At 38.8% G+C, this 67,875-nt stretch overlaps 4 protein-coding genes across 4 annotated transcripts; 1 reads left to right on the top strand and 3 right to left on the bottom strand.

Moving 5' to 3' along the window:
- The first annotated feature begins 11,518 nt into the window (after window positions 1-11,518).
- On the top strand, window positions 11,519-13,458 carry tcf21 (transcription factor 21). Its single transcript, XM_044330027.1, has 2 exons — window positions 11,519-12,069; window positions 12,980-13,458. The coding sequence occupies exons 1-2, from the start codon at window positions 11,635-11,637 to the stop codon at window positions 13,067-13,069; spliced, it is 525 nt and encodes a 174-aa protein (XP_044185962.1). The 5' UTR covers window positions 11,519-11,634; the 3' UTR covers window positions 13,070-13,458.
- A 20,471-nt stretch (window positions 13,459-33,929) lies between these two features.
- Window positions 33,930-36,705, bottom strand: LOC122999676 (zinc-binding protein A33-like). Its single transcript, XM_044376800.1, has 6 exons — window positions 36,104-36,705; window positions 35,905-36,000; window positions 35,591-35,821; window positions 35,447-35,469; window positions 34,748-34,866; window positions 33,930-34,600 (listed from the first exon to the last, which is right to left on the bottom strand). Exons 1-6 carry the CDS (start codon window positions 36,506-36,508, stop codon window positions 34,092-34,094), a joined length of 1,383 nt encoding a protein of 460 aa, XP_044232735.1. The 5' UTR covers window positions 36,509-36,705; the 3' UTR covers window positions 33,930-34,091.
- A 4,453-nt stretch (window positions 36,706-41,158) lies between these two features.
- On the bottom strand, window positions 41,159-44,590 carry LOC122999677 (E3 ubiquitin-protein ligase TRIM35-like). Its single transcript, XM_044376801.1, has 6 exons — window positions 43,781-44,590; window positions 43,582-43,677; window positions 43,268-43,498; window positions 43,139-43,161; window positions 42,461-42,579; window positions 41,159-42,307 (listed from the first exon to the last, which is right to left on the bottom strand). The coding sequence occupies exons 1-6, from the start codon at window positions 44,183-44,185 to the stop codon at window positions 41,799-41,801; spliced, it is 1,383 nt and encodes a 460-aa protein (XP_044232736.1). The 5' UTR covers window positions 44,186-44,590; the 3' UTR covers window positions 41,159-41,798.
- Window positions 44,591-45,539: 949 nt separating this feature from the next.
- LOC122999674 (eukaryotic translation initiation factor 4 gamma 3-like) lies at window positions 45,540-67,467 on the bottom strand. Its single transcript, XM_044376798.1, has 21 exons — window positions 66,786-67,467; window positions 66,587-66,682; window positions 66,273-66,503; window positions 66,145-66,167; window positions 65,449-65,567; window positions 65,327-65,337; window positions 63,725-63,805; window positions 63,177-63,374; window positions 62,275-62,403; window positions 61,868-62,104; window positions 56,878-56,982; window positions 55,040-55,196; window positions 54,595-54,707; window positions 53,824-53,996; window positions 51,578-51,703; window positions 50,348-50,429; window positions 49,664-49,765; window positions 49,321-49,467; window positions 47,938-48,019; window positions 47,657-47,803; window positions 45,540-47,166 (listed from the first exon to the last, which is right to left on the bottom strand). The coding sequence occupies exons 1-21, from the start codon at window positions 67,188-67,190 to the stop codon at window positions 46,985-46,987; spliced, it is 2,946 nt and encodes a 981-aa protein (XP_044232733.1). The 5' UTR covers window positions 67,191-67,467; the 3' UTR covers window positions 45,540-46,984.
- Window positions 67,468-67,875: the final 408 nt, after the last annotated feature.

Here is a 67,875-nt window from a genome sequence, read left to right as displayed (position 1 = left end):
CTGTATGTGTGAGTCTGAGAGAAAGTGAGAGGATGAGCAAGAAAAAGAGAGATTCACATACACATGCACGTGTATATTGCACATGTGCGATGAGGAGGATGCGGATTTTAAACGGCTCTTGAATTAAACTGAAGTTTGATACAAGGCTGTGTGTGATCATCAAGGCTACAAAAGCTCCAACAATTACTTTTAGAGTAGCTGATATCTTAGCTTCTATGACATTTCATTAAACTCATGACCAACCTTCTCAGAGAAACATGATGAAGAGCAACAGGAGAGAAAGAAAGATACACACACACACACACATGCACACTGCACACAATGAATACAGGCATGTGAAAAAGGGGAAAGGTTTGGCAAAAACCATGAATTCTGCTATTTGATGTCTTGATCAACATCTTGTAAACATTTTAGTGACCTGCACAGAAGTGACAATGTGCTGATGTCAAGTTCAATATTACAGTAACATTGAATGAGTCAAATATTATAAGACGTAAATGTTTTCAGATGAATGATATGTCCTCATATGTGTGTCTTCTAAAGAGGGTCAATTATTTTTTATTTAAATCTTCATTTCTGAAGGGAAACTCTGGTTTTTAAAGATGCCTCACATAGTATTTTCATGATAATACTTATAATAATGTCGCTATTAAATAAACTGTGGTGCAGTTTAAATACAAACAGCCAGCGAGAGTGATCAATTCATTTTGTCCAAAGTGGAAGCTCTCAATCAATAAATGCAAGAAGACATTCAAGGCAGACAGCATTCATCAAAAGTGACACAGAAGAAAAAGAATGATTTTTGAATGAAGTCTTCATTTAAATACTGTTAACGTATGTATCATAAATGTCTATCAGTCCTATTCAGGTGTCATTTTCTGATTTAGGTCCGCAATTTATTTGCATTTTCATCTACTTCTACTTCAATTAGTGATTTCCCAGAATTCTTATCACTAATCACCAATGTATAATTGTTTGTTTGATTCTGGATATTCTGTGAATGACTTGAAAATTACAACAAATGCCTACAAATCTTACTTTTCCAGTAATCACCATTACATTCAGGAATGTGGTTTTATTTTACTTGACTTGTTAATATCTATACCCAACTTAACAGTCATCATTTCAGCTGAGAAAAACTAAAAACACACCATTTCTTTACATGTATTTATGGAAAATGCAACATGTCTGCAACATGGCTTCGTTGCATTCTGCTGATAGTCTTTAGGCTACTGTTGGTAAAGTATCTCTGCCTTGTTGATGAGCTCTCTTTGTATGACTGTGTTGAACGCTGTTGTGCAATGGAAACTCATGATGAACGTCTTTGCACTTTGAGTGACATGGAATGAAACCAAATGGTTATTTTCCGATCAATTAATTTTCTCCTATGCAAGTTCCACTGCTAACAAAGGAAATATGATGTCATCTAAGTTTAGCCACATCCACAAAAATATTACCAAAAATAGGAGTAAAACAAGGAATTATGACATTCCTTTTTGCACATAATTTTTTCTGAATGGGTTTAAAATATTTTGAAAGAAACTAGCAAATTCTAATGGGAGTTTAAAAATGTCAATTTGTTTGACAACTATATTGCTCAGATATTTTTGTGCTGAGTTTTCTCATAACTGCCTGCGATGGTGTCATCAGAGAAATATGCAAAAACATGCACAGTATTTAGCACGATAATCCAATAATAAAAATGCTACAGCTAGAATGTAGCCAAGAGGTCAGCAGACATCTGTTTGTGATTACACCATAAAGGTGAGGTGCTGTTGTGTCTGTCCTCTGCTACTAAGTGGACCTGTCTGTTAGCTGCACCAGAGCTTGGGTCACACACACACACACACACACATACACACACACACACACACGCACACAAACACATGCACACACTAATGAGCTAATATACACACAGATACTTGTCTGCTTCCTGCCTTGGGGTTTAGAGGATCTTAGGGGTCTCTTGAGATTTGTGGTTAGGTGTGTGTGTGTGTGTGTGCGTGTGTGTATGTGTGTGTAAGGGGCACTTTTATCACAAGTCACATCTCACCCCTTAGTCATCTCCTGTTAGCCTCCGGTAGCATTATGTTTGTGTCTCATGGGAGAACTAAGACACATTCTCGTGCAAACACAGATTAGGCTGAAATGAGATGTGAGAAGGTGCCGCTAAGGTCAACTACCTTAACCTTCCACACGCACATACACACATGGATAATTAATGTATTATTATATATATTATATATGTATATTATATTAGTTAAATAGTATACCAAAAGTCTTCAACAGCTAAGCAACTGTGGCTTTATGTCCCCATCTTTTCATAATTTCACATTCCTTTCTTTGTCTGTCTTTCAATTTTCCTTCTCCCCAATCCCACTTTTCTGTCATAAATACAACCAAGGACAAGGATGTGTTTATATTATATGAGTGTAGGAGATTTGTTGTTGTATACTCTATGCTTGCATTTTTGCGGGTGTACATTATGTTAGTGTGTGAGGATATGTGTAAAAGATTGCACACATAAGTCAAAATGTGCAATGTTTGTACAAGTTTCCTCCCTGTGCATCAGCCTCACTCCTAGAGGGAGGGGGGTAGGGGAGGTATCAGCAGAGTAGCCCAGGAGGAGCCTCGATCCTGGGCTTGGTGGAGGCGAGGGTTCCCTGTGGGACCTGGAGGGAGATTGTAGTCTGGAGGGAAGCAGCCAGGGAGGGAGGATATGCGTAATGTCTTCACCCAGGAAGGCAGAGGCTTTCCTGCATTCGGGGCAGTCAACACGTCCCTGGCTATCAGCAGTTCTGGACGGTTTATCCAGAGATATCGTCAGGTTGTGTGGGTGTATCTTTCTCAAGCCTGGAGTTTGTTCAGGCGGACAAGAGCAGGGTAACACCCCCCCCCCCCCCTCCACAGAGACACATACAAAGAAATGCATAAATACTAAAACACACACATACACACACCTCATAGTGGAGTTCGGGAGTGTTTTGTTCAGTCTGATTGTGGGTAGCCTGGTGCCTTTAGGGACTGCTCCTATCTCTCTTCCTGGGTTCTGATAATACTCTGTCTGTCTCCTTCTGCACCATAAGCTACAGTAATTACCAGTGAATAGATAATCAATGTGTGTGTGTGTGTGTGTGTGTGTGTGTGTGTGTGTGTGTGTATCAGTAGTCTGTTTGTGAGTGTGTACTATGAGCTAACCGGACAGAGGCAGTGGAGATATGATGTGGTGAGATCATTTCATCTGCAAGAAGAAAAAAAAAGTGAAGTTGAGTTAATTTTTAAAAAATAAAATAAAGGTGCAGCCCTTCAAGGATTTGAACATTTTATTATAAACATGATACGGAATACCTGATTTTTTTTTCATGCTAACTACACAGGCATTTCTATACCTTACTTTATAAAAATGTCCTCACACATACACAAACTCACACACACCTGTCACCCCCACCCCTGAGTGATGAGGAGGAAGAAGATCAAAGCACAGAACCTGATCCAGCCAATAAGAGCGCAGGACTGTTCATCATCCCTCTCCATCGTCACCCTCCATGTTAACAACAGCCTGACTAATCAGGTGTGAATTATATCTGCGACGGTCCAGCGTTACACCGCTAATTAGGTGTGTGTAATGATGATCCTGACGTTATATCTGCCTTCATTTACAGAGATCAGTGAGATCACACTGCTGCAGCGATAAAAATGATTTTGTCTCAGATGTACTGTACTTTGGATACACTTTATTCAAACACTTGAACCTCAGCGAGCTCAACATTCCTCCTTTCAGTCTTAGATCATAAATGTCATATCTAAACTTAGTGTTGAATCTCTGCAAGGTGCGTTCAGAAACTTTAAACCTACATTTCGTAACATTGCAAACGTTACACCACAAACTTATGAGACAGCTATTACAGACATTAAGATCTTAGTTTTAAACTTTCAGATGAAATTTTTCACTTTTGAAACCTCAGTTAAAACATTTAAACATAAATTTCAACCTTTCAAATCTTAGTTTTAATCCTGAAATGTGAGTAGTATTTCACCTCAGATAAAGCTAGGATAATTGTCTCTAAGTAACTGCCAAAACCCTCATTTTAAATGAGTCAATGTCAAAGGCAGAACCTTGTATTTTCACAGAGATGAAACAGCTGCAAATGCCTTTTTAAATGTCTGTTTTCATTTCTCTTTTTTTTAATTGTCTGCCTTTATTGCTCTGTGTACACATGGTGCCTATAAAACAATTATGGTTTGCATCAACAACTGCCATTGGTTCTTTAATTTAGCATTATTAATTGGAGGTTTTTTACCAATGTTTGTGTCACACTTAAAACCGAACTATATACGCTCCAGTTTAAAGGATAGATTCACAATTTTTTCAAGCCCGTCCTAAAACAACAGTCAGGTGCCAAAATGAACACTGACACAGTTTTTTCTTGCTTTAATCATTCCTCCTGTTCATACTTGCTATTAAGAGATCCCTTCATAATGCACTTACGGTGTAAGTGATGGGGAACAAAATCCACAGCTGTCCCTCTGTGCAACAGTGTCCAAATTAGTCAAATAAAGTCAATATCTTTCGACATTACAGTCTTTTGAGTGCCAAATTCCCTCTTTTTACTGCTATCCTTCGACTGCAGCTGAACAGGAAAACACTGTCGAGACACAAAGATGGATTTTTTTTTGTAGCTATGGAAGATATCTTTTTTTTTTACTTTTACTTTTCTTTTTACTACTTTAGACGACTTCAGTCTCATATTATCTTAACTTTCTCATTCAAATGAATGGGAAGGGTGTGTCCAAACTTGTGACTTGTACTGTGCATTTTTGCTCAAAACGAGGACTGTGGATTTTGTCCACCATCACTTACATTGTAAGTACATTTGGAGGACAGCTTTTAATGGTCTATATGAACAGGAAGAATGATTACAGCAAGGAAAACCTGTTTCAATGTTCATATGGGTACCTGGCTGTTGTGATCCTATCCTTTAACCTGGGTCATAAACATCCAGTGCTTTAAAATACAGGTATTAGAGGGTTTTGTGTGTGTCTGAATCTTAGTTGAAAAGCTTGTTTATGCTCAACTGTTTTGACTCTATTTGTTGTGGCTAGACGTTACTGAACTGACCAGACATCCAGCAACAGAGACAGTGGTGGGGACGTAGGAGGGGAGCAAAACAAAGGGGGGAGAGACCAAACGACTGCTGTGAAGGATTTAGTAGGGTGCTGGGAGCTCTGGCCTGTTGTAAAGTCAAACCACATACACAAACACACAAATGGTACTACGTGAGATAGAAAACTAAACCTTTTCTGTTTATAAACTGTAGCTTCAACCACGATGACGGAGACCAGACCTCTGACTCTGAAACCCAGCGCTGTCCTACACTGCCCTACTGCCCAGAGCTGCACACACACACACACACACACACACACACTGCTTTTATCTGTGCATCCGATCACCAGGCCACAAGTTAGACCAGCAGTTGCAGCTGAGGTTAAAACAGCACCATATTCCGTTGAAGACATGCATGCTCAAACACATACACACAAACACACTCAAACTGCAGCTGCATCACATCTCATTTACTTCCGACAGGCCACTTTGGGCACTCAGCCAGCTCAACCCCAAGCCAACACAACTTCAGTAACGGTGTGTGTATGTGTATCCTGGGCAGAGAAGTACAGCAATGACATTTCAGTGACAAACTCAGTCCAAAAGGCTGTGAATCTCTCTTTGTAATGTTCCTGTTTTCTCTGTAGTCTGGACCTCGTTGCTTGTGTCTGTTTCTCGCTCTTCTCCCTCCCCAAGGTTGATTTGTCATTGACCTCCTTCTGTCTGTCTCTGATATGACTTTTTTAAAAATGTTTTCTCTGTAACAACAGGCTGTAAAGTAACTGTCCTTTAAGAAGAGGAACAGCACAATATGTTCACACTTAGCTGGCTGAATATGAAAATGTTTTTTTCTTTGTTTTGGCCCTCCGTCCACACATGTTTTTCTTTTCACAAAACTGAGCTTTTTAAAAACTGGTGAAAATGGACCTTTTGGAATGATATGTATAAACATATAAAAATTTTTGACATAAAGTCATTCACTGGTTTTATAACTCATATAACTCGTGATGTTACTAATGTTTTGGGTCAATATTATTCCAGAGGGGTCTAACTCCTTGTTAGAACTCTTTTCAACAAACAGATCATAAATCACAGACAGCATTTGAAAATCTAGTCTATTTTATGTTATTTTCTGTAGTGGACTTCTGAAACATGTCATCAGTCCAAATTATGTTTATAAGTAGTTCTCCTAAAAGTAGGGAAAGTATCAATATGATAAAAACAAAGTTAAATAAGTGTTTTTGAGCTGTTAAAGAGGGGCCTATATCCTCTAAGACCCCAAACCGAACAATGACAACAGATGTTGTCATTAATATGTATTTGAGATGTCTGAAAAAGCAGTCTCACTACGAGGTACAATTTAGAAGCTGTTCTGGAGCTTTCGATCATATCACATGATCAGCAGCAGCAGATTTAATATTTTCTCTGAGCATTTAAAGGACTTATCCATGCTGTGGTAAAAGCTGATGTATTAGAGGAAAAAGATGGAATGTAATTTTTCCATAAAAAAACTGGGCCAACTGATGAAGATCATGTGATGTGATCAAAAGCTCTAGAAAATCAGCTCAACTGCTGTTTCCAAAGTCAAGGAGGAACTTTGACTTCTATATTTATTTTGTCAGACAACTCTATGCAATCACTCATAATCACTAATTAAATCAGCATTGCAGCATTGTGGTAGTGTTGCAGTACTGTTACCAGCAGTGACGTATGATTTTTTTTTTATTGTTTTGCTGACTGACAGCAGAACAAGAACGATTTAGCTGTTTTCCTATTAGTTAGGCAGTTTAGTGTGCACGGAGGCCTTTATGAGTAAAAGAAAGAACACTTGTGCGTATGCATGTTGTGCACATAATCAGCATTTTCCTATATGTAGCTAGTTTAGAGTGGACAGAGCTTAAGTGTGTGTACAGTTATAAGTGTGAAAATGCCATCAAAAAAACTATTCAGAGCAACTTCAAGCACAATGACAGCATCATTAGTCAAATCTGCTGGGGCATTTCTTAATTTTTTTTTTTTTACAGATTCCAACGTTCTGCAGATATCGCAATTTCTTTACACACGTTCTACAACATCCATATCTGTCAGTCATATACATTGTGAAATCCACTACATTTAACACAGATGCACACACTTATACAGATAAGTGTGCATGTATGCGCACATTCCAGAAAAATACACTCCAACTCCCTCAAACTGTGAGGACAAGACTTCCAGGTCGTTAACCTACAATGTGACAGAATATCAGTCTTATTCTGGAGAATGACTGTTTGCCTCCCCCCGGATGTTCCTGTCACTGAATATCAAAGGATTGTAGTCTTTTTGAAATATAATATGATATTTCCACTCCCATAAAGTTGTTCATAACTCTCTCTTATTGCGTAGTTTGTCTGTCACATCCTTTTGCCCTGGCTTTCTCCACTCCCTGCTGTATCTTTGCACTTTCTGCAACCTCTCTTTTAGTTATTTTACTTGGATTTTTCTTCTTTTTAGAGGTACTTGAACTGAAGCGAAAAGCAATTTGTGCAAACGTGTGTGTGTGTGTGTGTTGGGGGAGTATGGCTGTGATAAGGGACAGGGAACTAGAGTGCTTAGACATAGATGGATGATGTTTTTCTCACCCTAAGCTTCACTTCAAGATTACAGTTTCTCATTCTGTTTTTTTTTTAGTTTTTTTACAGCCGCTGAGCAACTAGTTTTTTTTTCTTTTTCCATTTCTAATTCTTTGTGTCACAAATAACATATGGAATGTTTTGCCAGTAAATAAAACAATATTTTGTTTCATATTAGGCTCATCTTCTCTCACATTAATCAGTTGTTCCACACTGTAATGTGCTGTATTTTCCCTTCGTTTCTTTGCCCTTTTCAGATTCACACAGTTTAAAACATTAGGTGAAGAAAGATGAAAATGTAGTCTGACTGTGAGCATAGAGAGCATATGTACTCAGTTCACTTAAAAAAAATTAAATTAGACAGAGGTCAAAGTAAATTTTAATCTCTACAACCAAGTTAAATATTTAGATACAGTAGCATTTATGACAGCTATTCTTTGTTTTCAATTTTCATATTGTGCACCATGTTAAATCAAATGAATTAACATGGTAAATTCTCCTCTCTTTTTGTGTAAGGAAATATAAATTATATTGATACTGCATCTATTGTGCATATGTTTCCATTTTTAAAACATTTTTGGACATATTTTTGGAAACAGCATGCAAGTTTCAAGCCTCTGGGCATCAGTTTCCCATCAGGCAGCGGTTGACTGACAACCTTAGAGCCAGTATTGGAGATGCGCTGTCATCTTCCAACTGATTAGAGCATGTCACAGCCCTTTATACCTTTCATACAAGACATTTTATCTCATCTTTTTCATCAAGCACACATAGCATTATGTACCATATGCCGTCTGTCCCTTTAGCATTTAACATTTGGAAGGAGCCTCTGTGTTAAGTTTGTATTCTATTAGCCTCTCTTGCCAGTGGAAGCTAGCAAGCTAACAGTTAGCAAGGCTAACTATGTCCAAAATCACTCCTCATTCACTACCCACAGTATGATAGACACTAAGTAGTTTTAATCAGTGGTAAGCAGCAAATTGAGGTTTTGTACATTAGCTTATCCTCATCATTTTGTGTCATCAGTGTCAGGTTTTGAAATTTTGAGGTAAACATACAATGAATAAATTTGGACACTAAAACAAAATGGCAGTGGGTATAAATATAGTGGACTATATTGTAAATAGAGAGTGATTTCGGACACAGCCATACACTTATTAACCTAAATGGCTGACATTTTAACTGATTCCCACCAAACATTACTTTTCGAGTTTAATGGTGTGTTTAAACTACTTTTCGGAGCACATAGACCAAAACCATTTACTAATGTCTTAGCCATTAATGATAGAGTATTGTTTTGTTTTTTTTCCTATTCCCACTTTCAAATGTCAGATCCACTGTTTGCAGTTTCTCAACAAATGCAGTTGCTTTAAACATTCAACAAATGTGTTTGTGTGCATGTGTGTGAGAGAGAGAGAAATGATAATGACCCGAGGCATCAGGTGTCCCCCTCGGTGGCCCTGCGAGCAACATCTGGAACCCGTCCCTTCATGGTGACATCACACAACCAGCCTAACCTTTGACCCCGAACTGGCTAATTAGTATGTCCCTCCATAACTGCTGGAGTCCTCTCTTTTTTTTTCTTTCTCCATCTTTTTCACCAACCCCCCGCCCTCTCCACCTGTTGCCTCATGTCACTGTGTGTGTGACCGAGGCTCTGAGACGGAAAAATGGTCACTGAAAAATTTTCCTGAACACTCACAGTAGTTTTATCATTTTACGAAAATGTCTGATGACTCAACAGGCTTTATGTGGCTAGGAACATTAAAAGATGCTATTTTGTTTAATGACATACCGTATATTAGCTTTCTCTGGTACAGACCACCAGCCTTTGCAATGACAAATGATAGTTATAAACATATTACAGCAGGATCTGTGTTTTATCGACACACAGGGGAGACAAAAGGAACTGTGCGAGTCTTTTTCATGAGCTATTTTAGTTCATCCGCCTCTCCCTCACTCTCTCCGGTGGATCTATGTATCTCAGAGGTGACAAACTTTTCCACTAAGTGCTTTGATTTCCAGCCCACCCAGAAGAATAAGCCCCTTCCTCTCCCTCTGTCCCTTCACCTATCTTTTGCTTTCCTTCTTACTGCCTGCTCTGTGCAGTGCTGTCTTTCTCTTTTGCTTGCAGTATCAATCCTGTGAACTTAATATAAATAAACGTCTCTTCTTTCGGATTTGTATTATCCATTTTGTGCAAGATATTGCTTCTCTCCGATTGGATCTACAAACGCAGCTTCCCATTAAGTATGTTTCTGTATTGTGTCAATTCTGGTGGATACAATTTAGTGATGGTGTCTGTTTAGATGCACTGTGACACCGGAAGCAGAGAGGTTAAAGGTCAGTTCTCAAGAGACACACCTCTCATCCTTGCACATGGTTCAGCTGTGCAGGCGCTCACACACACACACACACACACACACACACACACACTTGCACCCCAGCAAGCAAGTGTGCTGCCTTAAACACACATGCACAAAACATTTCACTCATTCAAACACATGGCACATATTTCAGTCTCACTCACATTGTACAATTTATACAAATAGGAAGTCAGCAAGATGCACACGACTATCAACAGTGTTCTCCTGTTGCATCCCAAACTGCTCCACTTAATGCTGCTCCAGAGAGCTTGTTGTTTGGACTTGGCCCTGAGTGGACCAATGCATGGAGCATCGGTGTGGAATGATGTGGAAGGCCAAACAGGGGATTGTGGGTGCCCGGTATCCATTACATCAGAGGGGACCAAGGCGCCAGTTTGCCATTTGAGACGTGACACCCCCCTGTCCTTGCACTTTATCCTGTTAACTGGCATGATGTGCTGAAAGTTACATGGGACCTGTGAGTGGAGCAGGCTAAATACTGAGTACTCTTATATTTTGATAAGGTAGGCTATGATATAAAAACCAAATAATTTATTCATTGATGATTTATCTAATAACAACAATTTCTACAATATTTTTGATGATTTTACAACTCTGATAAACAAGAAGCAACACAACCTCTTAAAAATAACATGTTATATTGGAATTATGCAAATCTTTGACCTAATTTCTGGGTTATTTGAATAAACTATGCCAATTACACCTAAAAAAAAAAAAAAAAAGTACATTGATTTTTATTTTGAACTCTATTGTGATTTTGTTGACTTTACTGTTTCAAAAAATGTTCAGCTTGATCTCTTTTTTCATGTGTGTGTGCTCCAGTTTACATGTAATTTGCCTTTATTCATTAAAGGCACAATCTATTAACCAAATGTAAACAAAAGTGAGGCTTTTGACTAGTTCAAAACACAGCATTGGAACTCATTATCACTCCCAAAAGTACTGATTTTTTCATATCAGAAATATTTGTAGCCAAATGAGTTTTTCATCATGATAAAGAAATCAAGGATGACCAGATTTTCATCCAGAAGTTAGACTCTTGAAATATACTGTAGGCTATATATTACAGATTGAGACTTTGTCTGTTTCTGATAGTCAGAGTAAAGGTCGGGGCCCCTTGAAATTCTTGAAAAAGGTTCAGGGGGTCCTTATGTAAAGAAATTTCAGAAGTCAACTCATGTTATCTCCTCAGAGTTATTGTGTCTCCATAAGTAACCAATATTGGTGGCTTAAATTGTGAGAGTTAAGCCATATATTTAACATTTTGCTGGGGACCCATCTAAGGTCCCTTGCGGTCCTAGAACTCTTTGAGAACCAGCAAGTTAGATCAGCGGTGTCTCCTCCCAGCATGTGGTAACGCCCTCTCTGGTCATGGAGATAAAAAGTCTGTTCCTCTCCGCTCTGTCCACGCACCGTTAGCAGCCCATGAACACATCACCGAGGCGTGTGTTTGCCCACCCTATCCATTCCTGTCCAGCCTGAGCTCCCTGCTCCCATGTTTTGAACCCGCTCCGGGCGGAGACAGTTCACCATGTCCACCGGGTCTCTCAGCGATGTCGACGACGAGCTCCTGGACGGCATCCTTAAGTTTGGCTCTTCCGGTAAGGACTCCAACGAGAGCACGGAGGAGAGCTCCAACTGCGAGGGCACTTGCGCAAACGACGACCGGAGAGGCGCGCCGGGCAAGAAGAGGAAGACAGCGTCTAGGAAAACGGGACCCAAAGGTGTGGCACAGCAGGAGGGCAAGCAGGTGCAGAGGAACGCTGCCAACGCCCGGGAGAGAGCCAGGATGCGGGTCCTGTCCAAAGCCTTCTCCCGGCTGAAGACCTCTTTGCCCTGGGTACCCCCGGACACCAAGCTCTCCAAACTGGACACACTGCGCCTGGCGTCCAGCTACATTGCGCACCTCCGGCAGATACTGTCCAACGACAAATATGAAAACGGATATATTCACCCCGTTAACCTGGTGAGATACAGTGGAGGAGAAACCCAGCAGAAAGTTTATGTATGTTACAGATTTAAAACGTGAGCAGAATGAGTGGAAGTCACAATCTGTAAGTGTAGTTTAAAATGCACAGGCCTGGATTTAGTAAATATGACTTAATTTTTTCTTAAAACCATAACGCCTTTTTGCATTATAACATAAACTCAGTTTAATTGTAATTTAACTCCCAGGAACTTTAGATGTAGACTAGGATTTTATCCTGGGATGCAGACTCCTGCTAGGCCTCACATGCATGGTAAGAGCACCGAAGTGACAAATGAGGGTGAGAGTCTTGTGAGGCAGGTGCATGAAGGGGGGGAAAGCAAAAAAAAAAAAAAAAAATCCTGTTCATACAGACAGTTTTAGGCAACTGACACAGACCCACATAGACGCATGTCACAAACCAGAAATGATGTAGGCCTATCATTCTAATTTCCAAATAATACAGCTAATACATTAGACAACATGCTAAAAGAAATAACTTCGAAATTAAATTAGAAATAACTGAAGTAATTCTGCAATGCATTAAATAGCCTATCATAGAAGAATGTCAATATATTGTATTTTCGAGTATTTTATTTATCCAAATAGGAGACACTAAAAAAGGAAGACTAATAACTCACTGTTAAGCAAATCAGACACATTTTGTATTGAAGATTATATGAATATTAAAGGTCAGAATATTGAAGCTGCATAGACAAAACTGTTTTAAATACACCACTTTCAATAAAAAAAGGCTGTAAATAATTCATTTGGTTGACTTGAACTATGCTGGTAGTTTAGTGACAGAGTTTGTTTGACTTTTTTTTTTGTTTCACTTCTATTTGCTCTTAGTTGTATGTATGTTGTAGCATCTTCCTCTTGTCCTAACTGGCTCTATTTCCCTCCTCAGACGTGGCCTTTCATGGTTGCAGGTAAGCCGGAGAACGAATTGAAGGAAATGCTGAGCACAACAAGGTTATGTGGAACAACGGCGTCTTGATGCAAAACCAATCGGACACCTCTACACCTCTTTTTAAAGGAGCTATGATTTTTTTTCCGCCAAGAAGAAAAACAAAAAGATTGTGACAGAAATTGACGTGTCATCTCTGCAGACTTTGAGTGGGAATAACGGAGGGAGGGTTGTCTTCTCTTCTTCGTTCCCGTAAAAACAATTTTTATTTAAATGCATTCTGTCACTTATTTGTCTTTGCTGGTTCAAAGATAAACTGCGTGCTTTTAAATAGCTTTTTTTTTTAAATACTCTGCAGATGCATTTTTTTACTTACTGCAGGCCTGTTTTGGCTGCTGCTTTGTGATGGATGGATGTGTCCACTGTCTCAAATGGTTGTACAGATTACATGTTATAAATATATATTTGTATCACTTTTACACCTTGTGTGCTGAATGTATTTTTTTTCTCTCTTTTCCTTATCATTTTTTATTCTCTCGTGTGAGCCAATACTTTGACCTATATAACCTCTCTTATCACTCCACTCCTTCAGAAAAGCAGAACCTGAGCACCAACAAAGCGTCAGAGCAGATAAGTCTCTCTGTTGTTTCTAAAAGATAACACTGGACGTGGTTGTCATTACATAAACAAACTCTACCTCCAAAGATGATTTGAAACTCTAAAAAGCAGCTAATGCGCTTGTGGCTTAAACCAAACAAATGAAGTTTATCTCCTTGACAATTTCATTGATTAACGGAATTGCGCAACAGGCCTTTAGATTTATATTATAAATGTACTTTTAACAGCTAATTGTTTGTCCATATATTCTGTAAATTTTAGACTTTATTACCCTGCCGTTTCAATAACATTACGTCATATATCAATAACTAGAGGTAAGTGTCAGTTTTGTTTTTTTGTTTTTTTTTTCTTTTTTGATAGCACATTTAATGTAATCACGCTCTCACAGGCGTTTACTGATTGGTTAGGCTATTTAAGATTCAGCCAATCAAAAGGAAAAAGGGACAGAACGAGGTCAGATGACATTGTAGAGTTTTTCAAAGTTATTTAAAAAAAAAAAAAAAAAAAAAAAAAGCTCTAATCCCGCCCAGGCCAGTTGTTTTAAGTCGCTCGGGTTGTGACCGCTATGTTTACATCATGCCGACAGTTATTTATGCAGTCTGACACACGGTCTCTCTCTCTCTCTCTCTCTCTCTCTCTCTCTCTCTCTCTCTCTCTCTCTCTCTCTCTCTCATCTCTCATTGTGGTTTATTGGGATGAAAGTAAAGAAGGATTCTGCTAAAGTGTAGATACATGGTGGAATCCCTCTTCTTTCCCCTCCACCCCCCCTTTTTTGTATACAAGGAAAGCTTGACCTGCCTAAACTCCACAGACATTTACAAGCCTTGATCTAATAAAACACACATCAGCACTTGGAAAAAATACATATGAATGCATTTGTTTGCATATTTGTACTGTAGGATGTGTGTAATTCACTAACAGCAACAAAGGCTGAAAAAACGACCAACTTACTCAAGACATACTTGTACAATTTTTAGGTGCTTGTATTGTATTTGATAGTTTCAGTTTGTGCTACTTCTGCTCCATGTCAGAAGCAAATAAGCATCCTTATCTGAGAGCTACATGCACTTACTGGTTACATCGCAGGTACAGCTTGCCTACTTCTTACATTTTACACACAAAACCTTTGATGAGGGAGACATTTTTGTAGATAAAAGAGGAAATTCACCTCAGTGTGACCAGCTACAATCGTATTTAATAACTATCACATGATTTGATTTCTAGTTTGATAAACAAAAAAGAAATGCTTCACAGAGTCTGATCAAATGTATGAAATGCCCTTTACTATACCAATTCATGCATAAAGTAGCTGTGAATTAATATTCCTTAACCAGCTATCTATTAAGTGTAAAGTAATCACATAAAGTCATAGTGACATGATCATTTGTTAATGTTAAGCAACAGGAATTCATAAATCCTGCATTAGTTCATGCATAAATCATCATGACTCATGGATTAGTCAAGCATTACTAAAACCCTGATTATAAAGTGTTACCAAAATGTTCAAAATTCTCAGGTACTGCAGTAAAATCCTCAAATTCCCTGAAAAAATAAATAAAAATACAGATGACGTGACCTGAATCTCCTCAATGGTAGCTACATGCAGCCCTGGTGACAGGATTGCAAACAACAACATTTAAGCATCAGTTATGATAATCAAATAATATAATAATGTAACAATGTCAGTAGCTATTCTGCTTCTATGTTTGCTTTTTATACTTTAAATAAATTTTGCTGGTTTTATTTCTGCACTGTCGATTTTCAGATTTCACAAGTGTTTTCACTTATTCTTACATTGAGCTATTGCTACTTTCACCAAGTAAACAACCTGAATACATCAGTCAAACCTGAACAGCCATCACAATAAAATGTTTAACTGGATGATTTTTTCCCCCTTATTCAGTTATTATTGTTTAATATTTTGTTTATATTCAAACTAAGTGTGAAATATTGCTCTGGATCTTGGAAAATAGTATCATATTAATTCAAGGTCTTCAACAACATGCAGATTGAGCTTTCTCAGTCGTCACGTAGATGTTTACAGTATTATTGATGCTTGAGTGCTTATTCCAATCAAGTTGCAAGGCTTTTCAGTGACTAGCAGACTTTCATCACACTCACTTGTTCACTTCACATTGTCCATGCAAATAGGACAGCACCAAGTATCCTTTAACAAGAACAATAAGATGGAGTGCTGTAGTAATAGAGTCCCACCGACATCTCTTCAAAGACCCTCACCTAATACATCAGCAACGGCGTGGCAGGGGCCCCCGCCGCCACCCCAAAGGGACCACCAGGGAGAAAATAAACTTGGCCGCCTATCCTCGGGGGCCAGCTGCAGTTAGCCAGAGAGGAAGAGAGATAGAAAAAGGGAGGGAGGGGTCTGTATGAGAGCGGGGCCGGGATTCCCATACTTGCTAATTGTTTTGTTGGACGGCTGCCCAAAACTGTGATGTGAAAAAGGTCCACAGACTGAAGGGAGGAAAGAAATCACATTTTGTTCCAGCTGATCCCATCATGTTTCCCATCTGCCTGACCCTCTTTGTTCCTTCAGATCACTTTCTTTACGTTAGCATGACTGTCAGAGGTGATATATCCAATGCAGTATGGTAATAATCAATGGTTTATACTGTATACTTCTTAAACACCTCTCTGTCTCTAGCTGGAGAGACATGTACAGCTTTAAAAAGTTATTTCTTGTTATGATATGATTCTAAAGATCTCATCAAGCCCTCTGTATAGTATGACACATCACAGCTTCTTTTATGCTACATCACTTCATACATCAGATATAATTACTTTTAAAACTTCCCTCAGATCCCTCCTTAATGTATCTCTGTGTGCATGCAGTATCATAAGACTGCCATCTTCTGGACAAAATATAAGGTGTTTTTGGGGACATCTTAGGACCTGACAATCATTTCTAGGCATCCTTAAAATGCCAATGGGAGCATTATGCTAACATATAATTTTATTTTGCAAATCTTAATATATAATAGTTCACATTAGTGGAAAATACACTGAAAGACTTGTTGGTTAAAGCTAACAAACAACAAATGGCAATGTACATGGGGTGAATATGTATTTATTTGGATGATTATAAAGACAAGCTGACAATTGCAGCACATGGTGAATGTATTACATTGACTCTGATAATTAACCTAGAAGACCTACAGTAATTATTCATTTTTGTTCTCATTTTATGTTATTCTACAGGATTGTTCCAAATTTTATTGGATTGACGTCACATATTAAAAAGCAGGAATCCACTGAATGTACTGTGATTGTTTACATCATCAAAAATTGCATTGTCTTCTGGGAGGATCAAATGTAACTCATCATCGACATTCAGCTCTAGAATAACAGCATTTGATATATACTCAAAATGGGCATTAGACTTTCCTTCCATATTAAGTAATATGGATTTCCCATTATGAAATAGTTGCACACCCATGAGGCCAGTTTTCAGATGACCGCATACTGTAAATCTAAAATAGTACACCCCTTTCACAGGTGCAGTGAAGAAGCCAGTGGTTGGACTGTAGGCGTTACCAACATTGGTGAAGACTTTGCTGAACTTTAGGACTGTTGGAGTATTGTATGGTCCTACATCTTCTGAGTCTGTCAAACCAGCATAAAATGCCACCTTTGCACTCTCTTTGACCAGACTATCCACTTGGCTCTCAGTAGTGTTCATCCGAATTCTCAAAGATAAAAGCTGAAATTCTTGGGCTTTGTTCTGAGCCTGCACATCATCCATCTTTGGTTTTAGGAGTTGCAGCTCTTTTTCACTGACTGCCACTCTGGCTTGTGTGGACAGCAGTTCATCTGCCTTGTTTTCAAGATCAATCTTCAGCTTTTCCACTTGCTTCTCACTGGCATCAAGCCTCTCTTTGAGATCTGACAGCTTAGTGGACTGCTGCATGTTTTCTCTCCTCAGTTCTTCTACTTGTTTTTCACTGTTTGTAAGTTTCTCCTTCATGGCAGTGTAATCTCTCTTCAGCTCCTCCAAGCTGGTTGTAGCGAGGAGAAGATCCAACTTCTGCTCATCTGCCTGCATCTCTGTTTCCCTCAGCCTGGTTTCCACGTTCCTCAGCTCCACCTTCTGCTCCACCACCATGTCCCTCAGCAGCTTCATCTCCGTCCAGATGTCAGGGTTAGTGCTGGTCTGGTTAATGGACTGGTCAGCTGTGGTATCAGGGTTCAAAGATTGCTTTAAATCAGGCAGAACATCATGGAGTTTGGTCTCCCCATCTTCACTTGCTTGCATCTCAAGAACCCATGAAACTAACAGGCAAAGCAGCAAAACCAAACCTGCCCTCATTGTGCTGTCTATTGATGCCTTCAGGGAAAAGTGGACATGTATGGGTTACCTTCTCTTTATAAGCCAAATGTTTAGCTGATATCGTGAGAGCTGCAGCATATGTTTGTCATAGATAGCTTGTAGAGTAGAATGTGACACAAAGATAGAGACACGTGAAAGCACTAGCAGGCTGTCATGAAATTTTCTCTGCAAGGTAATGTGAGAAATCCCTTATTGTGCTTCAGTTAATGAATTATTCTTAATGTTCATGAGAAATAGTATTGGATTTTAAATGAATAAATAAAATGCAATAAAATTCTGTTTTTGAATTTGGATGATTTTTCTAATAACAGTTCTGCTTAGCTGTAGGTGCAAGGCATGGACGGAAAACAAAATCTCTGTACTGTATCTATATTTTATAGCTATTGGTTAAGAAGATGCTCTTACTTGTATACCTCTATATATATTTAAGACTGGCCTCTGCAGTGAGGTGGGGTTTGTGGCGTTTATGCTAAATGTGTGAAAAACACAGGTTTGAAATATTCCACTTCTTCTGTTTGTGGCTGAAACACTATTTACACCATTTGGGATTTCTCCCATGGCCTTGCCAGATAAATTCCTATCAAACATGCTACTACTGTGCCGGCTTGTACTGTTTACTTAGAGACGCTGCCAAACTGTGTGTCAAAAACACATGCTGCACCTCTCATGATAAAAGTCACCAAGCCCCACACATCTCTATGAAAAGCATATTTTCACCAGAAGATGGTGTCTTGCAATACTTTATCAGAGATTTGATGGATGAATGGATGCCATCTGACACAAACTGACATCACTGTTTCTGCGAGCTGTTTCTCAACCTCAAGTATTTTCAGCAATAGTCAAATGCACAACGAATGTGTAGCTTTACATAATTTTTAAGATGGCACATGAAACACAACATACAGCAAATATGTTCTATTGGTCCAAAAGGATGATTATGAAAAGTGTAGTAGGGTTTTTCAGGAACCTGTTAACAGTTTCAAACAGAAGATGGCAGCAGAGGATTCCCTATACTGAAAAGTTGTAGATGTCAGGAGGGCAAAAAGCAAAGGGGGAGGGAGAGGTGAGAAATGAAGAGGCATTGCATGAATCTCGGAATATTTTAAGAGCCTGTAAGATGATGATGGATTACAAAAACTACTCGGAGCAGAGCAAGTGGACAGACTAAAGCTGAGGTAGGGTTTGAGGCTGGGGAGGATCACAGTGGAGGAGTGAGAAAGCGTCTAATTAGGAACATCTAAACTGTCTAAAAAAATGTGCTGAATTACTGTTTAACCCTGTTATTTAACCACTACATATAGTTAATGTCAGACGTCAGATGTTTTAAATTATGCAAAGCTCGACTCTCATCATGCATTTAAAAAAACGGCCAGATATACTAACATGACTGAGGTTAGGGAACAGCTGGTGGTGGTGTCAATTCATATCAGATGGCATCGCTGCCTGGGCAGCCTGGCACAGCAGCCACTGGAGCAGAAGAGATACCAAAGATAGCTCGGGCCTGTCCAGATCACCTACCCATGTTTATTGGCATGCTTACACATGTGCGCGTGTGTGTGTGCATGTCATTGTTGGCATTGTGATTATTAAAAGAAGCCCAGCAGGTGTCTTGCCTTGAGATTTCTGGCCTTTATGTCAATGCTGGAGCCATCTATAGAGGCAACTTGTTGTCTTTATCTCAATCTCTATGTTTTTGCTGTTTGACTACGTTTTTGAGATATCTATCCTGAGATTCAAACCACTACTTCAGACGGAGCAGATAAATGACAGCAGCTAAAAATGACATTGAATAATTCAGTAGCTACATCTTTTAACAGTAACAATATCCCAGTTACTCGGGATAATCAACAAACCTCCGTATGAACCTGTTTCGCTGGAATTACCCTCTACTGGAGAAATAGTCCCTATGACAACAGCTTTTAATTTTGGTGACCCCATGACCTCCCCACTAGTGCCACACCTAGGATGTCATTACATCTTGCTCACAAGATCAGGAGTGGGACAATAAAACCCATACAGCAATAAGGCGTGGGATGGTATACTTATAACAATACAGTATCTTGAAACTTTAACGATGTGATTTAATATGAAGGTGTGTTTTCTGTGCTTTCCACAGGTATTTTAACTGTTCTGCTGTCTGTCAGTTTTGCCTTTTGCCAGTTTGTGATCAATCTCCAAGGTGGCTAACAAAAGCGCCTGATGGTGTGTATAAACAGAGGACAGAAATGAATGAATTCAAATAATATTAAGGCTATCTTAGAGAGGAAGCAGCACTACAACGCTATAAGGTATCAGAGTTGTTGTTGCTTGTTTAAGGGAATAGTTTTAATTTTTTTAAATACTGACTTCTTGAAGTGTCCACTGGTTGCCTGGCAACGTCACAGTAATGACAAACCTCCAAGAAGTCACTGCACCTGGCCAAGAAATAGTCTAGCATCCCCATAAATCCACAACTTTCGTTTTTTTCTGTAGACTGGATATAAAGATGGACGTAGCAAGGCCTGAAGTCACCCGTTGGTTTACATTGGAGCTGGTTTGAAGCCCAGAGTTGCTGCTTACGGTCGGCGCCATCTTTTCTGTTTGGAGCTAGAACCTTCCCAATAAGGAGTCTGGAAATATGCCCTGCTACCTTGGACTGAAGCTAACACTAACTTAGTGGGAACACCGAGCGTTGCAGACTTGTGCTAACATTAACTAACTAGCACGACGGGTATCGTTATCAAGAGACATTAAACTTACCAAAATACTGTGACAATAGTCTGACTCAGTGCGAGTCATGGAGCTGGGGAGAGTAGCAGGTGAGCCAACTGTCAATCACAGCTGTCAATCAACACCCACACATTAGACATTGAAACTACTATTCATCTTTATATCTTATTAATGGAGTAATTATGTCCAAAATGACCACCAGCACACTTATTACAGGGCACAAATTTAGTGATTGAGACCATAATGACTTGTTGAAAAGATGTTATTGACTTAGTATTTAATGAGAGAAGTTGACTCTTTTTGAATAGGAGTCTATTGGAGACAGGGAGTTTTAGGAGCCAGGACCTAGTGGCTGTCAGTGGTATTGCATTTTAAGGGACCTCCGTATTGACCTCAATTTCAGGCTGTGGTTGTTGCCACTTGTTTTTTACATTTCAGTTTTAGAATGAAATTAACAAATGAGATGTATCATGGTAATTTGTGAGCTTTCATCTAACTCCTGGCAAGAAAGTGAATAAATGTGTTTTCCAATATGTCAAACCATTCCTTTAATTATGTAACCTTGACACACAGGTATATTCACATAACACTAGTCACTAGTAAAGATTTGCATTTATTAGCTGACTTTTTGTGGAAATTCACTCAAAGCCTTTACAAGATTTAGATGGAAACAGTAACTTGTAATGTTTTACATGTAACCCACACATCCATGTGTGCACCCTTACACTCACAAACACATAGCTGTTAGGTAGACAAGTAGAACAGATGACTATCTATCTCTGCTTGGGTGCTTTCAAAATCCTCCTCCTCCTGAACCATTATATAGAACACAAGTGAACAATAAATATCACCATGAAACCCAAACATAAGCTAAAAGAGGTGTTTGTATCTCAAGCCTTGAAGTACGTGTTTGCACACACTGATTTATGTGACCCTACAGTACTTCACATTCAGCAGACTGTAAAGGAATTTGACCTAAACATCGTGGTTGTCAGCCTATGCTTTGGTGACTACACTGTAAAATTAAGATCCCTGATATACTGTGTATGGACTAGCATGCACCGTGAGTCCTGTGGGCCACTAATTTTACAGGGTGGGAGATGATGTCTGAAATGATATATGAAAACAAACAACTACTTTTTTGGAGGGACACTAGCATCTGAGCCACAGGCTATTTTATTAGCATCTGTGCTTCACAGCTTGCTTTGTAAGACTGAATTAAAGTCCCCCTCCAGTCAAAAATATGTTTTGCTCGTTGTTACCTTACATGGATATTTAAGCCTCACAGTGCTGAATGATGTATGTGCAACATTTGAAACTAGAAGGCTGTTTTCACATCTATCTACTGGAAGGGGAAATTTTCTCTTTGCTCACTTTAATCTTATGTGAGCATGATTTTGCTAGTTTGGAAGCCAATCATAGTCCAACATGAATTTACACGAGTGTGATGCGTAAACTTGAAGCCTCCAATGCACATACACTGAAAATGGAGTAGGAGACATCTTGAATCTACCAGTTAAACCTTTGAAATTAACAATATTGACAAATTCATAGGATTTTTATAGGACAGAGAAAGAGTAGATGTAAATTTAAGAATATCAGACAAATTATAATTCAAAGCAGAATATTTTTACATCTGAAGGGGATCTGAAAGTATTTATTTAATATCTGACGACTGAGACTGGAGGAGAAATAGTCTACTTTACTACGAGATGTAAAGATGTTTTGGTTGTTAGGTCCGCACAGAGAAGCACAGTCATTTCCCTCAAAACCTTGAACTGTTAAGCTTACACAGTATTGTAATTAGATGGTTTAGGGCTTAGGGAGTGTTGATCGTCAAATGCAATTTGGGATCAAAGATCAAGCAAAGGGTAAAGGAGGTCACTCTTCCACACACTCACGCACACATATGTATCCATGTTGTAAGAGCAGTGTTAGTAGAAGGAAGGGGCGCCTGACTAAATGCTGTTTTACCAGGTGGGCACAATTACCTGTGTGTGTTTCTGTGCACGCATGCACACAAGCCTCTGTATGTGTGTGTCCGTGTGTGTGTGTTTGTGTGTGTGTCTGTGTGTGCATAAGAATTATCCACGTGTTGTTTTTAGAGGATTCGAGTCTATTACAATTAGGAAGACATGAATCAAAATCTCACACTCCCGCAGCTCTCCACAGCCCACTCACAACCATCAGCTGAACCACTGAGAGTCAGACAGCGTCCTGATGCTTTTCTTATTATTACCACTTAAAATAATATCGTGCAGACAACTATGATTGCTAAGCAGTGTCCTGGGTTTATTTAACAAGTTGCTATTCATTTCCGTTTAGAGCAGAGCACTCACAAAGCCAGAGGGAGCGGGATGATGATGGGTCACTGCATAGGGGAGCAGAACACAAGCTCCCACTGTGGAGTCATGGAGTTTATGAGAAGCCGTGGCTAATCCTTTGTGAGTGTGCGCATTTAGACAAGAAGCCAGTGCCAGTTACGTGTGTGTGTGTGGAGGCATATGGCCTGTGCAGGATTTCATTCTGCATGGGAGTGATACAAACACCTGCTTAAGTGCTTATCAAATTGAGGTGGTGAGTGTGTGTGGGTGCGGCCTTGCGCACACGTTCCAACAAGCGAACATGTGTCTCATTATAAGCTGAAATCACTCACAGGTGACTTTGTTTATTTGATCTCAATTAAGCCTCCGCCTCTTCCCACATGGGAATCTGACCAAAAAAAAGAAAAAATCCCCTTATTTTATTAATTCCAAACAACGTTCCAAGGATTGTGGTCAAAACCCAGAAGAAGAAGTGGAAGGAAAAAAAAAAAAGATTTGTCAAAACTGTGCCCGCCCTGATGGCTGTAACAGCGTGCCATTTTTATCCACACTACACCGAAACGGGAACACCTCGGAATACTGAGCACACATGGGTTCAATTATTATCCTATGGAATTCTGCAAAAGTAAAGTCGGCAATAAGGAAAATATTCCTCTAATCTGGGGTCTTCCTCAAGCTGGGTGTGAAGGAAATTTAGGGGGTCCCCGTTTAATTGGGTCCAGATTCGACCACCCTATTGAAAAAGACAGTTTTTTTAGTGGGGTTATTTTGTTTGAAAAGGGGACTATTTTGGTTGTACGTGAATAAATGTCTGATTTTTTCAGAGGGGGTTTCTGCAAACCAGATCAGACTGCCCCAGTGTTATAGGAAGCAGATGGACAGGACCAAGGAAAGAAAACAGTGAGTCCCATAAGAGAGGAAGAGAGGGGTTTGCAGTGCAATGTTTTAAGAGAGCATCATGAGAGAAAGACTTGTGAATGTGAGAAAAGTGCTCCAGTTCAACCTCACTGATTAAAATGTCTAATGGCAGGAGTATAACTTTATTTGTTGATCAGCACACAGTATAAGTCTAATTCACTTTCTTAATGAGTTTAGCACATAAGGCCACAAGTTTGACACCATGAAAAACCACTCATCTCCATACGCTAAGAAACACACAGCAGTCACACACACACACACCTGAATTTTGGCAGATTTATTTGGCGAGCAGAGTGACACAACTCACAACAGCACTGACAGCCCTGAGAGGCCACTGTGAAAGGAAAAGTGAAATACTACTGTGCATTGAGTGCAGGAAGGAAGAAAAAAGAAAGACTGACAGATCTGGAGAGTAAGAGAGATGTTAAATTCACTAACACCCTTGTTGTTCCTATTTCAAACTAAGGGACAATACAGAGCACGACATAGCCTAACAGCCTATGAGATGGAGAAATAAAGACAAAGAAATTGATTTGAGTTTTGTTTAATTCACCTTAAACCTTACTTTCCCATTAATAAAACATTTAATGGTAAAAAAAAAAAAAAAAAACTGAAACGAAACCACAATAAAAGAACTAACAAACTAAAACAGCACAACAAATTGCAACATCAACTATAAGTCCAGACATAGCACCTAAAATGCAACAGAAATCCACAGATGCTGCCTCACTTCTTGTGCAAATGAAGTGATACAACACTCGTGTGGATAATTGGTCCTCTGGTTCTGTTCGAAAGCCCAGCTGGTCCACTGGTGAGGTGAGTCAAGAATGGCCTTGGTTTTCCTCACCATTCGTCTATCAGGGTATTAGTTGTGCCTGGCCTGAAGTCAAACACTGAAAAGACATAAAAAACATGCACTGCTGTGACACAAAGTTATCAAAAGCATTTTTGTTTTCCTGCCTCTGCAAAAGACCAAAGCTCCAGACCAGCATTTAATCATTTTACGTCAAAATCAATTAATTTGTGAGTGATTCACTCCCAGAGGCAAAGTAAATCCTCGTGATTTTTTTCATGTCAAGTTCAACTTTTGCAAACTTTTGCGAATGACATACAAATTTGTGCTGTTGAAGCCAACTTGATTAGAGTCCAAATGGAGGACGCTATTGCAGTGTTGCACTATCCCATAGACAAGGGTTCATTTTTATTGAACCCTTGTCAGTTGGAGTATAAACTGCTCCCGAAAAAAAAAGAAGTTTACAGAGACTTATGAGACAGTAGTGGAAGAATACATTGTTTGAATAACTGTGTGAACTTATTGTCCTGCTAGCAACCGAGCTAACGACTTGACTTTGCTTACTGACAGTTGGCAAGTTCACCAGCTTGGAGAGGTTTTCCTTCGCCTTAAATGACTTTTTATAGAATGAAATTATGTAGAGTTGAAACTAATGTCTGAGGGGAGAAAACAGTGCAGAGAAGTCAGAAGTGCTATTGTGACTGACTAGCACTAGCATGTTGCCGGTGTGTCTGCCTTTAGCTCGCCAGCTACTAGTTCATATTCTAGCATTGCCTATTTCGCAAAAAGGTGCAGGTAATTTGCTGTGCCACTTTCTGGTATGACCAAGCCTTAAGACTGACTACACAGGCACACATTAGAAAAACAACTCTAAGGTCATACAACAGAAGAAAAATTGATTTAGTAGTTGTATTTTCAAAGGCAGTGTATTGATTATATTTTCCTTAAATTCACATTTATATCGATCTATATGGATCTTTGGCTTTAGAGGGAGAGAGGCACTTTCACTACCCCCCAAAAGTTGAAAGTTTAATCAGCAAGTTAAGAATGAGCTGTCTGGAGAAAAAACAACATCCACCCGTTCACTTCGCTCTCACTCTCCAACCCGTTCTTTCTCTCTAGATGCCATTTGTCCACCTTGGTACTCTGATGCCCTTCCGGAGAGCCAAGTATCAGCTTTCTTCCCCAGCGGCCCTCCGCTCCCTACACCATGCATTTTTAATGGACACAATCGTGCAGCGGACAAATGATTTTTATTTTTGACAGGGGAGGGAGGGCTAGCTCCAGTTACATAGGGATGGGGAGCGAGCAAGTGAGCGAGCACCCGCGTGAGCACGGTAAAGAATGCACACACACACCGACGTAACCGAGAGTAAGTCAAGAATGACCCGAGCTATAAATGTTTACAACCTCAAGATCATATCCTTCCAAAAATTCATATAGACAAACTTATTTGTCCATGCATTTGTTGCTTATATGCTTATAACACACACATACACTATGCACATATACACATCCTCCACTTTCCATAAAGTGGTTGATTAATTCGCCACTTGGATTATGATGGGACGAAGTCCAGGATGTTGAAAGAGGCAAGCAGCCCACCAAGGCCTTCATTAAACCAGGATTAGAGCCAGTCTAAACCCATTAACTCTGGCTTAAAACCACTTTAATTCCAATCAAATCAGAATTAAAATTCACACTGTGAGACTAGGTGCATCCTACACATTGTGACAGCAGCCGTGTCTAACCGTGTGTGTGTGTGTGTGTGTGTGTGTGTGTGTGGTAACTTTACATTTTAAGCTCTCCTGTGCTGGCATTGCCCCTGGATGGTGTAATCCATTCATCGAGGAGGAGAGATATTACTGAGTACTCTTAATAGGAACTATTGTATTACCAATAAAAGGACTTTCCCTTCAATTTCAGCAGCAGCAAGAAGGAGAGAGATGAATTAATTTGGGACTTAAGATCATAAAGACATTATGCAAGGGAAACAGTTTGACATTTTGGAAAATAAATATACTAATTTGCTGGAAACAGGTGTAAACAGATAGTTTGGCTCTGTCAGAAGGTAACAAAACAGTCATTTTTATTGTTTGGTTTTTGAACAGATAAAACAAAAAAGATTAGTTTATATTTAATGAGCGTTGGAGGCGTTTGATACCTCACTCATTCTGACATGTTTTTTTTTATAAAGACTGAGATATCAACCCTTTTCAATTTGATCAAAAAGTTAAAATATTTTTGCACCCATTTCTTTTTATGATTTATCATATAAATGAAAATCCAAACCTACATGTGTACTGCCTGTAACTAAAGCCTGTTTAAAAGTGCTACTTTGCACCTCTAGAAAGAGGAAATGATGGAGAGAAAACGTTAGGCAGGTCAGCTGAAAGAGCATTCCCAGGTGTGACCACAGCATTCCCTCCATACACTTTAACAAACCACTGTGTGTGTGCGTGTGTGTGTGTGTGTGTGTGTGTGTGTGTGAGTGAGTGTGTGTCTGCGTGTATGCTTGTGTGTATAGGTTATAACTTGTAGCCAAACTGGAGCTGAATGTCAATCCTGCAGCCAATACCAACAACTTCTAACTTAAGCACACACACACACACACACACACACACACACACACACACACACACAGTCACACACACTTGGTTAAACACATTTGCACTGTGAGAGTTGACAAGTGAGGATAAAATGATTTTCATTTAAATGCTCATATTTTTGAGAATATTTGAAGGAAAAGTTACTTGATCCAGAGTGACAAAATAACTGTGTCCTCAAAATAACTATGTTGGGAGCTGAATGTGTGTGTGTGTGTGTGTGTGTGTGTGTGTGTGTGTTTTTTTTCGTTGTGTAAGTGAGTGTGTAGCACTGAGTGTGTGTGAGGCCTTAAAGCTTTCCTGTTGGTATGTAAGGATATTAGCTCAGTTTCACTTTTTTTCCCCTTCTCTCAATCCTCCCTCTCCCTCGTTATAAGCTTTAATTTGGAGCCGGCAATGAAAGAGACTTGGCCTGATACCTACTGAATGTGTGTGTGTGTGTGTGTGTTTGTGTGTGTGTGTGTCATATGAAGTGTATTTGCATGCCTTAATATTGAGTATGTGTATCTGTATGAGCCTGTGTGTTTAATTATGTGAACGAGCATATTTGTGTGTGTGTATGTGTTTGTGTGTGTGTGCGTGTGTGTGTGTGTCTGTAACGCGAACCTCTTTGTGACACAGCAGTTGGCAGACAGAGGGGACTGAGTTACCCAAGCTCCCTTGGGGCATCCACATTGTGGAGGGCTGTCTGGGGCACCGCAGTGGTATGTATAGGTGAATGTGTGTGTGTGTGTGTGTGTGTGTGTGTGTGGGTGTGTGTACATCCCTTGGTAAGGAAACATGATGGCTCAGGGATGACAGGAAAGCAGGATAATGGCCTGAGGCAGAGGCAAAGAGGTGAAATGAAATTGAGGGCATGAAAGAGTGAGGAGATGATGAGCAGCCAGAGAGAAAGAATTGAAAAAACGGTGTCAACTAAAACAGGAACAGAATAGAAAAATGTGAATTTGCAATATTCTATCTTTTACCTTGTCAACAAATCCCATAAAAAGACCAAAACAACAATGAATGAAAGCTCATAAACATGTAGTTACTGTTTTTTGACATTATTTAGCTCTTTCTTTTTGTAGAAAATCTCCTTATGTCCATCCTGTTTTATAAGACACATTTCAGTGCTGCAAATTTGTTTTGACAAAAACAATAATTTGCAGCACAGGTGAGACGGAAGAAGGACAACAAACTAACACCGATGTTATTTACTTTTGGGTTATAGTTAAAACCACTGATGCTAAAGTCACTTTAAATAAGGGAATTCTGAAGCTTTAAGTAATTTACTGTTTTATGGCTTGAGCTGAGATTGGTTATTCATACCTCACACTGCAGTTAACACAACTGCAATGCAGCTGAGTGGCTCTACTATCCACTGCTTCTACGTATTTGACGGAGCAAGATGAATAGGCATGAGGCTTCTACTCAGAATGTGTATTAATCCACAGCTGAAAATAGTTCCTACCAAACGTAGCCTACTGCATATAATCTTAAAAGAAGACTGCCTGTATGGAGAAAAAATACATATTTGATAACGTGTATTAAAATAACAGTAAAGCAGATTTTTTTTATGGAAAGTTTGCTTTGAGACAACATTAAGTTAACTTTGTGGGCTGAACACAGTAGCAGCTGCTAGATGAGACCAAAACAGATGGCACAGGTACAGTATTAACACACACACACTCACACACACAGGAACAGCTTGCTTTATGTGATGCATTATGCAGACCCTACCCGTCGGCGTAAGATATGAAGGGATAAGGATGCGATTTAATGGTTGATTTACATACGCCTTGTCTTACTTTTCTCCTTCCTCTCTCTCAGTCTCATTCTCTCTCTGTCTCCCCCCCTCATCGCCAGCTCCATTCAGCCCGAGCTTGTTGTTTGAATGAGAGGAGCGGACCACCCTGGGGAGAAATGGGGGAGATCACGTTACCCCCAAAAATGTAGAGGGCCTACAAAAGGGCCATGAGACATCAGGGTGAGGGAGAGAGGGCGGCAGAGAGAGAGGAAGAAATAGGAGAGCACATGAAAGAGTGCATTAGTCAGGAAGGAGGGAGAGATTGATTGGGATGGAGAGATGAGGGAATGGATAGAGAGAGGTGGAGGTGCAAGAAGGGAGGGGTGGGACACATTTTCTTTTTTTATTATGATGATCTAAGCTTGTATCCAGCAGTATACTGTATGTTCTTACACCTGCTTCTTGGCAAGTTCTTTCTATTCTTTCTTTCTGTTATTCTCTATATTCTTTCTATTGTTTTCTGTCTGTGTTTTTGTCTCACACTGCATCTCTTTTTTCTACATTATTCAGCTTTTTGTTAGAATTATTTACAATTAAAGGGAAAGACTGGTTTTATACAGCTTAGATCTTATGTTTGTGAGTCTATAGTTCCTCTGGTTATGATAATGCATTGCTGAACTACAATATTTCTTTTTCTATTACTTGTTCAGTCTTTCTGTGTTATACAACTGCACAGGACATCACAGGAGTCAAAGATAAGCCTTTATGGAAAGTTCTTCTCAACTTACACACAACATGTCAGTTTAAAACTATTTCTCTACTTCAATCTTTTCCTTTTTCTTCAATTCCTCGGCAAATATAAATACCCCCCCCCCCCCCCCCCAATCTTACAAAACACTGTAATCATTTGTTACTTAGTGAGATCTGGGAATGAAACCTATTAGGAAAAGAAAACAAGGGTGAATATGAAAATTATTACCCAAACTGTCCGCTGTAAACATCCATCACAGTTTACAGGCTGACTTTCTGGTTCAGCATTGACCCACTGTACTCATCATGGTTATGTGCACGCAGTATTCCTGTAAAATGATGGATTATCAAGGTTCTTGCCTCGCTGGACTTTGTTGTAACTATCTCACTGTCTTCCCAGATCTCTGCTATTACTTTGCTCATCATAATTGATGGAAATGTTGGACAAAACCGCAAAAGGTCGCAGCTTTTTCACATCACTGAATTCATTACAGCTAATGCATCCTTTCCTGAGGCTACAGTTTCCATTAAGTTCCCTTAGGAGGCGCTGTGAGTCAGGGCTTTGGGATTTATCTCTCGAGCTCTTCCTATTGCCTTCATTGACATTTAATGACAATTATAACTTGGGTCACACCAGGGGCAGATACACACACACATACACACACACACATACACACACACTGGCTCACTAACAACACACACAAGTCACACGCACTGCCTGGTTAAAAACATGAAGACATTAGCGGTAACCTGATGCTGAGCGAGTATTGATCTACTCTCAAGGGGCTTAGAGAGTGAGAGAACAGCAGACAGCACTTTATCATAGCATTTGACCATCTAGGCTGCCCAGCGCAAGTGTGTGTGTGTGTGTGTGTGTTTGTGTGTTAGAAAGAGGAGCAGGGGAGTTTAACAAAACCCTTTATCATGTGTATATATACTATAGAAAACAAGAACATGCCTTAATTGTCAAATGTGTCTTTAAAATCCTGCCTCATTTTACTTATATATGCATTGTCTTATTTAACCTTGTACTTAATTCATTACAAAAAGCAGCACTTTCCCTTGCATACCTTTTTCTTCGTTGCCTCATTCTTCCTTCCATCGCCATCTCTACCAATGTCCTCCTCCTGTGAGGTCCTGACTGACATGTTCAATCTGCATCTATAACATTATACAGACCAGACTGAGTAGCAATCAGACCTATATGTGTGTGTGTGTGTGTGTGTGTGTGTGTGTGTGTGTGTGTCAGACCAGTAGGGATTTCATGATTATGATTGCTGAGGACACGTGCTGCTCAAATTCTTCAATGATTGCCTGCCTCTAAAAACGAAACATAAATGCCAAACAAAACAATAAACCCTTCGAGATGGAGAGTGAGAGATGTTTGGAGTCCTGTTTCTTGAAGATATCCAGACCACAATAACATGAGCAAAAAAGGGACCAAAAGGGACCTGAAAACAAGGAGCAGATGGAAAAATAACTACAAAAAGTGTGTTTCCATGCGTGTTGGTGTATCTGTATATTACTGCACCAATAATTTTGAGGTGGTCATATTTTGTGTTCATTTTGTGTTGATTATATTTTATGCTTATTTTCTTCAGCATACAGCAATCCTCCATTCCTCCATCCACATCTGCAACTTTTTGCTTAACACCCCCTCCCCCTATGACACGAACACACACCAACACACACTGTCTTCTCCTCAGAAGCCGAGCCAAGTCAAACTACATAGGTGCTATGGTCCAGACAGACAGAGTTACTGTATTTTGTCTTCTGTCTCAAACCTTGGGGCCATTGGCACATCTTTCCCTTCCCTGTTTTTGTCTCTCTTGTATTCTCTCTGTTTGTCTCTTAACTTGATATCTGCTTACTGTTTTGGCTCCAGATCATAGCCATGTTGTCAGGTGGATCTCTCCATCCTGATTCATTCATTTTCCACTTCTTTGTCTCTCTAACATGTGATTTATGAGCAGTACGCTCACATAAAGAACCTACATGTTTAATACACATGTTAACATGTATCTATGTATAGTTTATTCACACATATGATGCCTTTTAGTTCATGAAATCAAAATCATTGATGTTAAATGTGATTTATTCTCTTTGTAATGTTAGAGGACAAAACTCATTTCCACATGGTTCCAAAAACAATGCACAGCACTTTGAAATTCCTCAGATTAATGTGTTTATTTCATCTGATTAGTAGAAAAATGGGACATTCGGTGAAATAACATCTGACGTATTCTACTCAGTGGCTCCTCGGTGCTCTCTGGTCAACATCGAATGATTGATCATTCAAAGGGGATTTTGAGGGGGAAAAAAAAGTTGGATACACTGGTTTGCCGTCATTCCTTTGAGCTAAAGCAATGGTTTATACAGGAGCAATGATGATTTATGGAGAGAAAAGTAAAAAATAAAGAAGAAAGGAGTTTTTTATTGCTCTCTTGAATGATCAGTTGCATTAAAGATATTTAGGGATCACTTTTAACTTGAATAGATGCTTATAAAATGACTTTGTTTATGGGGAAGTTATATCTGTTTTTGAAATACTGACCAGTGAGTTGTAGGTAGCAAAATTCCTCCTACATTCTTGAATTGAATTTTGGATACAGATACAGAAAATGTCTGATTCTAAATATCAAACCTTAAAATTACACTCTGCCTAATTAAATTAATGGAGGAGTAATCACTCAGGCTGACATTCTCTCTCTTCTAGCTTTGCCTAATGTCAGATTTATATAGTTTGAAATTTATCTTGGGTAATCAGGGGGGAAAAATCCGCTCAAGACCACATTTGAGCAGATGTTGTGTCAGTCAGTCCCTGATCTACAACCTTCATTAGGCCCTGAGAAAACTGGATTAATCGTGTAAAACATGCAGAGGAATACAAATTGAATGAAAGATGCCTGTATGCCCCCCTCTCCCTCTATTTCCTTCTCTCCCTCAGTGTGTTTTCTTCTCTCAATACTTTTTTTTTTCTCTTTTAATTTGGCCCCTCTGTTTGTTTTTCTTCATTCTTTCATTAGTTGAAAAAACATAGCAGGCATTCCAGCTGTAATACCACTGAGATTCAGTATCAGTGTTGGGATTCGCACTCATGTGTGTGAGTGTGTCAGCGGAGAACAGAGAGTTGAGAGAGAGAGAGAGAGAGAGGGGAGAGAGAGATGGCAGTACACTAGAGACATTAGGCATTGCCTCATACTGTAACGATTCATCCCTGTACTATGCGTGCGTGTAGACAGACATATCAGCCACACTGAGCCATTATGAGAATAGTGGAGATTCCTAATGAATATGTTCAGACTGGCTGAGAGCTGCATTTTTGTTTATTTGTTTAGCTCGCTCATATTTTTTCTCTCAACCACAATCACAAAGACAGTCATCAGCAAAACCATGTTACTGCAGGTACCCTGGACCCCATTGGTAGTTGCACCATAGCACACACAAGGTGCACCTTCATTGCATAACAGTTAAGCCCAATTGTAACTGAAGAGCAAGTTCTTGAGGAAATCACTCAAATCACTCACTTTTATTATTTATTAAACTCTGAACATCAGTTTCATTCACATTGAAATGTCAACTGACATCAGATCATCACAGTGTGTACATTTGAATTAAACAAAACTCAAACTTTTAGCAGATTCATCTGTTTAGTTTTACCTCTACCAAACTGTAAATCATGTAATCTGCCAATAACACAAAATGACTGAAAAAGGGTACTTCCGTAATTTAGTACCTCCATAACACTGTGGTACTCACAAGAGTTTTAAAAAATAGATTTTTAAAAAAGAATAGTTGTAATTTAAGCAGCAGATGCCGGAATATTCAGACTTTTATTTTCTAGTATGGGTCAAGCTCCAAAAACACTGGATCCCATGCTTCCCATAATGAAACTAAATAGGATATTTCATTAGACCTTTTCTGTCATCTAAATGCCCACTTCTTGCATCCCCACACCTCCAGTTTGTAACGCAAATGCTTTTGGTAAAAAAATTTACATTTCAAGCTCAAGCTGGGGTAACCCCTCATGACATCATCAGGGTTATTTTTTAAAACTGTGGAAAGCCCTTTCCAAAGCCAGAACAAAGTATAATATACCGTTTTTTTGTAAGCTGAATAGTACTTTTCATGACAACTAAACTGAATATTTTTTAAACTAAATATGGAAAAGTTGAGAATAAAAATAAATATTACAATAAAAAGATACAAACTGGTAACAAGCTCAGGATTTGCTAAGGTGATATACAACACTTTAGGTCCCAAAATAAGGCAGTTCAAGGCCTCGTCTTGTTGTTTGACCTCTGCAGTAATGCAGAATGTTTATTTGGGTTGTCTTATCCTCACTGACAATTCAGCTGGAAGGATTTTTGCACATCTATAAAGATATGGAAAAACAGGTTCTGTGAAAGTGCATTCAATGGTATGTAGAGGTGTTTTCCTATCAAGGCAAAAAAATGACAGTTTTCCTTGATCATAATCTAACTGCACTCTGACCTTTTTGACCCTCTCAGAAATGAAACCTATGTATTCTTCTGTAGGACGTTCATACAAAGGTCCTGAAAACTCTTCATACAGGTAAATGCCCCAGACCTTTTCAGATGTTTGATGCTTGGTTCTAGTAGCCACACCAACAGCCCAATAATCCATCACCTCCACATCCCAGCTGTGTTTCCCAGAGCTAAAGCCTTCATATCCAAGAACATTCAAGTTGGGTTGTCTCTCTGGGTTGTAAGGGAGCTGCTGAGACTTCATTCCGGATGTCGAACGAGTCAAATTCTCTGATAGAGTCAGAAGTTCGCCGCTTGTATTTGGATCCAGAATTACAGGAGCTGAATGGAAAAAATGAGAGTGAGTTTACTGGACTATTTTTTCAAGTAATGCTTTTATTGAATAAATAAAAAGTAATTTATCAGTAATTAAACTGCAGCTTTGAGTGTCAAAATATGGCATGGCAGAAATAGCAATACATTACTCACTGTACTGTATTATGTTCTTCATCTTCCACCAGACTGTGAACTGCAGGTTCCCCAGGTGTTTGGCCTCATCGATCAGGGCTCCTGATGGAGTCTCTGGTTCTGGCAGGTTGCATTGGGATCTGAAAAAATATAAGGTAGCCAAGGATTACCAGTAAAATATTTTAGAACACTAGGTAACATTTATGTTTGGAACAATGCACTCACGATATAGCAAATAATTAAATCTAATCAAGAAATAAATGAATTAAGAGGAATTAATTTATGACTTTTTACTTTGTTGCTAATGCTATGCTTCATCTTCAATTTTCATTTATTTTTTTATCAGTATAGGCTACTGTAGATTTGCCAGGCCAGCGAATAAACATGACATATTTTGGCATATATTAGTTTTGTTTTACATTTTATCTATAAGACAATAATTTACAGAGCAGTAAGAGATTTGATTTTTTCTGTTCTTAACTGATATTTGCCTCCCATCACAACCACTGAAAGTCTCAGACCTACATTTTAATTCAAAGACTTGACATCACAAAGGCACTCTTAACTTGTGCCTTATTAAAAGTAGGTGTACTAAAATGTCAAGTACTTAAGACAAAATGCATGTTGGCAGTGCTAGCATAAACTGCAAGACAAATATACAAAATGTTGCTTGTCTCAGCTGTCCAATATGTCTTCAGAAGTGTACATGAAGCCACTTACCGCTTCATAGAGGATTTGACATTCTATAAAATAAAGAGAAAACACAATAAACAAATCAATACATCGAATTATGCTATATGTTTAATATTTACGTCTGGATATTGATTGACACAAGTGATAATTTGATGATAAAGTGATAATTACCAGCATAAATGAGATGTCTTCTTCTTTCATTTCTTGCTCTATGGTTTTGATTTTGTCTGAGAGTGAGGAGGACTCTGCAGTCAGATTTACAATCCTGATCCTCATTGCCTCACTCTTGAGTGTCGCCTCTTTCCTCACAGCATCAATCCTTGCAGCCTCTTCTGCCCGCAGGAACTGGTACAGCTTTTGAAACTCCTTTTTTATCGTCTTCTCGGTCTGCTGGGCCTGGAGCTGAGGGGAGACATTTTTTTTAATAAAGTAAACTACATGATATAATACTGGCTATCGCTGTAAACATCATGTTTGTGACTTACTGTGATGTGGCTGGCCATTTTATCACACTTGAGTTTTTCTGCTTTGAATGACCCCTGTTTGCTTTTTAAATGCATCAGCTGAACCTTCAGTTTGGTCTATAAGTATAACAAGAACAAGAATGATCATTTCTAAAATTAGTATAAAAAACTACCAAACCCAGAACCTCTCTCAGTTGCTATATTAAACTATATTGCTTACCCTATGGTCTTGTGCTGCTTCATTGATGGGGACACAGTTATGTTTCTTATGTTTTTTTGCATCCCTACAAATCACACAGATGAGCTCTTGATCATCTTGACAGAAGAGCTTGAGTTTCTCATTGTGCAGACTGCAGAACTCTTTGGATCCTGTCGTAGCTCTCTGACTCCTCTCTTGTCTCAAGGTGTCAGAAAGATTTTTCAGTGCCAGATTACGTGGAGGCTGAGCCATTGGAAATATTTCCTTACAGACCGGGCACGTCTTCAATCTACTCTGTCTCCACCACTCCTGAAGACAGTGCTTACAGAAGCTGTGACCACACAACAAGACCACAGGATCCTTAAATATGTCACAGCACACAGGACAGGAGCAATCCACTTCAGATGGTGATTCATTGGCAGCCATTCTGTCGTTGTTTTCCGTAGGCTAGTTGTCTTTTAATGCTTGACTCTCAGACAGACAACTTACTTTCACTTTCACAGATTGACTCGTATTTGCTCAGACAGCGCTCACTTTCAGTAATTTAGTCGAGGTTTTATCAATAAACACCCTTGAAATGTCAGTATAAACACATACATACGCACTGCTGGACTGTCTTTCCTGTTTACTCCTATTTTTACTAGATTAACACGTGTAGCTTTTGGTGCTGACTTGTGGTCACTTCTTCCTGTTTTCTGTGTAAAAAGGAGGAGCTTTTGCTTCTTTTTTAATCTGTGAAGGTCCGCCCTGCCCTGAGAAATGAATAGTTGCACATTCATCTGACCAAAGAATAAGGAAAGAAATATTCCTGTTTATCAGATTTTTCCTGTTTTTTCTTAGTACTTTTACTAAGATGGTTCGTGAGTAGAAAAGACTAGACTAATGGAACAGTAGTATTAACCCATACTCAATTGTGCCTTAATGGCAAACAGTGAGCTTTCACCTGTAGACTTTGTAGACGTCACTATTTTAAGGGAAGAGTAACCTGAAGCTCGAAAGGGCAGACACAAATCAGGGTACAGGGTCACTTTTAGTGTGGGTTCAATACTTGAATGGAAAATTTTAATCCAGTAATGAATACACACAGATTTTAAAGAAATTGTACTTACTAAAGTAAATGCTGTAAATTCAGAAAGTGGCAACATCCCTAAAAATATGTCCAACAGGGTAACAAACATGAATGGTGAGACAATCAGACAGGTTGGAAACAAGTGGGCAGTTTAGCCACACAGACTGTGACTGTTATTGACTTTGAACCAGTCAGTTAATCTACTAGCATGTTTACTGCCGGCTGCACACTCATCACTGGACTGCTGTTGTGCAGTTAGGATGATAGTTTTGAGGATCACTCTCATTCTGTGCATTTACAGATTTTGTAGGCTGCTCATTTTTGTTCACATAATCTAGAAAATATTTGCCACACAGGTGTAAAGTGGTGTTGAAACAGTTGCTGCTGAAATGTTGATCTAGTTAAATGCAATAACAGCAATTACAATTGTACTATATCTACAACAGCTGCATGTTAGTGTTAATGATGTTTGGAGAAGGAGTCTTATAGGTAATATACAACAGTCTTCAGTATATGAACATACAAGCATGCACATGCTATAAATCCCAGAATCCAGCAAGTAATTTTCCTGGAGAGCAGGACCAGATCATTTCAAATCCTGCTATTCAACCCTTGTAAGACTTCTTTTCAATATCTGGTGTTGGGTACTGATGCCAGAGCAGGAAACATAAAACAACAATGAATTGTACTATATCTACAACAGTTGTGTGTTAGTATTAATAAGGTTTAGAGGGGGAGTCTTATAGGTAACATACATTTAGAAATTAATAATATGCACTCATAAGATTATAAGGGGCACCATCTCTATGGACTAATTAACCAATTAATTATCTAATTAAATAATTAATTAAGAGGGAAAACAATTAAATCTAATTAATCAGTCTTATATCTGAGATTCATTCATTCTGAATACACAGACCTCCACCTTCTGATATAAAAGAATGTACATATACAACAACTTGGCTATGAGTCAAGACATTTATTTAACTACAAAGGGATAGGGATGAATGGGAAACACTAAGCACACATACATATATACAACTAGAATGAATGAATGAATGCATGACTGACTGGGTAAATTAAATCGACAAGTTATTGTAGACAAAATGAATAAATGAGTGACAGCCAGATGAGAACCCCTACAGTTTCAGTGAAGCGCTCAAGTTCAGCACTTCTTGCACACCGTAGGGTTGTGTGTTTTAGTCTTGATGCATGGCTGCATAGTTGGATGCTCAACCTTATCAAAAGAGTTCTTGGAAACGCCTTTAATAGTTTAAATGATGAAATAGGAGATTACAAAAATAATAGATACTCAAATGGCAAACGGCATAACTTTTCTTAGGCATCTTGCAGTCTTTTCTTCTTTATGGAGCTTTCAGCTCTCAGTCAGAATAAAAAAGACAATAGCCAGAAAGCATGGACGGCCATCACGGCTGATAAGGCCGAGAGAAAACAGAATAAGCAACAGCTGCCTGACAAAGAGTTGTAAAAGTTTTATAGTCTAGGAGGCATGTTTTAAAAGTAAAAAGGATCCTTGGTGCTCTTTTGATTGATTACTAATTGATTAATTTGTGTGGAAAAAAGAGAAAAACTGACCTTCACATAAAAGGGAGATTCCTGTTGAATATCTGAAAATTATATGTTTACAAATTGATGATTCACTCATTTCTGTTGTCATTGGCAAGTCATCAACACATCATGAACCAGTGAGAAAACACTCAGAAATTCTAATATTGATTATCCAAATAAAATACAGAATAAAATCAATAAAACTTCATTTCCTAATCTGTAATTACATCTATTAAGAAAGCATTATCCTAGCAATCAAACCATAGATAAATAATACACTTCCGCTGGTTAATATCAAATAAATCAAATGTAATAATATGTTTGAATAATAAGTCAAACATATTAATACATTTGATATATTTGGCTCTTATATTAACTCTCAAAGAAATGCATGGCAGACAGATGATCAAAATCTGTTAATTATAACAGATTTTAAAGCAGAGTTTGGATTTCCATAATATCAAACTAATTAAATTGTTCTGAAACACAACAAAAGTTGATATTGGTTAGACAAGTCAAGATACATATTTAGTAGCATTTTTAACTATTTTAGACATTCTTTGTGAATAAAAGGGAGAAAGGAAGACAGAGGGACACGCTTAGAAGGAATGTGGCTTGTCCATAAATCTTATGAACCTAGAGAAGGGAGGATGGTTGACTCAGGTTGGTGTAGTCTGTATCTGAATAGCAAAAAAGTTGTTAATTTCCAAAATTGCCCATTTTGAGGTAAAAGCCATATCTTTGATGTCCTCACACAAATTTTTTGAGAAAATATTCAGAAACAGTGGACATGATCCAAATCACCCCTATATCTTAAAGTTGGCTTTGACATCAAAGGCCAGATCATTCACTCAGCTTCCAATTGCATTTCAACAATGACCTAATATCAATGGGTGGCAGAATTAAGGATAAAAGAAGGAAACGACTACAAAACTTAGGGCTAATTATTATCGACAAAATCAACCTTGTAAAACCAGACATGCTCTAACAGCTCTATTTTAGACTTTCCAAAGACATCTTTCAAAACAATTTACCATTTGGAGGTGTTGCATGTATTGTATTTGGAGATATCCTTCACATAAAACATTCTCTTGGTGCTCTTATATTCAATCCACCCACAAATTTGTAATCCAAAAATAGTAGATGCAATTGATCCCCTCTGGAAAAGAATTTGAAGTTATATCTTTCAAAAACAAACCACAGACAGGGTGAGGATTTACAATATGCTGATTTACTATATAGAATCAGGATAGGCAAATACACAGACATTAATATAGCACTTTTGAAAAGCCAAACACATACAAGAAAAAGTCCTGGTTTGCCATAAAAAGCTCTCTTGATTACAGGAAACAACAAAATAGTCAGTACAGTCAATACTGCTAAATTGAACCAACTTACGGGTGAACTGATAGAATTACATGCTATAGTAACTAGCAGAACAAGACCAACATGTATTCCCAAACAAGAAGCTGCAGGAATGGTAAAGACCACACCATTACAATTTTGCTTAAAACTCAAAATTGGTGCTTAAGTCATGCTAACATACAATGTAGATGTGACAGACAACATAACTAATGGCGCCTTAGGAGAAGTCATTGGATTCCAAAAAGACTCACTCAACAGAGTAAAATATGTTATGGTAAAATTTAATGATGAAGACTCTGGCTTCTAGTAACTTCTCACAAAAGCTAAACACAAAAGCTAACTTCTCACTCTGTAAGCTAAACAACAAACAACAACACTTCAATGGTGCAGGCTGTGGAAAAGCCATTGCAATCTACTGTCTTTCAGAGTTTGTCTTGTTAAACCAAACTACAGAAGACAAATTCCAAATAACCTCCACTACCTCAAATGTCCGGACTGTAATCACCGTGTATAGATCCACAGATGCTAAGATACATTTCACCTTGACCACCTTTATCCAACTTTATCAAAAGTCAACATTGTAATGGGAGATATGAACTTCTGCCGAAGAAATAACCCAATGCCATGATCAAATTTACATAAGATTCACTCCACAAGTCGACTGCAAAAACATATCCATGAAAACTTGCGACTACTCAGGTCATGAATTTCCATTACAATTGAGATAAAAGAATAAATATGTTGTACAAATGTGATCAAGATCTTGTCTTTGTCTACCTAAATTGTTTTACATGTGTCTTGCTGATACTTGTTTGCTTTTTTTTTCATCATATCATGTATTCTTTTAATATACATGCTCCAATATGAGTGGATAGTATTGTTCTTGCAACTGAATTAATTTATATATTTATTATTTAACTTCTTTTTTTATTATTATTATTCAAATGTAGCTTAACCATGTCATGTAACTAATGTGCTACTTCAGTACACTATAACAACAAATATTACTGGGACCACTACAGAAAATTACAGATGAACATTTAAAATCTCGGAATTCACATTATAGACTCTTGTTCTGCTAGTTACTAAATAATGCAATCTGCTAACATCATACAATGAATGAAAAAAGGTAAAAGGGTACTCCACTGATTTAGTAGTATCCTGGATCCTGCACTTCCCATATTGCAACTCAATAAGATCTTTCATTAGACTCTTTCTGACAACTAAATGCCCACTTCTTTCAAACCCAACACCTCCAGTTTGTAACACAGGCTTTCTGGAAATATTTTAAGTCTCAAACCTTGTGACATCATCAGGGTTATTTTCTCAAACTTTTCTCAGTGTGTTTTTAAAGGTTGAGTAGTAATACTCATGACGAGTAAACTGAACTTCATCTGTAAAATCAGTGGAGTAACCCTTTAAGACAGACAAAACCAAGAAGAAAACTCTTACTCCAACGTTAACATGTCATTGGATACTGACATCAAACAAACAGAAAGAGAACAAGATTTATAACTATATACTAATATGTGAGAAACATAAACTACATATGGAGAATTCAAGAGAATGCTAAAATAAAATATGATGATAAAACCATAATGTGGCACAAGCCTGGGATTGGCTAAGTTAGGCAATATCATGAACACAAACCCAAAACACGGTTGTGTGAAGGCCTCATCTTGTTGTTTGAACTAATGCAGTAATGCAGCACGTTTATCTGGGTTGTCTCACCGTCACTGACAATTCAGCTGGAAGGATTTTTGCATTGTCACGGAAAAATGGAAAAACAGGTTTTGTGAAAGTGTCTTTGATAGTGCGGACAAGTGTTTTCCTATCCAGGTCAAAAAATGATAGTATTCCTTGGTCATAATCAAGCTGCACTCTCACCCTCTGGGGAAATGAATCTTTACATATGGTTCTCGTACTCCCTGAAGTATGTTCAAATAAAGTGTTAGCACACACACACAGTTCGATGGCCCAGATGTTTTCAGAGGTAAAAGGCTCGGTTCTAGTAGCCACACCAACAGACCAATAATCACGCACCTCCACATCCCAGCTGTGTTTCCCAGAGCTAAAGCCTTCAGAGCCAAAAACACTCCGATACTCTGATCTTTCTGGGTTGTCAAGGTGTGGCTGCCACAGTGGTGCTACTGTTGAACGCGTCATCTGTTCTGATATAGTCAATGATGAGCCACCAGAGTTGGGGTCTAGAGTTACAGGAGCTTCAGAGGGAAAAATAGAAACAATATGGAAAGTTTATTGAGATGTTTATTAAAGTAAAGTTTTGGTAAGAGAGTTCATTAGTTACCTGTAAATGCTCCTGCAGAATAAAATATCAAAATATGGCAAGGTGGAAACAACAATACACTGCTTACTATACTGTATTATACTCTTCATCTTCCTCCAGACTTTGAACTGCAGGTTCCCCAGGTGTTTGGCCTCATCGATCAGGGCTCCTGATGGAGTCTCTGGTTTTGGCAGGTTGCATTGGGATCTGAAAGAATATTAGGTAGCCAAGAATTACGAGAGAAATATTTTGAAACACTATATTGACAACATTTATGTTTGGAGCAATGCACTCATGATATAGCAAATAATTAAATCTAAGCAGGATATAAATGAATTAAGAGGAATTCATTTATACTTTGTTCCTAATGAAATCCTTCATGAAATTTTCATCTATTGTTTTAATCAGTATAGGCTACTGTAGATTTGCCAGGCCAGTGAATAAACATGCCATATTTTAGCATATATTAGTTTTGTTTTACATTTTATCTATAAGACAATAATTCACAGAGCAGTAAAAGATTGGATTTTTTTCTGTTGTGAGCTGATATTTGCCTCCCATCACAACCACTGAAAGTCTCAGACCTACATTTTAATTCAAAGACTCTTAACTTGTGCCTTATTAAAGGTAGGTGTACTAAAAATGTCAAGTACTTAAGACAAAATGCATGTTGGCAGTGCTAGCATAAACTGCAAGACAAATATACAATATATTGCTTGTTTCAGCTGTCTAATATGTCTTCGGAAGTGTACATGAAGCTGCTTACCGCTCAATAGAGGATTTGACATTCTATAAAATAAAGAGAAAACACAATAAACAAATTAATACATCTAATTTTGCTAGATGTTTAATATTTGGATCTGGATATTGATTGACACAAGTGATCACTAATTACCAGCATTAATGAGATGTCTTCAGTTTTCATTTCCCCCTGTATGGTTTTGATTTTGTCTGAGAGTGAGGAGGACTCTGCAGTCAGGTTTACAATCCTGATCTTCATTGCCTCACTCTTGAGTGTCGCCTCTTTCCTCACAGCATCAATCCTTGCAGCCTCTTCTGCCCGCAGGAACTGGTACAGCTTTTGAAACTCCTTTTTTATCGTCTTCTCGGTCTGCTGGGCCTGGAGCTGAGGGGAGACACTTTTTTTAATAAAGTAAACTACATGATATAATACTGGCTATCGCTGTAAACATCATGTTTGTGACTTACTGTGATGTGGCTGGCCATTTTATCACACTTGAGTTTTTCTGCTTTGAATGACCCCTGTTTTCTTTTTAAATTCATCAGCTGAACCTTCAGTTTGGTCTATAAGTATAACAAGAACAAGAATAATCATTTCTAAAATTAGTATAAAAAACTACCAAGCCCAGGACCTCTCTCAGTTGCTATATTAAACTATATTGCTTACCCTATGGTCTTTTGCTGCTTCATTGATGGGGACACAGTTATGTTTCTTATGTTTTTTTGCATCCCTACAAATCAAACAGATGAGCTCTTGATCATCTTGACAGAAGAGCTGGAGTTTCTCATTGTGCAGACTGCAGAACTCTTTAGATCCTGTCGTAGCTCTCTGACTCCTCTCTTGTCTCAAGGTGTCAGAAAGATTTCTCAGTGCCAGATTACGTGGAGGCTGAGCCATTGGAAATATTTCCTTACAGACCGGGCACGTCTGGAGTTTACTTTGTCTCCACCACTCCTGAAGACAGTACTTGCAGAAGCTGTGACCACACAACAAGACCACAGGATCTTTAAATATGTCACAGCACACAGGACAGGAGCAGTCCACTTCAGATGGCGATTCATTGGCAGCCATTCTGTCGTTGTTTTCCGTAGGTGTCTTTTAATGCTTGTATGAACTCTGAGACAGACAACTTACTTTCACAGATTGACTCGTTTTTGCTCAGACAGCGCTCACTTTCAGTAATTTAGTCGCGGTTTTATCAATAAACACCTTTAAAATCTCAGTATAAACACATACATACGCACCGCTGGACTGTCTTTCCTGTTTACTCCTATTTTTACTAGATTAACACGTGTAGCTTTTGGTGCTGACTTGTGGTCACTTCTTCCTGTTTTCTGTGTAAAAAGGAGGAGCTTTTGCTTTTTTTTTTAATCTGTGAAGGTCCGCCCTGCCCTGGGAAATGAATAGTTACACATTCATCTGACCAAAGGATAAGGAAAGAAATATTCCCGTTTATCAGATTTTTCCTGTTTTTTCTTAGTACTTTTACTCAGATGGTTCGTGAGTAGAAAAGACTAATGGAACAGTAGTATTAACCCATACTCAATTGTGCCTTAATGGCAAACAGTGAGCTTTCACCTGTAGACTTTGTAGACGTCACTATTTTAAGGGAAGAGTAACCTGAAGCTCGAAAGGGCAGACACAAATCAGGGTACAGGGTCACTTTTAGTGTAGGTTCAATACTTGAATGGAAAATTTTAATCCAGTGATGAATACACACAGATTTTAAAGAAATTGTACTTACTAAAGTAAATGCTGTAAATTCAGAAAGTGGCAACATCCCTAAAAATATGTCCAACAGAGTAACAAACATGAATGGTGAGACAATCAGACAGGTTGGAAACAAGTGGGCAGTTTAGCCACACAGACTGTGACTGTTATTGACTTTGAACCAGTCAGTTAATCTACTAGCATGTTTACTGCCGGCTGCACACTCATCACTGGACTGCTGTTGTGCAGTTAGGATGATAGTTTTGAGGATAACTCTCATTCTGTGCATTTACAGATTTTGTGGGCTGCTCATCTTTGTTCACATAAACTAGAGAATATTTGCCACACAGGTGTAAAGTGGTGTTTTAGCATAAAAAAGTCATTGGAAGAAACTGTTGCTGCTGAAATGTTGATCCAGTTAAATGCAATAACCGCAATTACAATTTCACTATATCTACAATAGCTGCATGTTATTGTTAATGATGTTTGGAGGAGTCTTACAGGTAACATACATTTAGAAATGAATAATATGCACTCATAAGATTATAAGGGGCACCACCTTTATGGGTTAATTAGACAATTAAATATTTAATTAAATAATTAATTAGGGGAAAAACATTAAAATCAAATTAATCAGTCTTATACCTGAGATTTGTAAATTCTGAATACACAGACCTCCATCTTCTGATATAAAGGAATATACATATACAACGACTCGGCTATGAATGAAGACATTTATTTAACTACAAAGGGATAGGGATGAATGGGAAACACTCAGCACACATACATATATACAACTAGAATGAATGAATGAATGCATTAATGAATGAGTAAATTAAATTAACAAGTTTTTGCAGACAGAACAAATTAATCAATGAATGTTATCAAAAATGAGTCAAAAACGCAATGAGGGGGCCAAGACTGTCTACAGCCAATAAAAATGTAGTTTTTGAGTGGCTTTTATATTAACCAAGATAAATGCATGGCAGACAGTTTCTTACTGTTTCGCCAAGTTTATAGTCCCCAGAGTGACAGCCAGATGAGAACCGCTGCAGTTTCAGTGAAGCGCTCAAGTTCAGCACTTCTTCAGGAGAGTGAATCCAATGCTGGGGACGGCTCAGACTCAATGAGGCCACATAGTCGGCTAAAAACACCACAGGGTTGTGTGTTTTAGTCTTGATGCATGGAGCTCTACCTTATCAAAAGAATCCTTGGAAAAGTCTTTAAAAGTTTAACTAAATGAAAAAACAGGAATTTACAAAAATAATAGATACTCAAATGGCAAACGGCATAACTTTGCTTAGGCATCTTGCAGTCTTTTCTTCTTTATGGAGCTTTCAGCTCTCAGTCAGAATAAAAAAGACAATACCCAGAAAGCATGGACGGCCATCACGGCTGATAAGGCCGAGAGAAAACAGAATAAGCAACAGCTGCCTGGCAAAGAGTTGTAAAAGTTTTTATAGTCTAGGAGGAGTTTTGAAAGAAAAAGGATCTTTGGCACTCTTTTGAGGGACCACATTGACTACTAATTAATTCCTTTGTGTGGAGAGAAAAACTGACCTTCAAATAAAAGGGAGATTCCTATCAAATATCTGAAAATTACATGCTTACAAATTCAATACTCACTCATTTCTGTCATCAATGCCAAGTTATCAACACATCATGAACCAGTAAGAAAATAAATTGTTGAAGCAGATTGAATGAACTATCCCTGTAACAAATTGGCCACAATTTCGCACATTGACCATACACAGTCCAGCCATATACTAGATTTTGACCTGGTCTTGTTTCATCTCTTGCTATTTTGTAATTATAATTAATTATATTGCTATTTCTTTTCTTTCATTTTCTAATTGTGAGCATCTGCAAATGTTAAATAACTTTCATATTTGCATTCCTTAAAAAAAAATCAGAGTCCAGAAACCATGTATCCTCTTAGTGTCTTCTTAAAAAGTAACAAAAAAGTTCAAGTTTAAAACAAAAACATTATCTATGTATTATATTTAGTATTTCTGCCATTGGAATCCAAACTCAAGATGACGGCATGTTCAGAACCATACCACAGAAAAAATGACGATCTGCCCACATACCCATTGTGAATGTTTGTTTTGCTGTAAGGATGCAGATCTGCTCTGTTGTGTCCCAGGGATCTTTCCCTCATCAATCATCTTCAGACTCTTCCTCTGCCTCCCGCAGCCAGGTGAAGAAGGCTCTGACAGACTTGAGGGCCACATCCTTACCCTGCTGCTCGGCAGGGTCTTTGCTCATCTCCCACTTGAAGAAAGCGTCCTCCGAGATGACGTCCTCATCATACAGACAGTCAAAGAACATCCGGAGAAGGTCTGACAGACAGACAGGGAGAGAGAGAGAGAGAGAGAGAGAGAGAGAGAGAGAGAGAGAGAGAGAGAGAGAGAGAGAGAGAGAGAGAGAGCAAATACACGTCACATCAAGACTCATCTTTGTCAGCTCTGAAAGGTTCAGGGGATCACCAAAGTTTGTCACTTCTGTTCTCATTGCTGTGATCTACTTTCTCTGCTCTCAGAAAAGATGAAAATTTGAACATCTACAAATCCTTAACAACTGGACAAAATCCATGTGCGGATGAAGATAATGCGATATGATCAAAGACTCTAGTACAGCTACTAAATGGACCTTGTGCTGAGATTATATTACCAACATTAGTTTAAACTGCTTAAAACATTAGTGTTAAACAACTAAGGTATTGCTTGTAACCACAACTTAATGTTCTCTGATAAGAAATGTAGGAAAAGAGAAAAATACATTTTTCACTGTGAGGAGGTAGGAGGAGCGAACTCTTAACGCATCACTTACTTGGAGGCTGATTGAGGGAGACTATCAGCGCCTGAAGTGCATAAAGTGCTTGCAGCTGTTGCTCAGTGTCTGATTTAAGGTATTTCATTAGTACAGGCGATCTCCTATGGATGACGGCCGTGTCCACTCGACAGTTGGTCTTATCATCTGTGTAGTAAAGCAGGAGGCAGAGTGAGTGCACGCTGAGCTGCTTCGTTCAGTTCAGCAGTGTAAATATTGCGATCAATGGTGAGATTTTAGCAGCATAGAGAAGTCTCTCCTCCAGGTGGTGGAGTGCTTACCTTTCACTGCTCCCTTACAGACAGCTGTCATCAAAGCCCTCAGGAAGGGAGATGAGCTCATCTGAGATTCATCTAGATTTGCCTGGAAAATGCAGCACAGAGAAGGAGAACAAAACACAGACAATCTGTCAATTTCACATGGCTCAACGCATCTTAGCAGTGATGCTACTGAAGAACAACATCATGGCATGATTTTACCTAAACTGTGGTGCAAAGACATAACTTTGTACCATTTAGTATTTCTTGGATGATGTCCTCAAGACAAACACTTAAAAGAGACATATCATGCATATTCCACGTCTATATTTATAATCTGGGGCTCAACTGGAATATCTCTGCATGATTTACATTTATAAAACTTATTTATTTTATACTGGCCCTTTATGCAGCCCCTCAGTTCAGCTTCTATCTGAAAAAGGCCGTTTAAGCTCCTGTCTCTCTATTAGATGAGCCCACACTGTTTTGATTGGTTAGCTCCCAGAAGCTGCCCCTCAGCAGATTTCTGCCAGCTTCGGAGGCTACGTAAACAACCACAATAAAGTGGTAGGATTTCACTTCTTTTTCCCATTCTTTACTTGAAATGGAAACTTCTCAAATACACCTGTACATGTTGGAGCTGAAATCTGATTCAAAATAAGCGAGTGGACAACATGAACAATCCGTTGAACAACCTTAGCAACAATCATAGTAACAAATACTATGGAGTGAGCAGCAGTTTGTGGGCATGCATGAACAATCACAAGGAGGAAGTAGAGGTAACTTTGCAAACAAAGCACTTAGAGAAGGCTGAAGCCCTGGCTTTTGACATGCAGGAAGCTTTGTTACATACATACACCTCACCTGAAAAGATGTCAGATAGCAAGTGATTGCAGTCACTATCTCCATTATATCCCATGTAAACACAACAGTGGTAAAACTTTTCTCAACTTGGTACTGTGGCTCACCATGTAACCATGGCAACCACAGAAATGACTCCAAGGAAAACTATGCAGAAGCTTATTTTAGTGGTATAAGAGTTCCCTGAATTATACACCTCCTCACCAGCAGTGAAAAAATATATCAACCAACAAAAATGGCCTGAGAGCAACCTCAATTTCAGAGTTTGATTATCTAAGCCACTAAACAGTGTTTGTGGCCAATATTAGTTAGTTTAAATTCCCATATTAATCCTGTCATATTGAGTTATTAATAACTTATTCATTCTTATATCAAATTGTTAATTCAACATTTTCTGCTCATTAGTGAATATATATGTAAATATACTGTGTCAGAGTTCTGTAAATCATAAAAATAGGCTGCCCTGAGTTTTAGCCACTATCTTGCAGAGTTTGGATAATGGTTTGTCTTTGAGAAATGTCTGCATACATTTGTCACTTCTCATACCTCCACCCAGTCAAAGATCTGCTGGTTGCTGGCCATGTCCTCCAGGAGGAGTCTCTCCAGCTGGCGGCTCAGCTCCTCAGGAGACAAGATCCTTTTAAAGAGAGTCGTCTCAGGGCCGGAGCTGTCCGACAGAATGAACTGGAGTTTCTGTTTGTATCACAGATGTGATGAGGGAGTGACAAACGAGGGAAAGATGATTAAATGGACAACAGGAATGAGGAGAGGTTAGAATGTGCTCTTTATCAGCTTGTTGGGTTAAAGAAGTATTAAGAAAGCAGATGGATAGTGACTGAGTTTTCCTATAATACTGATATTTCTTGACTTGAAACCCTTCATCACCAACCTGTTGTGAGATGAAAGCCTGGACGTCTTCTCCCTCTGGGAGGAAGTCAGTCCAGTTGAGGCCAGATTCCCTCCACAGAGAACCCACCATAGTCCTATCGTTCTGTGGGGTCAAGATGAGACAACGTCACACCTCACTTCTCTGAAATATCTTCATCCACTTTCCAGCAGCAGGAAAGAAAATTTCAGCAGTGTAGACTGAATAGACTGTTTCCCAATTTACAATGAAAACGCATTACTTGATGAATAAATAAGAACCCTAAAAAGCAGACATATTAATTTGCTACAAGTCAAAAGGGCAAAATAACTTTTTACTGGGATGCACATTTAACACAACTGATTAATGTTAATAATAGTAGTGAATGAACAATCAAATCCTTTGTAGTGCTTAAGAAAGTGTATTATTTTGTCCTTTCACTGGGCTTTTCAAATAATACATGACCAAATATCTATCACAAAGTGAAAGAACAGAACAGTATTTCTTTAGAGGGCTGCACATTATATAACCCACAAAACAGTCAATTGTTAATCTTTTTAGACATTTAAGTGAATGATCTATCTATTAATTGTGCACGTCCCTAACTTTATAGATGATTATACACCACTGGCTTTGTAATGAGAGCAGGTAATATAAATGTGTGCAGAATGAATTAAAAAAACAATAAAAGGTCAAAGTGTTGCTTACCATTTGTTTGCATAGTATGTGCAATACTTCAGAAATTAAAATCCCAGCTTTTCCTACAGGAATCAAAGGTTTGCTTAATTCACTGTGAACAAACAGAAACAACAGAAATTAAATGCAAGTCTGCCCAAATATTTTTCATCATACAGAGGGACAGAAAAGACTAATTGCTCAAACAACTTTTATGCTACTCATTCTCAGTGGGTGTTGTGCTCCCCCAGGGTTGTCCCTTGTCATCAATTCCGTTTGTGATTTTAATGAATAGAATGGGAGAGGAGAGTGTCCGGTTTGGGGACCTCAGGATTGCTTCTTGTTTTTTTGCAGATCACGTGATTCTTTTAGCTTCAACACACCGTGACCTCCAGCAGGCACACGGACGGTTTGCAACGGAATGTGAAGCAGTTGGGATGAGAGTCAGCACTTCCAAATCTAAGGCCATGATCCTCTGCTGGAAAAAGGTGGACTGTTCCCTCTGGGTTGGGAATGAGTTGCTGCCCCAAGTGAAGGAGTTCAAGTATCTCAGGGTCTTGTTCACAAGTGAGGGTAAGATGGAGCGTGAGGTTGACAGGCAGATCAGTGCAGCATCAGCATTAATGTGGGTGTTGTACCAGACTGTTGTGGGGAAGAAAGACATGAGCAAGAAGACAAAGCTCTCATTTTACTAGGAGCGCCTGCTCCCTCGCATTGAAAGGAGCCAGTTGAGGTGGTTTGGGCACCTGATTAGGATGCCTCCTCGAAGCCTCCCTCTGGAAGTGTTCCAGAGATGTCCAACTGGCAGGAGACCCCAGAGCAGACCCAGAACATCCTGGAAGGACTCCATATCTCTTCTGGCCTGGGAACACCTTGGGATCCCCCAGGAGAAGCTGGAGGGCATTGCCAAAGTGAGGGATGTCTGGGTTTTCTTACTCAGTCTGATGCTACCGCAACCTGGTCCCGGATAAGCGACAGAAAATGGATGGATGTATGGATGGATAGTTTGAAATTAATTCATCTTGAGAGGAAAGAGGAGGAGAGAGGAAAATCATATTAACTAGAAAAACTGGGTCCAAAGGATGACAATTATGTGGCTTTTTTGATCAAATAAAAGTGGTTTACTAGGGTGGTAAACACAGCAGTTTGAAAATTTCAGCTAGTTCAGCACTGAGGCTGTGCATACTGAGGTGATCAAAATATGGCCGTTTTAGTTGCAAATTGAGCATCAAGTGAATGACTCAAGAGTAGACATCTCAGTACCTAAAGAGTTCTCTCATAGAGAAGCCCCCTTCTCTCAGGACAGGGCTGAGCAGCTCGGCCAGGTACAGCCAGATATGGGGAATGTCGATTTCCATATCGTTCACTTGCTCCAGCATGTCTGCAAACCTGAAAAAACAAACAATTATTAGTTAGGACATGTGAAAGTAAACTAACATGAAACATTAAGATTTATAATTTATTCACTTTCTATTTCTTTCTGTTGTTACTATATGAATTTGTTACTGTGTTGATCCAAAATACCTTAGAAGAAAATGTGTTGCTATATGTTGCCAGGAGATTTATAGCACATTCCTGGGAGAGTGTTCGAGGGGATGGAGAAGACATCCTTTCCCCGAGTGTCCTGTTACCATTTGTGTTACCATTTCTGTTTCCATGGAAGGTAATACTGGTGTTAAACTCTGACCCTTGCTAGAACTCAAACTTTTCTGGCACATCCAGAGTTTGCTGTAGGTTGACTGCTTTTTGGATACACATTGGGAACCAACCCTCAAGGTTTCTTTGTTTCTGTGAATGCTATTAAAGAACTGCTGCACCCTTCCCTCCTTTGAGACAATTCCTTCTGACATCTGTGTTGGAAGGTAATGCCTCCATATATTGTCACAATATATTAATCGAATACATCAGTTTTTTGTGTATTATTTCATAATGTTGAGTGTTTGCAGGCAGTTTCCATGACAGACACCACTAAAAAATGAAGATATTATGGTTCCTGTGATACAGAAAGTCACAACTATACTCACACATATGAGTATCAGCATGTATAAGGCCTGGAGCTGCTCAAACCACCTATAAGCAACTAATTTATAGGAAAAAAACCTGTGATTTCACACTGAAATTCATTATTTAACCCTTCTATTGTGTTAGGGTCAAATTTGACCCGTTTTCAAGTTTAGATGTGTGAAACATACTTAAAATTTTTTCTGATCAAAACAAGGCTTCATTATATCTGCCTACGGAATATGATAAAACACATTTTGATCTTTTTTCTTTTTTATAAATGCCTATAAAAAAAAAAAAGTTACATCTGTTGTGTTACATGTCAAATTTGACCCGGCTGAGAAATACATATTAAATGATGCCAAACCATCATGAATAACAAATAATACAAAAAAACAAAAATAATAGTAATAATATCCTATAAAAAATAGTATAATAATATTATGTAATAATATTGAAATTATGTTTCATGCCAAGAAAGCGTATTAACTTGAATTCAATTGTAGAGTGGCACACAGCAAATATGATCCCAAGCACAATGAATTGCTTGTTAATGAATTCAAACACGGGTCAAATTTGACCCACTAACACTAAAGGTGTAAACCCTTTTCTAACACATTAGAAGGGTTATGGGGGTTCTGTTGCTTTTGTGCAAGAAATTTTAAGTCCCTGAAAAAAAGAAATCACCTCTTCATTTGTTTTATCTGTGCGCATTTATTTTTACTTTATACCTAACATGACTTCAAGTTTGAGTTGTGAAAGTTGTTTTAGATTTGGATGAATGAACTGTACTGTTCAAGACTGTGGAAATGAGGTTGGGAAGGTCATGACTGAATAATGGGTTGTTTTTTTAAGATTACAGAGTATAGTGTAGGGACTGAAGAGGATTCAATTTTATAGTCCTTTTCATATACAAAAGCAACTGAATTTTAAATATATTTTAAAAATATCACTGTTTCAAAAGGCTTACATTTTCAAAATGTTCTGAATTTCCCAGACTTCTTTACATTTCTTGACTATATTTTACAGAATATGAACTTTCAAAATATTTTGTATTCTGATATTGGTTGGATAATCTATATAGCACTTGATTGATTGATTTATTGACTGATTGATTGATTGATTGATGAATGAATGAAACTGCATGCACTTTGATTGATTCCCAAATTTCAAACAGCTGGAAAATGATTTCTATAGACCTTTAAACAGGTTGGGCGTATGCCTTCAGCAAGAACATTTTAAAAGTCTTTGTTTTGACATGTTTTTTTGTGGTAAATCACAATTCTTTCACTCAAGTTACTCAGGTCATAATGAGGTTAAAAAGAATCACAAGCATCTCTTTTATGAATACAGTGTTTCAATCAGTATTCCAACTATAACAACACAGAAGTTACATTTACAAAAAGCAGGCATGACTGTGATGTGCCAAAATGGTGACAATCAGCTCCATGTTTATAGAAACTGATTATTTTCATGTAAGGTAGAGAACAGCATGCAGGTGAACTGACCCTTCGTAGAACTGGGGTTTGGGCAGGATTCTCTGCTGCACCAGCTGGAAGAGGAGCTGGCCCATGTGGTCCCGTGTGATCTGACTACACTCCAGGGTCGATTCCACCCCAATGCGCACAAAGATGTGCAACTGAGAGCCCAAGTTGAGCTCATCCACAGACTGGATAGCCTCCTACAGAAAACAAAGAAATATGATCAAGACTGGAAACTAGAGAAACAAAAAGGGGAATACATACACAGTCCTTTATTGAATGCATTTTAAAAAAGACAAATGCTAATGTTTGATAGAAGTAATTTCTGTTGGCCAAGTTAATAATCAATTATCCATTCATCATTAAATGCTACAAATGCAAAATGCATGCTTTATCTTAGTGAATGCTATAAATGCTAATAAAAAGTTAGTTATTTGAATAATAGATGAATCTGCAGGAGAAATCCCTGATTAATCCTTAAAATCCCTGTGAGCAGCAGTTTGTGGATGTTGTAGGAGGACAGCCTTGTTTGTTTGTTGATTTTTTCAAAACACAATCTTTCTTTAATTCCTAAGCAACAAGTTGAGTGCTTTTCCAGACTTTTGAACGGATCCCTTTTCACCCATAGATACATGGGTTAGCCAGACCTCCTGACAGACCATGGTAGACAAGAAACAAATTGCAAAATAAATGTAGTGTAAACCCCTACAATATAGATTCAAACGTTTGCACCTAAAATCATGGATCTTAGACGCCATGAGTCTCATTTACTGTTGATTTTCATGTGAATCTCAGTACCTTGTAATCATTTATGAGGAGGAACTCGTCGATGATGGAATTGGACTTCCTCTCTATCTCCTCCTCAGACAGGGCAGGTCTGCGCCATGTCTGTACCATTGGCCCAGGTTTCACTGTCAATGTAAAACAACAGTCACAACAGTGTCTGTCTCAGGTCTGTGTGAGTCTGTCTTCTCTGATTTACTGATATTTACATTCACTGGAGTAAAACTACTGTGAAAGAGGCTGTCAGAATGACATTTCTGACTGAGACTGCCATACTTGATGAAATACTATAGGTCAGCTAACAGAGAGGGGGCAAAGGGCTTCCTGTCTGCTGTTGGGCACAATAGCATGTCTGCAGGCTACAGGCACAGGTAGTCTGCTCATATGCCTGCAGGCTTCCTGAGTCACTGTAGCTGTGCTGATATGACACTAAGAGGAGGATTTAGACTATAGGCCTGACCTGGACATCTTTTGCTGTTCTTGGATAACAGCTGCTGGCACACTTTTCTCTGCTGCCTTTGCTCTTCAATCTTCACCTCCTTGTGAGTCTTCTTGATAGTTTCGGGCCCTGATGAAAATTTCGGGCCCTGGTTGGCTCCTTTGGACACCCAGTTGTGCTGTGGAAAGAGAACCACAATGACCTGAATCAAATAGCAATGTCAGATTCAAAGGTTTCAAACTGATTCTTTTTCTTGATTTAATGGTAACTTTAATATCTTGAGAGTATAAGCAGATTTTATTATACCAGATACATCTGTTCAGAAATAAAATAAGCTGTCGATCACAGAAGAATATCCTAAATTCAAGGAATGCACTGATACTGACAGACAAACATGTTAACATCATGTCTTGATCCTTCATTTTTGCTACACTTCCACACGGCTGAATATGCTGGTTTTGTTTTTAAACAGAGAGAACCCTGCACTGCCTAAGTAGCCTTGCTGATCTTAATTTCAAATTTGATCAGAGCAGCACTACAGGGCTTGAATCTGTGTTTTTACGTTTTGTAGTGGGAGACAGTGACATTGGTTCAAACAGCTTGTGTTAGGTAAGAGTTAGGAGGGAAATCACATTTAATCAGTGCAGATGTTTCTCTATTAGAAAAGCCTGATATTACAGTTGTCATGTTAAGTCATTTGCTGCTTGTTTATTTCTCTTTCTTGTGAGTCCATGTATTTGTTTCTGAGCCCAGTAAAGATTCATGTGCTCCCACAGTCTACTACTGAAGACATTGTATATGTAAACACGTAAATTCAGAATATCATCTGATCTTAATTTATTTTTGTTTTTTTAAATAAATCAGAAGCATTTGACATTAATCTTACCTACAATATAATTGTGTGATCTATGTACTAAGATTCAAGTTCCAAAGTCAGTAGCTAAATAAATAAATATGTAACAATACACTGTTCTGTAACGGTACAGGATTGAACAGAATCATCTAGAATTAATGGCTGAGATATTAAATCAGTTCAGAGGACATGCATTGTTTATGTTTTCTTGAAAATCGTGGTTCAGTAGTGTCTTTTTACTGTGTTAATTCACTATTTTAAACTATTATAAACATACAATGTCACAGCATTTTAGTGCATTGGCATGCAAATCCTTTAGCTTGCAGACCTTTTGTAATGAGTTAGCATTAACAGCATTAATGGACCTCACAACCTACTTTCCCAACTAAAAAAGGTGACATCATGTACTTCTGTGCAACAATCAGGATTTAACCATATTTGAATCAGAACCTGATGACAGGGATTGCTTGCTTATATTGCCAGGCCATCGTCAATCAAATCACACCCACACAGTCCTGAGGAAGAAGATAAGCTTTGTTTTTGGGAGTTTAACTCTTAATAAATAATACAACATGATGTTTTTTTGTTGATTATTTAGTCAGGTAAATTTAATCTTATAGAAAAATATTGAAGTTTTCATGGGATTTAAAAGGCAATTAGCTCCTCTGTCATCAAGCACATACAAGTAGTGTACAGTATGTGCCTCAGGTCCAGGTTTGCCTCTGTCCTAACTTATATTTTCCCACTGAGTTTTTCTCCCACCAGTCTCTCTAAAAAGGTGTTCAAATCCAAAAACAAGAGCAGTAGTAGATATCCATTTAGCAGATAATGACCAGAATACCCAATATCTTGTTCCAGAGGGTCAGAAAGATCAAGGAAACAAACCTCTGTGGGGAAAATTTATTGTGGACCAGAGATAGCCTGAACACAGGGCTGGACTTTGGACTCAGCTGTGTGACTGTGCAGATAAAACTAATATCATGTGCATCAATAACCACACACTCACCAATCTCAGGTCTATAACATCCTGTACCATTGACTGTATCTGAGGCGACGTATTCCTCTCCTTGACAATTTTCTTCATCAGATTGAAATACTGATCCATTCGAGGCTGATGAGAGAATGAAAGAGAGGGTTAATTTGAGACATTTATACAATAGCAAAAATAATTCAGTGCCACTGGCCTGAAAAGTATGGTGAAGACAACTTTGATATCATGTTTGAAGGCCTACAGTTTGATGACTTTACTGAAGTCAATTGTCTTTTCCAGGACAGTGGCTGGACTGCGGCCCTTGTGGAAGCAGGGATAGCATCTCTCGGAACAGCAAAATCATTTCTAGTGGCTTCAGCATCACCAGGACACATCAGTTGCATACGATAACAGCAAGCAGTCTATATAAGCTTCTTCAGACAGCTTACACTGATTACTGCAATGAAACGGCTGGTAACTCCCAGGAAATGTCCAGCTTTGAAACTTGGTGTGATAAGCCTCTTTCACACATACTTCCTGGTAAATTACTGGGATAACCTTTCAGGCACCACTAGTGATTTTCACTATTCACACCTGCAGCTACATTCAGGAACATTTAAGTGTTGCACCTTCTCACACATGTCATGGCAATGGCGGAATAGATGGGGAAAAGAAGGAGGGGGGCAGGGATCAGGGGGTGTAGGTTAGGTTGTGTGTATAGCAAGTGTGGTCGAGAGAGAGAGCAGGTGTGTGACGGGGGCTGCTAGACCAGAGCATACAGAGTATGAAGTAGCAGTATAATGTTAGCTGTGAACCTCAATGCAATGTGCGTATAGTTTTGGCTATTTGTTAATGAATAAATGCTCCCACTGTAGCTACATTTAGAGATGTTTCTGGTGGAGCAGCATGTCCACCAGTTAATCGGCAGGAGTGAATTTTAAATCCTTAAGTACAAACCACTTTGTCTCTGCTGTCTCTGTCTCATTTCTATGGATCTGACACCATGCATCTCCATTCTCTGTATGCCTGCTCACCAAAACTTTGCTCTGCTCCATAAGAGTAGTTAATGTTATGGATATGATTTAGATTGTGATATTAAAGATGAAATAATAATGTTAAATGGAACATGATGCTGTGATATTGTCACACCGAGCACAGACTTTTAAAAGGGAGCTGTTACTTGAATAGAGGAGACATTGCTATTTTTGTGTTGTGTTTAATTATTCAAATAAAATGTTCACAGTCTTTTGTAAAAGTTTGCTCATGTAACTAACTGTATTGCTTCCATAAAGCCATATCAATTATTCAAAGCTATTATTCAAATTTTAAATAATCAGCTTGAGCATAGCTCAGGGTCTGACGGAGCTTTGAAGAAACGATATGGCTTCATGAAAGCAATAGTTATGTGAGTAAACATTTACAAAAGACTGTGAACATTTTATTTAGAATATTTAAACACAACACAAAAAAGCAATGTCTCTTCTATTCAGCGGAGTCTGCCATACTGGCATTTTCCCTGAAATGTTACTAGGTGCGAAATTGGCGGTACAGATTTCCCTGAGTATCGATCCCTGCTCCCATTCACACATGACCCCATGCAGGAAATGTTCCTGAACATTTCAGGGATAGACTCCATGTGTCAAAGAGGCTATAGTTGCAAACAGCAGCAGTTTCAGTTCTGGCATCCAGTATTGTCAGTGGAGCTAGCAATTCTGCTACTGATCTGATCCTTCAGGGAGCCAACTTCATCTTGTACTGTCATTCATTGGCTGAGCTGATATCATACTTCTTTGCAAGCAACAAGGTGAACTATGCACAATGGCTTCCAATCCACCTGAGAGATATGCTGACCCTGGAAGAGAAACATTCATGGATGGCCCAGGAGTTCCGTAGTGGAAAATTTGTTGTTCACAAGTCGTACGGTGAGTTCTCAGCAATGTCGTTGACGCGGCTAATGAGCAGGCCAATGCAGTCATCAAGGCTGTTGGGGGAGCAATTGGCATCACTGAGGATCCATCAGCAGAACAGAGAATGTGATCTCAAGGAATTTTTTCGCCATGAGAACCATCCGTTCCTTGCTGCCCTGAGTGATGGTGGAAAGCTCCGTACCTGTCAGAAATCTCAGCTCGCTGCTATTCTTGAACCCCTTTTTAAGATCCCAAATATGGAACCAGATACTGATTGCATCATCATTGATGTTTCAGCATTGGTCAATAGTCTGTCACAGCAAACTTCAAGACATTTGAAGACTATGCAGAATTGGATGTCTTGCCCACCGTACAGGCATACTCAGCCAAGTGCAAATGGACAGATATTTGATGTATAACAGCCATCAAGTCTAAAGAGCGAGACAAGGTCAAAGTAAGGACATGGAGTCGCAGGGTGACAAGCACCGGTAAAGTCCCCTAAAACTGGCAGAACTTCCTCAGAGACAGCAACAACAAAACTGAGAACTTCAACTTCTTGCCAACAAGATAGCCCACATCTGCCACAAACATGATCATTGTAACCAAAGAAGAAGGCGATGCCAGCAATCACCTGATAAGCCTGGCTAAAATGGCTCCTTGTAGTCATTAGGAAGCTGACACTTTGTGAAGCTGATATTTGTGCATGCCAGCTAGGCAGTAGAGCAGGGCTGCAAAAGTATCCTCATCAAAGCCAGTGACACTGATTTTCTCATCATAGCGGTCAGTATTCTGCCAACCCTTCAATGGATTGGTCTTTAGCAGTTATGGATTACCTTTGGCCAAGGCCAGAACCTGAGCTGGATTCCCATCCCATTATCTATTTGTGTCTCATAGATTTCAGAGGAGCAAAGAATTCTCTTCTTCCATGCCTTCACTGGCTGTGATGTTGTGTCAGCCCTCTGTGGTAAAGGCAAGAAGACTGCATGAGGCTTCTGATGTTTTCAGCAAACTCAGCCCGTATCATCGTATAACAATAGATGATGCTGACATGAAGATCTTGGAAAACTTTGTGGTCATGATGTATGACAGGTCCAGTACAGCTGATGGTGTTGATGATACAAGGCTGGACATGTTTGCTTGGAAGCAGAGGCCATACAAAGCCATCCCTCCTACTTGAGCTGCTCTTCTCCAGTATGTAAAGCATGCTGCCTACTAGGCACGATTCATATGGGGTCAATCAATACTTTGTTAACCAGAAGCACAAAGTCCTGCCAACTGGGGATGGATCAAAAAAGGTGATTTGTGGCAGATCTTGTGGACTGATCTCCCCCTTATTGCAGAATGTTGCCAACAACTGTCCAAGAGTGGATGCAAATTTGAATGCCTTGGAAGATGCAAATGCTACAGCTTTGGTCTTGCTTGCACGGCACTGTGTAGCTGCAGATGTGAAGATTAGGCTCTGTTTCAACCCAGAGCATAAGTTAGTTGATTATACATGTAATGTACATTTACTCTAACAGAACTGTTGATCCTGGAATGTTCAGGTTATTCAGGTTACAGATGTCTTGAAAATTATACATTGATCCTAAAGTGTTCAGGTTACACATCACTGCATTTTACATTTTTACACTTTGTATGTTTTATGCTACGTAGTACAAATGCTATGTTCAGTAGTAACCAAATGATCATATTGAGCTCCTCATGTGCAAATAAAATGACAATTTTTGTACATCATTTCTAATAAAAGTTTTTCTGAAATAATGTTGTGTTTATACATATTTATCACATAACTTTAAAAAATATTCTGAGTAAATGGCAGAAGGAGGTATAAAAAGGATTTCTGATGTATACAATTGACACCAGAATCATCAAAATTGTCCCAGACAATGGTCCTTATTCACTAAAATGTGCATAGACATGTTCTTGCTTTGCTCATAAAATAAGTACACACACAAAATTACCACCAGATTCATGACGTGCGCACCAGCCAATTTTGCTCTTACTACCATGCATATGTTAGTGAATCAGAATCATTCTAAATTGACAGGCCCGTACCTGGTATTTAGCATACATAAATAGCGCATATTTTGCATACTACCATGCCCCCATTTCTCTATATAAGAAAAGCTCTGTTGAAGCGGTGCAGCAGTGGAGAGAACTGTCACTCATTGCAAAGAGGGCAGTGATGGTAAAAATGTAGAAGAACTTTACTGCTAGTGAAATACAAACAATAAGTTCAGAGGTAGAAGCCAAAAAAGGAAGGCAGATTTGGCTGGTAAACATGTCATGGGCACAACCATTTGGAGTCCAACTGTTAATCCTGTATACAACCTGCATACCTGTTGCACCACTACCACACAGTACATCCGTGACAAAACAGAAAGTAGGTAAATGTGTTGATCTGTGAGACTGATCTAAATAAATCTCTACTGCTGCGCCAGGTGCACATTGTGTTTCGTCTCTGTCTGCAAAAGGCTGTAATGCACTGAAAGCAAAGAGTCTCTCCCTGTGCCACTACTGAACTGTGAGGCTGTGAGGAACACTGAACACTGTCCAGCTGGGAGTCACTGATGTCTACAGGAGACCTGGTTATAGAAGGAATCAGCTGATGTGGGTGGCTTTGAGATCAGCTGCCATCAGGTGATGTAGTTGGGTTTGTGAGGTGAGCTTGACTGGCCTGCCTGAAGTAATGCTATGCTCAATTAGTCGTTTGGTCTATAAAATGTCAGAAAATGGTGAGAAATGTTGATCACTGTTTCCCAAAGCCCAAGGTGCAACCTCAAATGTTGTCCTGACCAACAGTGTACAACCCAAAGATATTCAGTTAACTACTCTAGAGGACTCAAAAAACCTGATTCACATTTAAAAAACACTCATTAAAAAAAAAGATTTTCACTTCATTTATATACCAGAGACTTCAGACACCTTGTTTTGGAGGCTGTCTGAGCTACTACAATCTCCTCAAAATTGCAATTCCAGCAGTGCCCATTCTGATTCAAGTGTGCAGACCTTGATACAGCAATTTTCTCACAAATTACGCTCAAACACAAACCTAGAATATTAGTAAGCATTAACTGCTCCTCTTCACTTCATAAAAGAACTTTTTTTTCCTGACTCACCTTGGCCTTCTCAAAGTCGAGGTCCTTGCCAACGGTGGTGAGCAGCGTACACAGGCACTCCAAAGACTCCTCGTGTTGGTCCTTCAGCAGCTTCACCACAGAATCGTGCATGATGGCCTCCGTCAACATCTTGAGCTTGAAAAGTTCACCAATTAACTTAATGTTGCCGATGGAACGCCTTTGGGCCTCATCTTTGGCCTCCTCCAGCTCCTCCTGAAGCTGCTTGTGTTCCCTTGACTGAGGGAGACAGAAGAAATGCCGCTATGTTACTTCTTATTTACAAAAATGCTCTACAAGAGGTGATCCAGAGTTTAGAGTTTCAGTCTCTATAGGATCACCCGTACTCAAAATATTTTGGAACAGTACAGAATCAGGTGTCACATTTGAGTAATTTGTAGGCCACATACCAATGCAGCAGAGTCCAGCTCTTTCTGCTTCCTCTCAAACATCACTTCAAACTCCTTCTGGCAGCGGTTTAGCAGCAGCTTGCGAAAGTGCACATAAGTGCCAGGTTGGTCTGTGTTTGGCACTTTGAGCTGTACATGAACAGTAGACATAATGGACATTGTAAAGAAACAGAACTATAAAGATGAGTTAAGTGATGAACTAAAACCTTTATGTTAAATGCTGAACAGTGAATCAGGTCTCTTGCAGTCAAGGCCACAAGACTCATGTAGTTTTCTGCAAGTTATACTGAAAGAAATTACTTCACAAAAGCACACAAAACGAATTTAATCATTTTTAACTTTGGATTTTTTTCATACTGAAAACCCTAGTGTATATGCTATTTGTAAGGTTATGAACTGATGGCAGTCAGTTTCTCTTAAGAAAAATAAAATGTTTGTCCCACATTCTTTTTAAAAGTATCTTAGTAAGTATATGGATTTTTAATAAATACTGACCCATTTGTAAAGATTATTTAGAGTTTAGTGATTTTTATGTATCACTAAACCAACAAATGTACCAACAAATGTAACTCCAAGTAGGGCAACAGCAGCCTTCTCTTCCTCTCCTACTGCTGAAGATAGTAGGTGTATACATCTTAAGATTTTTTTCTTGCAACCCATTGGTTTGAAATTCTGAAATTTTGAACCTTTCTAATTATTATTGTATTACAATTCCTGTCTTTTCCATATGATAAATGGACCATACTTGAAGTAAGCATTAGTCATACTTTTCCCCAACATCTTCTGGAAAAGTCAAATTATTACACCAGCAACCTTACAAACATGAGCCTGTTTATTTACCCTCAATTTTACAAACTCTTCCATTCTGATCAGTACAATGACTGTTTAGTGTCAGTGCTTACCCCCATGAGGCAGCGGCACATGTTTGCATAAACCACAGAGAAGCTGGGCTCACTGATGGCCTTCTCAAATACAAGGTCAACGACTCCTTTAAGCCTCTCTTCTGTGTTGATGGTCAGGTCCCTCATCTGCGTCATAAGCTGGCTGAAATTCTGAGGCATTAGCTTGTCCAGGATGCTGCGTACCTTCCTGAAGAGCTCCTGAGGGGAATTGATCAGAAAAGTTAGAGGTCACCAATCATATCTATCAGTCAACCTATTTGCTGACTGAAAATCTAAGTCTGTTGAAGGACTGGCTATTGTTGGTAGTTTTTGATAAAGTATACCACTTCTTATTCCACTTTAATGGAAGGAGTACTTTTCCTCACAACTGTCTGTTAATAATGTAAAGTAGGTTGATTGACTTGGTTAGAATTTCCAACAATTTAAAGCTCTTCAATCAAGAGGATTTTGAAATTAGTCTGGTTATGATAGCTGATGTTTTTTAATATTCCTTGATGTATCTTTTGTGCCTTTTGCCTGTGTGCATGTGTGTATCTTTTTGGTCCTACCTGTGTTTTCTGCACCTCTCGGTCCTCTGGGCTGGGCTCTCTCATTATGACAGGTTTCCAGGCATTTTCAGACTTGTTCAGCTGAACATCAATGTTCACACAACATGCAATGAAAGAACAAGTCACCATGATTACACAGTTTTTCTTTAAATCTGCCAACATTACATATTGTCCTGTTCAGAAGGGGAACAGAAGGGGGAGCAGTGATCTAATAATACTGGCGACAAAGCAAAAGGAGTCTGACTGGTGAGAGTGTGTGTGCATTTCTAACCCAATGGTGCCTTAAATGTGATCCTGAATTCATTAACTCCTGGAATCCATTGGTAGTTTCACCATAGCACACACTAGGTGCACCTTAATTGTATAACAGTTAAGCTGAAGTGTAACTGAAGAACAAGTTGAGCTCTCAAGGAAATTGCTCACTTTTATTATTTATTAAACTCTGAACATCAGTTTCATTTGCAGTGAAATGACAACTGAAATCAGATCATCACAGTTTATACATTGTACATTTAATTAAACAAAACTCAAAGGTTCATTTCTTTAGTTTTACTTCTACCAAGCTGTAAATCATGCAGTGATGGGGCCTATTTTGTAGGCTGAATAGTTTTCATGACAGGTAAACTGAATATCTTGTGTAAAATCAGTGGAGTGCCCCTTTAAGCCAGACTAAACCAAATAGAAAACAGGGAAAACCTGCATGATGACTGACAATGCTCAGTGCAAGGTTAACATGTCACTGGCTACAGACATAAAAAAGGTACAGAAATATACAAAGATTTACCTAATTATACAAAAACAAACTAAATGTGAAAAAGTCAAGGAAAAATAAAAGACATCATGATAAAAAGATACAAACTGGTAAAATAAGGCAGTTCAAGGCCTTGTCTTGTTTTTTGACCTCTGCAGTAATGCAGAATGTTTATTTGGGTTGTCTTATCCTCACTGACAATCCAGCTCGAATGATTTTTGCACATATATTAAGATAGGTTCTGTGAAAGTTTATTCAATGATAAGTAGAGGTGTTTTCTTGTCAAAGTAAAAAAAAAGATAGTATTCCTTGATCATGATCTAACTGCACTCTAACCTTTTTTGAAAATGGATTTTCAGATATGAAATTTATCTGTTTCTCTGTAGGAAGATCAAACAAAGGTCTTGAAAATGTACCATACAGGTAAATGCCCCGGACCTTTTCAGATGTTTGATGTTTGATTCTAGCAGTCACACCAACAGCCCAATAATCCCTCACCACCTCCACATCCCAGCTGTGTTTCCCAGAGAGTTCATATCCAAGAACAATCAAGTCGGATTGTCCCTCTGGGTTGTAAGGGAGCTGCTGAGCCTTCATTCTGGATGTCAAATGAGTCAAATTCTTTGATAGAGTAAAAGGTTTGCCACTTTTATTTGGGTCCAGAGTTAAAGGACCCTGCCACCATTGGCTTTTTGAACAGTATTTTGTAATTCTTTGTCTTTTTTGTGTTATTTGAGGCTTTTGTAGGTTGGTGTGTGTTGTTGATTGCATTTATTTACTGCTGGCTGTAAAACAAATTGCTCCTTGGGGAAATAAAGATTAACTTGACTTTACCTTGACCTTGATCTTACCTTGACAGGAGCTGAATGGAAAAAAAATGAGAATTTTTACTGAATAAGTAATTTACCAGTAATTAAACAACAGATTTTAGTGTCAAAATATGGCAAGGTGGAAACAGCAATACATTACTCACTGTACTGTATTATATTCCTCATCTTCCTCCAGACTGTGAACTGCAGGTTCTCCAGGTGTTTGGCCTCATCGATCAGGGCTCCTGATGGAGTCTCTGGTTCTGGCAGGTTGCACTGGGATCTGAAAAGATATTAGGTAGCCAAGGATCACCAGTGAAATATTCTGAAACACTATACTGATAGCATTTATGTTTGGAGCAATGCAGTGCAATGATTTTCTATAATGAGATAGGAAATCATTCAATCTAAGGAAGAAATAAATGAATGATAAAGTGCCCTCTAAGGTGCCCACACCAAGGAGAAAACATACAAAAGTTCTGTGATGACTGTCTAGTTATATGTAAATCAGGATGAAAATGCCCTATAGAGGGCCTCTATATGTGACAATTTGGATTGAAGTGCCCTCATGGTGCCCTTTCAGTGGAAGAAAATGTGATTGTGCCCTGTAAAAAAACCCCAAAATGAGAAAATATGATGTGCTCTTTAAAAGAAGAGGATGTAATGCAGTGCCCTATGATGCTGTTGTAGGATGGAAGGATGCACTGTATGGGAGAAAAACATTGTGAAGTGGGGGCCATCGATAATGACTAACACCAATGTATCAGGTGCCCTTTATATTTTTTCGCCCCTGCCCCTGAGACAGCCTGAGTCTGCCACTGGTCTAATATGTCTTCAGAAGTGTACATGAAGCCACTTACCGCTCCATAGAGGATTTGGCATTCTATTAAATGAAGAGAAAATACAATAACAAATCAATACATCAAATTATGCCATATGTTTAATATTTACATCTGGATATTGATTGACACAAGTGATCACTAATTACCAGCATTAATGAGATGTCTTCTTCTTTCATTTCTTGCTCCATGGTTTTGATTTTGTCTGAGAGTGAGGAGGACTCTGCAGTCAGATTTACAATCCTGATCCTCATTGCCTCACTCTTGAGTGTCGCCTCTTTCCTCACAGCATCAATCCTTGCAGCCTCTTCTGCCCGCAGGAACTGGTACAGCTTTTGAAACTCCCCTTTTATCGCCTCCTCAGTCTGCTGGGCTTGGAGCTGAGGAGAGACACTTTTCTGACTAAAGCAGACTACATGATATGTTGCTGGCTATCGCTGTAAACATCATGTTTGTGACTTACTGTGATGTGGCTGGCCATTTTATCACACTTGAGTTTTTCTGCTTCAAATGACCCCTGATTGCTTTTTAAATGAATCAGCTGAACCTTCAGTTTGGTCTATAAGAATAACAAGAACAAGAATAATCATTTCTAAAATTAGTATAAACAACTACCAAACCCAGGACCTCTCTCAGTTGCTATAGTAAACTATATTGCTTACCCTATGGTCTTGTGCTGCTTCATTGATGGGGACACAGTTATGTTTCTTATGTTTTTTTGCATCCCTACAAATCACACAGATGAGCTCTTGATCATCTTGACAGAAGAGCTTGAGTTTCTCATTGTGCAGACTGCAGAACTCTTTAGATCCTGTCGTAGCTCTCTGACTCCTCTCTTGTCTCAAGGTGTCAGAAAGATTTCTCAGTGCCAGATTAGGTGGAGGCTGAGCTATTGGAAATATTTCCTTACAGACCGGGCACGTCTGGACTTTACTTTGTCTCCACCACTCCTGAAGACAGTGCTTACAGAAGCTGTGACCACACAACAAGACTACAGGATCCTTAAATATGTCACAGCACACAGGACAGGAGCAGTCCACTTCAGATGGTGATTCATTGGCAGCCATTCTGTCGTTGTCTTCTGTGGATGTCTTTTAATGCTTGACTCTGACAGACAACTTACTTTCACTTTCACTTTCACAGATTCACTCGTTTTTGCTCAGACAGTAATTTAGTCGCGGTTTTATCAATAAACACCCTTGAAATGTCAGTATAAACACATACAAACGCACCGCTGGACTGTCTTCCCTTTTTACTTCTATTTTTAGGAGATTAACACGAGCAGTTTTTGGGAGTGACTTTGCAGTCACTTCTTCCTGCTTTCTGTGTGAAAAAGGAGGAGCTTTTCCTTTTTTCTTTATCTCTGAAGGTTCGCCCTGCCCTGTGTTGCACATTCATCTGACCAAAGGATAAGGAAAGAAATATTCCTGTTCATCAGATTTTTTCCTGTTTAGTCCTCAGTACTTTTGCTCAGATGTTTTGGCATGGTGAGTAAAAAATAAAAAAAGACTAGACTAATAGAACAGTAGCATTAACCCATACTCAAGAACAAATTGTGCTTTCACCAGTAGACTTTGCAGACATCACTGTTTTAAGGGAAGAGTAACCTGAAGCTGAAAAGAGCAGACACACATCACTTTTAGTGGGTAATGCTTTAGATTACAGTCTGCAGCATACAGCATAATTACTTACGGTATAATCTTTTGCACAACAGTATACCAGTACAGTACCAATACATATATAGTACTGTGC

Source organism: Thunnus albacares, chromosome 16 (assembly GCF_914725855.1).
Source record: "Thunnus albacares chromosome 16, fThuAlb1.1, whole genome shotgun sequence".
NCBI lineage: Eukaryota > Metazoa > Chordata > Actinopteri > Scombriformes > Scombridae > Thunnus > Thunnus albacares.
Note: the sequence above shows the minus strand (reverse complement) of the source record. Positions and strands in the feature narration are given on the sequence as shown.

Bases quoted from the DNA above. Each gene is read 5' to 3' on its own strand.
- tcf21 (XM_044330027.1), top strand. From the start codon at position 11,635: ATGTCCACCGGGTCTCTCAGCGATGTCGACGACGAGCTCCTGGACGGC. The intron at 12,070-12,979 runs GTGAGATACAGT...TTCCCTCCTCAG, and splicing joins ATATTCACCCCGTTAACCTG to ACGTGGCCTTTCATGGTTGC.
- LOC122999676 (XM_044376800.1), bottom strand. From the start codon at position 36,508: ATGGCTGCCAATGAATCACCATCTGAAGTGGATTGCTCCTGTCCTGTG. The intron at 36,001-36,103 runs GTAAGCAATATA...TTATACTTATAG, and splicing joins AAGCAGCACAAGACCATAGG to ACCAAACTGAAGGTTCAGCT. The intron at 34,601-34,747 runs GTGAGTAATGTA...TTTTCCATTCAG, and splicing joins GAAGAACATAATACAGTACA to CTCCTGTAATTCTGGATCCA.
- LOC122999677 (XM_044376801.1), bottom strand. From the start codon at position 44,185: ATGGCTGCCAATGAATCGCCATCTGAAGTGGACTGCTCCTGTCCTGTG. The intron at 43,678-43,780 runs GTAAGCAATATA...TTATACTTATAG, and splicing joins AAGCAGCAAAAGACCATAGG to ACCAAACTGAAGGTTCAGCT. The intron at 42,580-43,138 runs GTAAGCAGCTTC...ATATTCTTTCAG, and splicing joins GTCAAATCCTCTATTGAGCG to ATCCCAATGCAACCTGCCAA.
- LOC122999674 (XM_044376798.1), bottom strand. From the start codon at position 67,190: ATGGCTGCCAATGAATCACCATCTGAAGTGGACTGCTCCTGTCCTGTG. The intron at 65,568-66,144 runs GTAAGTGGCTTC...ATATCTTTTCAG, and splicing joins GCCAAATCCTCTATGGAGCG to ATCCCAGTGCAACCTGCCAG. The intron at 51,704-53,823 runs GTCAGTTCACCT...TTGTTTTTTCAG, and splicing joins AAACCCCAGTTCTACGAAGG to GTTTGCAGACATGCTGGAGC.